Source organism: Epinephelus fuscoguttatus, linkage group LG12, assembly GCF_011397635.1.
Source record: "Epinephelus fuscoguttatus linkage group LG12, E.fuscoguttatus.final_Chr_v1".
Taxonomy (NCBI): Eukaryota; Metazoa; Chordata; class Actinopteri; order Perciformes; family Serranidae; genus Epinephelus; species Epinephelus fuscoguttatus.
Window position 1 is genome coordinate 21,171,220 of NC_064763.1, and position 72,089 is coordinate 21,243,308.

The following is a 72,089-nucleotide window of genomic DNA, read 5'->3' on the forward strand; positions in this document are numbered from 1 at the left end:
TTGGTTTGAACTTTTCCTTTTATTTCTCTTCTTTGCACGAAAAATTTACAAACAAGGCAGACTGAACAGAGTATTACAGTCATTATGTTTCTGAGCAGTAAAAATTGAAAATGCAGTACAATTAAGTATCTAAAATCAAGCTATAACAATAAGGAAATAAACTAAAGTGCATACATTATGACCAGGGCCTAATAATATCTATATCTATCTATCTATCTATCTATCTATCTATCTATCTATATATATATATATATAGATATATATTTATATATCTATATATATATATAGATATTTATATATCTATATATATATATAGATATAGATATATATATATATATACAGTACAGGCCAAAAGTTTGGACACACCTTCTCATTCAATGCGTTTTCTTTATTTTCATGACTATTTACATTGTAGATTCTCACTGAAGGCATCAAAACTATGAATGAACACATGTGGAGTTATGTACTTAACAAAAAAGGTGAAATAACTGAAAACATGTTTTATATTCTAGTTTCTTCAAAATAGCCACCCTTTGCTCTGATTACTGCTTTGCACACTCTTGGCATTCTCTCCATGAGCTTCAAGAGGTAGTCACCTGAAATGGTTTTCCAACAGTCTTGAAGGAGTTCCCAGAGGTGTTTAGCATTTGTTGGCCCCTTTGCCTTCACTCATGGTCCAGCTCACCCCAAACCATCTCGATTGGGTCAGGTCCGTGACTGTGGGAGGCCAGGTCATCTGCCGCAGCACTCCATCACTCTCCTTCTTGGTCAAATAGCCCTACACAGCCTGGAGGTGTGTTTGGGGGTCATTGTCCTGTTGAAAATAAATGGCCCAACTAAACGCAAACCGGATGGGATGGCATGTCGCTGCAGGATGCTGTGGTAGCCATGCTGGTTCAGTGTGCCTTCAATTTTGAATAAATCCCCAACAGTGTCACCAGCAAAACACCCCCACACCATCACACCTCCTCCTCCATGCTTCACAGTGGGAACCAGGCATGTGGAATCCATCCGCTCACCTTTTCTGCGCTCACAAAGACACGGCGTGTTGGAACCAAAGATCTCAAATTTGGACTCATCAGACCAAAGCACAGATTTCCACTGGTCTAATGTCCATTCCTTGTGTTTCTTGGCCCAAACAAATCTCTTCTGCTTGTTGCCTCTCCTTAGCAGTGGTTTCCTAGTTCCTAGTTCCTTGTTCTAGAGATGGGTCTGCTGCTACAACTCTGTGTGGCATTCATCTGGTCTCTGATCTGAGCTGCTGTTAACTTGCGAATTCTGAGGCTGGTGACTCGGATGAACTTAACCTCAGAAGCAGAGGTGACTCTTGGTCTTCCTTTCCTGGGTCGGTCCTCATGTGTGCCAGTTTCGTTGTAGCGCTTGATGGTTTTGTGACTCCACTTGGGGACACATTTAAAGTTTTTGCAATTTTCGGACTGACTGACCTTCATTTCTTAAAGTAATGATGGCCACTCGTTTTTCTTTAGTTAGCTGATTGGTTCTTGCCATAATATGAATTTTAACAGTTGTCCAATAGGGCTGTCGGCTGTGTATTAACCTGACTTCTGCACAACACAACTGATGGTCCCAACCCCATTGATAAAGCAAGAAATTCCACTAATTAACCCTGATAAGGCACACCTGTGAAGTGGAAACCATTTCAGGTGACTACCTCTTGAAGCTCATGGAGAGAATGCCAAGAGTGTGCAAAGCAGTAATCAGAGCAAAGGGTGGCTATTTTGAAGAAACTAGAATATAAAACATGTTTTCAGTTATTTCACCTTTTTTGGTTAAGTACATAACTCCACATGTGTTCATTCATAGTTTTGATGCCTTCAGTGAGAATCTACAATGTAAATAGTCATGAAAATAAAGAAAACGCATTGAATGAGAAGGTGTGTCCAAACTTTTGGCCTGTACTGTATATATAAAATTAGTAAATAAATATAAGTGGTCTTCAATTTGAATTAAAGGTCAGTAAATTCAAACCTTATTAATTTGCAAAAGCTTACAGGTTTTAGCAGATCATTATTATTATTATTATTATCATTATTATTATATTGAAGAGCATATTTTCCTTTTCCTTTATTTATTCTTTTATTGTCTGTTTTATTTGTTTATTATTTTCCCAGATTTTAAACTCCAAATATTTCAGGGCTTTACAATATACATTTAATATACATAAATAAATAAAAAAAATTAGGGCTTTTTTTTTTTTTTTTTTTTTTTTATAAATTTTGACTTGTGTATATAATATTTTCCCATTTTTAAAACTGTGTTATTCTGCAAATTTTCTAATTGCTCTTCCTTAAATAAGCAGTCCATACATTACATCTACATGTGATCTGAGTTCAACAACTAAATTATTTTCATTCTCCCAATTGTTTCCAATGTAGCTCAATGTAGTTGGAAGTGACTACAAGAGAAGATAGTATGCTCTTTAGTGTAATAACGATAATAATAATAATAATAATAATAATAATAATAATAATAATAATAAGGATACATTTATTTATAGAGCACTTTTCATAACATATTGTCTCTGATTAGACCTCTGACCCTTTTATTTTTTCTATATATTTATGTATTTTTAGTTGTTGTTTATTTATACATAAGAGTTCTATGCTCTGTCGGTAATTTTTTTTATTAGTTTCACATACCTAAATACAAAACAAAAGGGAATAAAAAATATTTTAAAAAGTGCATGTGAGGATGTGGTAGAAACCTGTACAGGCTTTGTGAAAACCATACCCAGAGGAAATAGAAGTGATAAAATACAACAGTCAAAAATGTCATGTGTTTGTACTTTATTATCAACTTGATGCCAGAGTGCCGATATCTCTGATGACAATATTATGATTAGAAATGAAGGTCTTCATCAGAGGAAACTGTGACACCTGGTGGTGAGGCGGCAGACCAGCACTTCCCGTGACGCACAGAAACGCGGTAAAACGATATTCCGGTTTGTAGACGGAGGGGCAGCAGCATGGCATCCGACAGCACCATGGCTAACGTTAACGGACGAGAGACCGTCTCCTCCCTGAACGGGGAGCCGGTGGTGAAGCGGCCACGGGAGAGCGCCTCCCAGGAGTCTCCTCTCCGGGTCCCCAAGGAGCCTCCGAACAAAGTGACCGTCGTGCTCGGGGCGCAGTGGGGCGACGAGGGCAAAGGAAAAGTTGTGGACTTGCTCGCCATGGATGCGGATATCGTCTGCAGGTGCCAGGTACACGGACACACCGTTTATTTAATCTCACACTTCACACTCACACACCTTCACACAGTGGCGTCCTTATTAAAAGTAACGGTAACACGGGAGTTTGGTGAAAGTCGCCCGCGTCATATTCATGACCTGGTTCCGACGTCAACAACCTTGTGTGACCTCCCGGATGTAGAGGAGCTAGGTGATGCTAAAAACATGCTAATGAGCAACGTTGTTTATTTGCCCTTCTTATCTGTCGCCTGGGGGCAAAATATGTCCTGAATCCAGCACATGACCTCCACATACTGATAACAGTATCCAGTGACTGTAACGTTATGTAACGCTCTGACCGCCCGGTGTTACCCAGCTGCTCCTCTCCCTCTTCAACTCACTGACATGTAGCACACATTTATTTTATTATCTTCTAACCACAGCCGAATTGAAGCTCTGTCGCTGCAGACACTGGGGAGTGTGACCTTGCTTGTAATAAAACACTGGCTGAGGTGATATTCAGGTTGCAGCCTTTAATGGGGTACAAATAAAGGAGACCTTGGCAGCGGCCACATGCCCAGAGGGTACGCACCAAATGGGGGTTTGGTTGGTCGCCCTTCCTGGCTATAACATTCACTTCATTTCCTGCTTTCTGTTGTTTTTATGCAGCTTTATGGAAGTTGTGCTTCCAAAGATTATAACTATCAACTAAAGCTAAACAAAAAACTAAATTTAGGTCTCTGGTCTGTCCTGGGACAGGGGTCACTCCTCAGGTGGTCTTTCTGGGGATGGTTCTTTACTTATCAGACACTGAGGTGTAACTTGTTTTTTGTTTGTGTGGTGTGTCCTTTAACCTCCCTGAGGCCACAAATATTTTCTCTCAAGCCTCCCTGAGTGACTTGGAAAAAATTCATGACCCTAAATTTATGTTAAGATGTTTGAAATGAAAAAGTTACAAGCCTTAAGCCTTGTTGTGCACGCTGGTTAGTTTGTGCAAACAGTTAATGTGGGGAAAATCTAAACGAGATATGTTGCATTAGGGCTGCAACTAACAGTAATTTTCATAGTTGATTAATCTGTCCATTATTTCTTCGATTAGTCAACTAATCAGTTCATAGAAAAATGTGTTGAAAAATGTCAGTCTGTCGCTCCCAAACCCCAAAGTGATGTCATCTAATGTCTTGTTTCATACTCACGCCAAAGGGCTTTAGTTCACCGTCATGGGAGAGTGTGTAAAGCTGCCAATATTTGAACGTAACAAGCTGCAATAAGATTATTTTGGGGTACTTTTATAGTACTTTTCTATAGCTATGTTTCCATCTAAAAGTGATTTGAATCATTGGGGATGCGCATTTAAAGAAATACAAATCCTGTGTGTTTCCATTAAACATACGGACTCGCGCGAGTTTTCCGCAGAACCGGAAACAAAACAAGTCTCGCATTCTTCTTCTTCTTCGTTTTCTGGCAGTTGGCAACCAGCTTGTAAATGCGTTACCGCCTTCCCAACCCGGAGTGTGGATATCACCATGGAGAGAGGTGCGCTACGTCAGACATAATTCGAACATAATTGTTTCCATCCCCCGTTTTGCGAATCAACATTTTTTCAAATCAACCAAAACCCTGCTAAAGCGAGTGTATTTTAGTTTGTGCGAATCAGGGGCTTTTAATTCGAATTTTGGCGTTTCCATCATAATTTTCCAAAGCGATACTTCTAGATGCGCATCTAAACAGGCTGATGGACACATGGCTTATGAAAATTGACTCAAACCGGTTAGTCAACTACTAAAATAGTCACTGGTTATTTTAATAGTCGATCAGTCATCGATAAGTCGACTAATCGTTGCAGCCCTATGTTGCATAAAGTGATTCAGTGTCACTATTTTAAGCCTAGATATGGAAGAGTTTGTCACACGTGACGTGTTCAAAGACTAGGGTTGCAGGGATGTTCGGGTTTTACCGTGATGTGAAAGTCAACAGTTATCACATCGCTTATTGACGATACTGGGGGAAAGAAAATACAACTGGATGGAGAAACTCTCCTTTAATTTAGTTATTTTTTAAAGAGGAGACTTTTTTTTACACATATCTCCATTAACACGATGGTTTCAAATTTTAGTTATAGCAGTAAAATGTTTGTTCAACCAGAAATTACCCTTCTGTTTTCATTTCTTCAATGGTTATTCTGACTGATGATGATATAAATTCTGCACGACTGTTATCGCACCATCACACTGTCATCTCATACTGTTGCAACCCTTCCAAGGACCGTCAGAATACATGTTGTAATTTTGGCAATTTTTAAAGAAAATGTTTGTAAGGCATGTCTTCTGTAGAAATTGGTGGTTAAATCAGTTTTTTTGCGCCTCCCTAAGCCGACTTGCCTTCCCCTTTTTGCCTCACCCCTACCTTCTCATTAACAACAAACAGGAAATGTCTTCATTCATATTGTTAAAATTTGTCAACCCAACAAGCATGAGGAGGCTTTGGTGCAATATGTGTACTGAGACTTGGACTCTACATGACTGTGAATGAATTACCATGAAAAAGGGTTGTTTTGCACAGGTGTAGATTTCGAGGGGGACACAGGGGACACGTCCCGCTCAATATTTAGACCCATGTGCATTTTCCTTCCCCCAATAAAAACATTCAAGTTGCAGAACACTTTAAGTCTGGCAAAATTAAAGATTTTTTACATGAATTACTGACAAATTGGTGCATATAAATTCACCAGAATGCTGAAAAGTAAGTGCTTGATGCTCAAATGTATGCTTTATGCACTAATCGGGGATCCATCCGTATTTTCTTACCTGAATTTTTCCATGTTCTTCAAACAAATCTAGAACTGCCTCAGACCATGTGTATGTAGATTGTAGATTAACCTATCTCACTCTAATAACCATACTCCTACGTAAAACCTATCTCTGCATGTGACCTCGTATTTACTACTTACCTTTGAATAAGATTTTTTTCTATGAAAATATGTTCTGAATTTGGTTAAAAATGATCTCTTGAAAACCAGCTGAGAGCTTGTTTTCAAAGCCTTGAAAACCACAAATTCAAAGTGTCTGATACCTGAACACACCCTGTTTATTTTTGCCACTGCAGGCTTGTGAAAACCTGTTTGCATTAGAGAAAGGTGTGCACGAATAGACAAGCTGCGTCCTGTGTTGATGAGGTGGCAACTTTAGATGTTAAACAACACCGTGACACTGTTACGTGTCCTCAGTGTTGATGGTTTCTCTCGTGTGCTTTCCTTCAGTGTTGTCTCTCATCAGAAAACTGCTTTCTAGAAAGATGACTGTTTTGTTCTGTTTGCAGGGAGGCAACAATGCAGGTCACACGGTGGTTGTGGACTCAGTGGAGTACGACTTCCACCTGCTGCCCAGTGGAGTGCTCAACAAGAAGGCTGTGTCCTTCATTGGTACACAATCATTCTTATGTTTTATTATGAAAGACTTGAAGTTGGCGGGAAGATAAAGATCCTCATAAAGCAATGATAATCAGTATATGACCAAGACATCAAAAGCACAGCAGACAGCCTTATCAGTTGTAACGTGTCACATAGTTGGGAAGTGGTGCTCTCTTCGTAGAAATAACTCTCTGGATTTTCCACTTCCTCTTTTTGGTAGAATTTTTTTTCCACTATGAAATAACAGAAAGAGGAAGCACTAAAGGAACTCATATTATGGCGATTGGTAACAAGATAGGTTGTGTTAGGAAAATAAACCTCAGGGAAAACATTAGCAGTTTGTTACTCATGCAGTGGTTAGTGCATGAAGTTATTTTCTGGTGGGGTTTGTTTAAATTTTATTTTTCCTTACAGGCAACGGAGTGGTGATACACCTGCCAGGTCTGTTCGAGGAGGCGGAAAAGAACCTGCAGAAAGGCAAAGGTAAGGTTGTCTAAGAGGGAGCGATGCCAGAGTTACGCCGGTCGAATCAGATTTGGCTTTTAACACCAATATTTGACTGTTCATTTCTTTATTTTCCACATCAAATTTGAGAGTTTGAACAGGGCTCAGTGTGACAGATATATTCACATAATATAGTTGACAAGCTCACTAAGGCAATGATGGATTGGAAATGTGCAACAGCAATTTTTACTGACACTAGACATAAAACAAAAGCAAGAGACTCCTCCTCTGGTCAGCTGCCTTCATTTCCACAGCTGCCTGTACCAAAGAGCAGTGTGAAAGTGAGAACTGCTCACTCTGCAGCAAAGTCCAGGGACCAGAACGTCCCCAGAAGTCCCCTTGAAGCAATCAGTAAATAGGTAGTTTCACAGAAGACATTTTCACATGCACTAATGTGAATTAAAAACAGGAAAATGATGGCTGAATTCCATTTACGAGTGTCAGCGTCCTGGTATTGTGTATATTGGCTTGCTGTCATGGTTTACTGGGACTCTGGAAAGGAACAGAGCCATTGTTCATGTTATTAGCAATACCTGTATTCTGCCTACTGTGACAGGTTAAATGCTGTGTGAAAAGTTTTGTTTTTTTTTTTGCTTATTTCTTTTAGAAATACAGTGTACCAATTAGTGCAGTGGTCAAACTAGAAATATAATCATACTCGTGCTGTTTTTAAACATTTAATTACCTTAAAGGATTAGTTGAGAGGGAAAGTGGCATGGTTAATGGATGAAGATGGCAGTTGGCATGCACCCAGTTTGGAGAAGCAGACAGAAGTACTGCCACAGAAGCTAAGCAATGTACTGCTGTGGATGGGGGCAGCAGAAAAACCTATTCTATCCTCCTTAAAAGAATCAGTCAGGTTTTATATTTAGAATATTTTCACCGCTTTACCTTGCCGTCAGACAGCCCTCTCTGACTGGAAACTCAAGCCATTACCTGTGCTCCCTTTATGTCTTTTTACAGCCGTACTTTCAGCTTGCAGAACACAGAAGCTGCTGGTCTACCGCTGCCTCGATCGGTTAGTTTGTGTCACTGAATGACTTTTGTGTAGCTGAACTTACCTTTAAAACACGAAAGTCACGCAATAACACAACCAAACTAACCAGTTGAGGCAACGGTAGACCAGCAGCTCCCATTTTCTGCAAGGTAATATTACTGTTGTTGTTGCTTAGCTTCTCTGGAGGCACTCCTTCCTGCTCCTCCGAAACCGCCACCAACTGTAGGTAATACACCGACTGTGGATAAGTACCTCATACAACCCCACTTCAAAAATTCTGAATTATCCCTTTACTTTACTGTACGTCAATGTACGTCACTGTCAGGTAAAATGAAAGAGGAAAACCTTATTGGTTCTGGATTATACACAAATATATAACATGGGATTTGTTGTATATACGTACAGGATTACAAGGATGGGAGGACAGATTGAAGATCTCTGATCGTGCCCACATTGGTGAGTAAATGAATTCCTCATTCAGATTTTTAAATGAGAAATGTCCTCTTGTTGACGGTCCCGTTTATCCGCCTCTAGTGTTCAACTTCCATCAGGCTGTTGATGGAATCCAGGAGCAGCAACGTCAGCAGCAAGAAGGGAAAAAGTAAATCTATTACAATTGGTTCAAACACTGAATATCTTTACTTTGGTGAAGTGTAAATCATAATGTGTACTGTTCGCAAGTTGGAGTGATCATTTTTTAGTAAACAAATAGTATATTGCTGTTTTAAATGTTGTGTTTTTATTTGTTCTGCAGTTTGGGAACCACTAAAAAGGGGATCGGTCCTGCCTACTCCTCCAAAGCTGCCCGGAACGGCCTGCGAGTCTGCGACCTCGTCTCAGATTTCAAGGTTTTTGAGGACAAGTGAGTTTTTCTTCTAATTTCTGTAATTTTAATATTGTCATTGTCTGTTACTGTATTGTCACCAGTGTAGATATTAAAAAATGACATTTAAGGTTGAAATAACAATAATAACAATGTCCCTTAATCATGTATAGATCAAGTATTATGTTTTTGAATGAGATTGTTTATCCGGTTAGATTATAGTTGTTTATCTTTTAAAGACCAAAGCGTCATTCTTTAGCATTTGGAGTTGCGGCAAGACGTACTTCCAAGGACTGTATAGTGTCCGACAACAAAACTAAGCCAGCCAAAAATATTTAAGTTCTCTGAAAGAGACAAACACCATCAACCCGGCGGCCAAGACGATGCAGACACTAGCCCCTTTTACACTGCCAGATTTTCCGCAAATGTTGGGCCGATTTGCCGGCAAGCTGCAAGCGTTTAGACACACAGAGCCGGATTGGCGAGTTGATCCGAGGTGCCCAGTTATCTGCCTCGTAGGGTACACGTATTGGCGGAACCCTTTAAGTTTAAACAGATCGAGACGGCCTTCCACAATGGGAGGGGCTGTTGATGACGCCGCACGTGCGACCCACTGGCAGTGGATAAACAGGAAACAGCTGATAGCAGGAATTAGTGAGCAGCCAGTAGCAAGAGGGGAACGCAAACCTGACAGACACTGTAAAGATGAGCAACTGGGGAGACAAGGGATAGCGCGCCCTCCTTGTCCTCACAAACGAAGAGGCCATGAACCGTCAGATGACAGGGACAGTGAAGAACGGGCTGACTTATGAGAGAATTGCTGCCTGACCAGCCGCGGCTTCCCTCCCACGTCACTGTTTACGTCACACGCTGAGCTCCAAAATGGCGCATTCTGTATGAACAAAATTGGGCAGGTGACAATTTTCCGCCCTCCCCGATTTTGTATGTTTTTAAAGAGGCACGGAGCTGCCAGAGACACAAAACAGCTCCTGCTAAGGTAGCAGTGCACCTATATGTTGACCTTAATGTTAAATGCATTGAAACAGCCCAGGCTACACATGTAATTATGTTCACTTTTCAAAATAAGGACTCAAAATCAAGCCTTTTTACTATATTAATTTAGAATATTGCCAAAATTAAAGACCCATAACATTTCTCGTACTCACCCCCGCCTCCAGGACAGTTTATCTTGGGAAAACACTGATCAGTGACCTCACGAGATAGTGTCAAAGACTGCCAATGGGAACTTCAGATAGTGTCACTATGCAGAGTTTAATTTTCAGACTTCATTAGTGTGCAGAGCATTTCATGTCTTAGCCTGTTTGGTTTTAGTTTTGCAATATTAAGATACAAATTTGAGTTCAGGGAAACATTTTGATAGCATTTGAATCCAATTTTGACCTGATAGACATCAGAGAGTCCATAGTGTCTTACTCATTTAGTTTTCAAAGTCCAGTTCAGACCAGAGATTTGCGACACCACTCAGCTTGTCAAGTCACCAGTGGCTGATTTTAGAATTTAAGGCACGTCACCTGTTTCAAATAGCCAACGAGCTTGTAGCAAAGTCAGCTGGTCAAGTCAGCTACAAACTGACAGCTGTTCAATTTGGCAGACTTTTGGATGCAGGAAAAAGGGGTCACCTCATCAAGTCATTTGAGGAAGAGCCCTATCTGTATGACACAAGCTGTAAAATTAACTCAAAGAAGGAAAAAATTCTATAAACTAGCATCAACTGATTAATTGGTGCTGGTCATTTAGATTATTGTGCTGTATTTATTATTAATATCGGAAATGCTAATTTTTGTTTGTTTTGCTATCACGTTTTCATCACTTCAAAAAATGCAACCTTAGCATGAATCCCACACAAATTACATCCCGCAACTCATCTCGTCACAAATCTTTGGTCTGACCTGGGCAGAAGTGTCACAATGCTCTACTTCAATAATTGTAGCATCTGTATCCTCTCCTGCCACCGGGTGGCACCAGTTCTCCATGGTACACATGTGAAAACTGCTGGCACCATGCTTTCCTGGAGCATTATGATAAGCTGTCTGTCCTGTATGTCATAATGTGAGGTCATATTGTGACAGTGTATTTGGACACAGAGGGTACACCGAGTTCATGAGTTCAGATCCTTATTTTATTTGAATGATTTGTCTTTAATTTCCCAGAGCAGGTTACACAGGAAAGTCAGGAGATGAAGAGCAAAATGTTTTTCATGTGTAGAGATAAATGGTCGGTATAAACCAAAATTACAGCTCATAAAGAAAAGCTACAGTGTAGAACATCATGTGAAGTATAATTTAAACAAAAGCCAAAGATCCCTGTGTATCTAATTTCATTTATCCATTTTCTATCCAATTTGAAAGAGTGAAAATGAGTGAAGCCTTTCTATGTAAAAATACACATTTCTAATGTTACAAATCTTTATAATTTTACTTCATACTTGCAGATTTATCTGTCTGATACCTGTAGACACCCCATGAATGACCATGCAGAGTTTGAGTTATGTTTTAGAAGGGTAACTTTGTTTGCAGTCTGTGTTTGCTGGGCCTGGAATAGAAGGCAGAGTGTTAATGTTTGGGGACTGAGCAGGAAGATGACATGTATTTTGGATCGATCACTGCAGCGATATTGTCATGGTGACTTGTAAACCCATGAGGGTTGGGCACGTGTTTTTGTGCATGACACAAAAAAATCAGTCAATCACTCAAGCATTAACTTTAATTTTTAAGCATATTCTTAAACTCTGTCTTTCTCCCAGGTTTCGCATGTTGGCAGAACATTTCCTGACGATGTATCCAAACCTCAACGTCAACACTGACAGTGAACTGGAGCAGCTGAAGGTGAGGATCAGTTACCATGAAGAGCCAGGAAATACTGACTAAACCAATCAGTACATTTACATGATTTGAGAGAGAATTGCTGTATTGCATTAGTCTGACTAAAACCGGGCTTTTATAATACATGTAAACATGTTAGTCTGACTGAAATCGTACTATACCGAATTTCTCAAAGTTGGACTAACACACCCAGATAATGCGATTGGCAGTCGAATTACTCCTGCATGTATACAGTCAATCGGACCCAAACTGGACGAGGCGCTCTGTGCGTGCTCCACAGTTTCCTCCCCAGGGCTTTGACCCTGAATTCAAATAGCATTAAATCCGTGACAGAAGAAGAAGCCAGTAACAATATGATGAAATCTACACCCAGAGCCATGCAATAATGGACAGACGATATGTACAGAGCTGTAAAGTTGTCCACCATGGTACCAGTTTGCTGTTAGCTAACCGCTAACTTGTTTGTCGATTGTTCTGTCTTTGACGTAATAGGTCAACTGGAAAAAGGTCCAAGTCTAACAAGCTGAAAGGCGGCATATCGCCACCTATCGTAGCGGAGTCGGACATACTTTGGTTAATAATTCAATTCCTCTCCTGTGCTTGACAGGACATGGACAGTCCAATTAAATGCCTAGTCGAGCTGTAACTGTAGCTCAACTTAACTGTGTGCGTAAGTGTGCTGATTGTGTATGGAAGCTATTTTTTAATCTGTATTTAATCTGAAAATAATATCATTTGTAATACTGAGATCTGTTTAAAAGATATTATTATATTAATACAGCATTAAAGACTGGAACAAAATTGAAATGACTACGTTGCAGTGATAAATATTATTGCTTTATTAGCTGTTGTATTAGTTGTTCGTGTGCCTGAACAGTATTCTTTTTCAAACAGCACATTTAGAGAACATCTCTACTTTGTTGGTCTCTGTGTTTCAGGGATACGCAGAGAGACTGCGTCCTCTGGTGACTGACGGAGTGTACTTCATGCACAAAGCTCTTACTGGTCCCAGTAAGAAAATCCTGGTGGAGGGAGCCAACGCCGCTCTGCTGGATATTGACTTTGGTGAGGAGCGCAGGGTTTGTGGGATTCATTATGAAGATGGATGGATGTTTTGCCTCCTCAGGTTAACACACGTGTTTCTCTGCTCAGGGACATATCCGTTTGTGACGTCTTCTAACTGCACTGTGGGAGGAGTGTGCACAGGCCTTGGCGTGCCTCCATCGCACGTCGGCCGAGTGTACGGCGTCGTCAAAGCGTACACCACCCGGGTGGGCGTTGGTGCTTTCCCAACAGAGCAGGATAATGTGAGTAAAGACATGTTTGAAAAATAGATGGTTTCTCAGAGTGTTGACGAGAAAGATCCTGCTAATTGGGGCTAAACGTTTTCAAGCTGAGAAGTTGTCAATGTTGAGATTAAAGGGTCAAATTCATCACGCCGGCTTCTCGGGTGCTAAGCAGCAGCTTTTTGTAAAATAGCCAACAAACTCCATCAGGCTGAGGAGATATGTGATGTTATCATCAGGTTGGCACACTCACAGCAGCCAAACACGCTGAACTTCAAGATATGAATGACCGTTTGTGGTGTTATATGACATCATTTAACTTATAATGAGATAATTTTCTATTAGGGTGAGTTGGATTTCTTCATGTGGTGTTCAGTTTCTCTTAATTCTGAAATTATTTTCACAATTGTGGACTGGAAAATGTGGCAAACACACCAGGAGAGCTCCTTTCAATTTAAAAGCACGCAAACGTGGATTAAAATGTAGATTAACGCACAAAACAAGCAGTGAAACCCAAAAGATTCACGTCAACATTAACAGCATCCTCAGGACCCACAAACATGTAACGGTTACTAAGGTGAGTCAGCAGTCCACCGAAACGTTTCAGGCTCAGAATATATCCGTGGCTGAAACTCAACAACAGCGAATGAGCTGCTTGATTTTTAAAATGCACGATGTCAGATGGTGTTTTTCTAACAGCAGAGAATGGAAACGTGAGAAGAGGGAGCCAACAAAAGACTTAGGCCCTGTGTCCACCAAATTTTTGTCCCAGCTGAAATAGGCAGGCGCTCCTCAGTACACGCCCAACTAGGAGCGCTTGCTGTGTTTCTTCAGCTGAGATGTTTTGTTGTGGTGTCTGGTTGCCATGATACGGAATATCTGCAGAAGTAAAAATGTTGCCGCAGGGTAGAGTACTTGCTCTGGATGAAGCCCACAGGGACAAAAGACAGACCCACCAGTCTGTGTGGTTTTATTAGAGAAAATTTACAATATATATTAATATCTTTCTCCTCCATTTTTGTTGTTGTTGTTGTTTCACACACTTGTACATGTAAGATAGGGTGTTTGGTCTTCGTGTTATTTGTCCCTCCTCTGCTGTGATTAAACAGCTGTAAAATGTGAAAGTGACCAGCGCAGCTTTTATTGCAAAGAATTAAAAAAAATATACTGGCCTCAGGAAAAAACACTGGTGGATATGACCCGTAAAGACACTGATAGAGCTCGTAGAGATGAGCACTAGAGACAGGGAACAAATAACATCAACATGTATAGAGGACAACAACGACATGCAGTCTGAGGTAAGAACAGGACAAGATAGTAGTAAGTGTAGTTAAGCTCACACCGAAGTGTATAAACCCTCCCTCATTTTGAGGAATGAATTTCAGGCACTGTAATAAATTGAAGCCTATTGTATTAGCATTAAAAAGTTCCATTCAGTACCCAGCTGTAGCCATTGGAGTGACTGATGAGACGAGAAGAGTAGTCAGACCTCAGGGACATCATCAGTTTTCCAGGTATTGAGGTCAACCTCAGGCAGTTGAGGTTACATAGGCAGACGTGTGGTCAGACGGAGGTCAGGTCAAATCTGACATTGCTGCGAAAACCTTTGTGGGAAGGTGGAGAAAAACCTTGCTCTTTAAGAAGACTCTTCAACCCCAGCTGCTCAGTGGTCGACTGTAAAGGAGTGTGGTTGTACTGGGCAGCTTCCACATGTGGGTGTGAAACTGAGGCAGTATGTGACTGTTAAAGGGCGTGTGCAGCTGACTGTCTCTTCACAAATTAAGGTGTCAAAATGGCAGAATCAAAACGACATCCCTGAAAAAAGAATGGATTTTATAGTGAAAATAGTTTTTCCAAAGAGGTTGTCTTTCACAGCTGACAGCGTGTGCCTCTTGTTTGTTGTATTTTAGGACACTGGAGCGCTGTTACAGTCCAGAGGGAGAGAGTTCGGCGTGACGACGGGCAGGAGAAGGCGTTGTGGTTGGCTGGACCTGATTTTGGTCAGATACGCCCACATGGTCAATGGCTTCTCTGCGTAAGTAACTGTCTCACCATTTCAGAAGATTAAACTTCAGTTAAACTTCACGACACACTCTGACTGTCTGTTGCCATCAGAGCTGAACAGAGTGACTTCTCTCCTTTGCAGAATCGCCCTGACAAAGCTGGACATTTTGGACACACTGCCAGAGATTAAAGTGGGCGTGGCCTATAAGGTCGATGGACAACCTCTACCAAGTTTCCCCGGTAAGTCATTCCCATTTAGATGTTTTATAGAGCTGCTCTTTGTCTGCCCACGACAGAAAAATAGTACTGGATGCAACATTGCAACAACAAGCATTAGTTTAATCACTAATCACTTCAGATTAGGTTTTAGTGTTGCCTTCAAGTAGGGGGTGGAGTCTGAGGCAGAGTAGGGCTGCAGCTAATGATTATTTTCATTATCGGACAGTTATTTTTGCAATTAACTCATTAGGAAGACCTGAAAATAGTGAAAGATGCACCCCATGAGTTACAGAAACATGACAGAACCTACAGCTGTATCTGACCCACAGCTGGAAACCCAAAGATACACACATTTTGATAACATAAATCCTACAAAAGAACTGGAACAAGTGCACATGTCTTTTTTTTTTCTTAAATATAAAAGACTTAGATGATCATGTAATGAATCAGTCGTCAAAATTTTCCATTCATTTCCTGTCTGCATTGCATGGCTACAACACAAGGTATAAATGTTTGCACACGTTTATCTCAATTTCCGGATATTCACGTTTAAGACCATCCAAAATGTTTTAATGCCAGAAACATTATTACTGTAAACACTGGAGAGGAGCTGTTTACTCCAAGGGATAATCATTTTCAGAAGTATACTCTGGTTACAGGTCTTTCTAATGTCTTATTTTTACATAGGTCAGCGTTTACTAGCAGGAAGTGCAACATCTTGGGTTTTTAAAAATCTATTTTACAGCAGATTTGAGGGTGCATTTATCTTCCGTATCTCTCTGCGTGCGCCGCCAAATGGAGCAAATTGAATTGTTAAGATAATGAAGCAGAGGATGATATAACAACTTCTCTCTTTCTGCCTCATGCGACACTGCAGCTGCTCTCGGCCAGCACGTTATCGCCAAACTCCCCTCATACATTTATCATCTTTATGGTGCTTGATGTTTGATGAAGTCACTCTCATCCTGATCTGGATTGTTTCTCCAGGTTGTCCTGCAGGCTTTCAACAATTAGACACTTCAGAGCATCACATTATATCAGATAATAAAACATAGAATATAACAGTTGTCTTTGACAGTCTGTCATCATTTGTCTGGTGGTCATGGTGTGGTACACGCAGCAGCAGGCAGACATATGTAGATAAATGCACATAATGTGGAACCAAATTTCACAAGCAATAGATCCACCTGGAAACTACGCTGTACGCCATTAGGAACATATGCTGAGGTTAGCACAACATAAGGTCGTGGCTAGATGGTAACTGTAGATTCACGAAAACTGACGCTATCTGCTTCAAATTGTTCTTTTCTTGCTGTTTTATGGTGTGACATCACTGTGGTTAAGGTCTGGTTTGGTTTAGGCACAAAAAGCACCTGGTTAGGGTTAGGGAAGCGTAATGGTTTGGGTTGAGTTCTCATGAATCTGGGGTAACCATCTCAACCCAAGTGGACTGGCGTGTATTCAGTCTCACTATGAAACACTGGAGCTGAAAGACCCGTCTGTGGGTTCATGATCAGCTACAGCAGCAATGGAAAGAGAGTTGTATATAAGACGTGGACGGTGTGTTGGCATTGCTCCACCATTTAAAGGCCCAGACACACCAGTCCGACATCAAAGAATGAAATCAAACTAATGTCAACAAAGGGCAGCTGTTGTGTCGCTTTACGTCACCTTTGTCTCAGCCAAAAAGTTGCACTTGAACACTCAGAGACTACAGCCAATGGCCAACTAGTGCAATGGTTCTGTGTCTGCAAGCGGCAGTAGTCTGTATTTGTCATTAAGAAAGGAAAACCGGAAGACCGAGAGGACGGATTTAGACGCTGGTTAGCCAGTTAGCACGTTAACAACACAACCCAGTGACTAGAGAAAACATAATTGTACGTAGTATAACAAATTTGTGTTAATCTCACTCCCTTGACTTTAGCCATTTGTTTGCTTTCCTCAAGTCTGTCTCTCGTCTCGCGCACTGAGCTGAACTGCCCTTCAGAGTGATCTCATTCACCAACAAGCTTCATCAGTTCAGACGCCAATTCAACATGCATCAGCCGAAATAAAGCAGACATGGTCTGACTAGTGCCAACACTGAGGGACACGCCGCTAAAACTAGGGCGGCTGACGCTCACTGACTGCCCGACATTGAGGGCTAGGGTTGCAGCGGTATACCCGTTTCTGGGTACACTGTGATGTCTGTTATAAAATGGTGTCATTTATATGCGTAAAACATATGTTCAACCAAAAATAAGTCTTCCATTTTCATTACTTTAAGGGTCATTCTGACTGCTGATAATAACTACAGTCAATCCTGATCTGTTGTTCGTACAGTGTAATACAGAAGCATTCTGTATTTTTGTAAATAAGATAGTTTACCAAAGTTTCTAGTGGGCAAAATGCTTCCTCAGCACCAGCAGGAGTTTGTCTGTCTTTGACACTTGCACTACTGTCTGTTCAGAATACATGAAAAGAATCGTATCCTTATACATTTGTTTTGACGTCCATTCATTACAAGACCCCTACAGTCTTGTTAGGAATCAGTAACTGTAAACCAGAACAAAAACATTTCACCTGTCACTGACTCTTATCGACATGCTTCTGTTGTAGCAAACATGGACGTTTTGACGCGGGTGTCAGTGGACTACAAGACGTTTCCCGGCTGGTGCTGCAGCACTGAAGCAGCCCGGAGCTTTGAGGAGCTGCCGTCGCAGGCACAGAACTACATTCGGTTCATCGAGGACTTCCTGCAAGTGCCAGGTTTGTAAAGAGGCACTTTGCATTAATGGATAGACTGCAGCCAAATTGTTATTCGCTTTGCCAAACCTGCCAGTCACATCTTGTCTTTTTTTTTTTCCTCATTTCAGTGAAGTGGGTCGGAGTCGGCAAGTCCAGAGAGAGCATGATCAAACTGTTTTGATCTGACCTGCCGGGCTCCTCAACAACAGCTCAGATGATAACTTCAGGTTTTGATAGGATTGCCAGAGGAGTTTAAAATGCAAACTCTCCTAAAGGAAATACTTCACCAGCAAGGCTATTTGTGAAATGTTTAGTTGCTGCCTGTGCATTACATTTACAGTAATTCTTCTAAGAGATAATTTATGCATTCCACATAATTTTTCCTATATTTATTAGGTTGTTAATTTTTAAAACATGATGCAAACGGATCAGTTATTCTTTATTCCATTCCAGAGTAAAGTGGTTTATTGTTTTTAGCTTTTGAAGCTGCTTAACCTTAACTGATTTGTTCTCCATGTTATTTTTTAAAACATTTGAAGAGCCGTTGATGAACAGATGCAGAAGCCTTCATATTAAAGGGCACAACTCAATAAAGCAAGAGATTATTTTCAGGCCTTGTAATAAGATGGAAGAACGATTGAAAGCCATCACGCAATCACTCCGATTGTGAACTTTTCTATTGAACAATTTTAAAACACTTTAAAAACATGAATGCATCTCAGTTACGTTTGTAACAATATTTTCACAATGATTGTTGGAATAAACATTTTTAAATCATCATCAGAACGGATAATTCAACACTAAGCAGTCTGAGTTTGAATAGATGTTTTCTTCATAATAACTGGGGGAACGTAATTCCTCGTCCACACAGACACATTGGCTGGTCTTTGAGAAGTTTGTGTAAATGTAAAGAAAATGGCCAGTGAGCAGTAATGTACCAGGGTATATCTCAATATGTTTCCTACGCCATTCATTCATTGTCAATGATGTAAAAGACTTTTACTCAGCTTGCTGTTACCAATAAAAGGAAACTAACATTTAGCGTTTCTTTAATTTTGTTGTTTTCATTAAGCTGGTAAATGGTTTGGCCTAAATAAGTCTGGGAAACATGTTTGTGCGAAGGTAATTAAAGCTGGAAAAGGCAGGAAAAAAAGTCAGAATTTGAATTACACTTCCCTCCTGCAGCTCTTCCCTTTCTACCCTAAGACCCTCCAACCAGACGAATATGCAGGAGCTTTATACAGTAACCCAGTGTTTCCCAAACAATGATTCATTTAATCCGGTTTCATTCTAGAGTTTGGCACAGCCCCTCCATGCCCGGCTTGTTGATCAGACCACAAATAAGAAAAGAAGTAGCTAGTTAGCCACCCCACAGTCCCTCCGCCTAACTCCCCTCAGCTGAGGACTTAGGACTCGCTGCTTACGAGTGGGATTGTGACCAGCAAAAGTGCCAGGGATAACCTGTTTGCTGATCTAGTAGGGAGTCGGGACTGTCTGGTCCCCAGGAGGTGGAGTTTGCACTGGCTGGATTCTGCAACCACTGACTGGAGGTCCGTCTAAAGAACTGCTACCACTCTAATACAATCGTTTCAGATTTCCCTCATTTTCAGGCTGGTTTTGTGGATTTGGAGCTAAATGTTGTGCCTGGGGCACGTCGTGTATTAATGATACTCGTTACCTGGAGAGGTTGGAGAAAGATATACGTTTCTTCCCTGTTCCAAAACCAGAATCAGACCTTAAAGTGTAGGGTTAGCTAGCTAGCTACTGAAGATATAGCCTACTGAATGTATACACATGCTGCTTTTGCTTTTTAGTGATTATAACAGTGAATAAAGGCCGACCCTGGTGTACAGGAACCAGTGAAGGGAAGCAGGGAAACCTTGCTGATGTTCAACCAGCTGTGTGGCATCACATTGTGCACAGATGAACGCTGTTTGACTTCCCTCTGAGATCCCTGCACAGAGGTCCGGCTGCTGGCAGCAGCATGGGGGTGAAGCCAAACACAGTTCATCTGCACACACTGTGATGCCACACAGCTGGTTCAATATCAGCAAAGTTTCCCTTTATATTCATTGTCTTGTGTGGTGATCAGCAGTGATGTGGTGGTTCACTTCTACACTGTGATCTGTAGCCTATAGTTGGGCTTTAGCTTCTAACTATCTTTGTCTTTTTAACCTGTTGTTGCTGCTGAGTCAGTTTGACATCCTGGATATATCCTTCAAACACAGACTGTAGACCCCTCTGTCTGCTTCTCTCTGGAATCACTCTTTCATTTTTCCAAAAATATGATAATATTTCTTCAGGGAGTGCAGTTAGTTACAGTGTGGGCTCCATGTTTACTGCAAAAGGTCAATTCATAATAAATGTTAGTTACATAAACCTGAATTTGACGTTGCAGCCGTGAGCCTTTAGCACCAGTTAGCAGCAGCATAAATGATTGCCAGCACTTTCTCTCCATCTCAAATGCTTCACTGATACAGACACGTCTTTTGTCTGGGTCTGCCCCGGGGCCTCCTACCAGTGGTACGTGTCCTGAACACCTGTAACGCGAGGCGCCCAGGAGGCATCCTGATCAGATGCCCGAACCACCTCAACTGATCCCTTTTGACGCGAAGGAGCAGCGGCTCTACTCTGAGCTCCCTCCAGATGTCCAAGCAATCGGTTTATTTTTTACCTCCGCCAAGGAGGTAATGTTTGTCTTTTTGTTTGTTTGTTTGTTTGTTTTTCTGCAAAATAACTCAAAGGTCTGAACGGATTTTGATGAAATTTTCAGGAAAGGTTGATAATGGGACAAGGAACAGATACAATTTTGATGGTGATCGGTTGAAGCCAAGTGGATAAAATAATAAAATGGCGGGAAATCTGAGCTGCTTGGCAGAGGTCTGCACTCTCCGAGTGTTTTTCTAGTTTTCATAATAATATTCCTTGTATAGGTTTAGAAGTAAAATAGGGTAACCAAAACATTTCTGGTTGTCCTATTAATTATGCACCCATGCTGTGCAGGGTGGTCCATATGAAGTCTGCACTCGGGAAGATGTGTGATCCTGTGTTGCGGCGTTGCTGAATGTCTCCACAACAAAATGTAAATAAGTTTGCTCTAATCCAAATTTTCATATTGTCGATGGATCAAATGAATTTCAGTGATAAACTCAAAGAGAATTATTACCGGACTGCACTTTCCCTCAGGTCTGCAGAGCTTTGGTTCATTCTTGTTCTCATCAGCGCTCCCAGATGCTGCAGGTATGGAATCCTGTTTCTGTTGATATAATAAAACAAAACTTATTAAATATTAAACAAGAATAAGAATTTGAGAGAATAAAACTGACTGAAGTGAAAGACTGTCACCTCCAAAGTAAAACATAACTTGCAAACATATTATTTGTGTAGTCATGTAAACTATTGGTCTTACTTTTTTGATAACACGAGTTCCCACTGGCATCTATCGTTTTTTTCCAACCCACTTTAGATGAAGCCGCGCCCACTTCCATGTGAAAATCTTGAGGGCTACATTTCCATGGAAACCACACTCATGGGTCAAGGGAAATATGACAGCTATAGTAGCTTGAAAACAGCAATATAGGGCACTGAATTTAATGCATGTACTGTTTATGGGGCTACAAATGAGATAAGAATTAGATAAGATTAGATAAGATAAGAATTAGATTAGCGCACCCAGTGGTCCCTCAACCTCGGTCTTTGCAGTAAGGAAACTACTGTGAGAAAGGGAAGAGAGTGGGCAGCAGCTACGGAGACAGACCTTCAGTTATCACCCAGCTGATAAAAATTAAGCCAGCTCAAACCCCAGCAGCAGCACTGGGTCTAACCCATGTAACGGCAGCAACAGAAAGTTTGCTTATTTGTAGGGGAGGCAAGGCAGTTTGGGATCAGACCCTCTGCGCTGCGTTTGCATTGGCTGAATCAGAGTTGTTAGGTTGCACTTACTCTCTGGACCTGCCCCTTACTCTGGCGATATAGTCTCCTTGCAGCGGGGAGGGAGGGACTGTGGTGCATGCTAGCTGGCTATCATTTGTCTAATTTGTGATCAGACAAACAGCTTATTCAATGCCCCATATCACTATTTTTTAAGTAACTGTAGCTGTGATAGTTCTCAGGATCTGCATGCGTGCAGTTTTCAGTGGAATTCTGGCAAGGCGACCAAGAGAGATGACAGCATAACCACAAAGCTGACAGTCAGGGCAAGAGTCTGATGAGAGAGAAAGAAGCAGAGGGAAACATAGACAAAAGGAAATGTTATGTACATGTTAAAAAGTCAAAATCCAATACTTGCACCATTGCACAAATAATTTGCAGTTTATAAGTTTAACTTCTGAGAGGACATTTCTGCTTCAGTGAGTTTAATTCAATAAAAAGGGAGCTGAGCCGGAAGGCAAAGCTTTCAATTTACTGGTCCATCTACGTCCCAACCCTCACCTACGGTCCTGGCCTCTGAGTAGTGACCGAAAGAATGAGGTCACAGTTACAAGCGGCCAGAATGAGTTTTCACTGTGGGGTGTCTGGGCTCAGCCTTAGAGATGGGGTAAGGAGCTCAGAGTAAAGCTGCTGCTCCTTCGCGTTGAAAGGGGTCAGTTGAGGGCCCAGGGGTTCTTGGCGCCTTTCATTAGAGGTGTTTGGGCACGCCCCACTGGTGGGAGGCCCCGGGGCAGACCCAGAACACGCTGGAGGGATTCTTGTCTGGCCTGGGAACGCCTTGGGGTCCCCCAGGAAGAGCTGGGAAGCATTGCTGGGGAGAGGAATGTTTGGGGTGCTTTGCTCGGTCTGCTGCCCCTTTGGCTAAGTGGATGAAGATGGATGGATGGATGAGCTCAATTCTCCCTCAGATTCTTATTTTTTGTTTTGATTTAATATAGTGACACTAATTCTATATAGCAAACAGCTGATTTCAATGGAGAAAACGCAGATAAACTCAATGTACCCAATCTGCTCAGCCCCAAACAGCAGACAACTGGTGAACATAAAAACAGGTGTGAGGAGAGTCAGAGTTGGAGTTACATTCTTTAGGTGGCCATAAATGATAATGCTGCTTTACATCTGCAGAATGTGTAAATGCTTCATCTACTTTACAAGTCTTAGGTGGACAGATATCTGCACTCCTCTTTACGCACCTTTCAGCCCGTCAGCCTGCCATATATTTCACTGGCTCTTTCATGCTCTACACGCTCCTCGGTTAGTTGACTTCCTCTCACGATTTAAAAGCTTTTCAGAACTGGGAGGTATTAGATTAAAGTGTAAAGTGGATTCCTTGGCAGATCGATTAGAGGTGTAACAGTGTCCTGGAGCTTCTCAGATATTGCAGTCTTAATGCGTTAAAGGCCCTGCACACCCACACAGGTGTTTTCTCAGCTTTTCAAGCTCATTAGGCCTCCGATCAGGTTGATGCATGCTGGGAAATTATGTAATGTCATTAAAGTCTGCATACAGATGAGAATAGAAGAGGCTGTGGGGAAACAGGACAGTCAGAGAAGCGTCAATCAACCATGGGCAGGTAAATCAGCCAACTATCAACCACTATCAGGTGACATAACAAGAACAATGGATGGATGGATAGGTAGGTGATGGATAGATGGGTAGGTAGGTAGGTAGGTAAGAAGGAAGGTAGGGAGAGAGAGAGAGAGAGAGAGAGAGATGGATGGATGGATGGATGGATGGATAGGGAGAGAGGGAGGTAGATGGATAGATGGCAGACACTAAGCAAACACTAAAAATCGATGCACACCACTGGGACTCGGGGCACTTGTTGCTGTTTGGCACATGGGAGAAGTTTTCCCACTGGCTGAAATCTATTCGTTTTAACTGAAACCAAAATTTTTCTTCCCAACCTTAACCAAGAGATCCCTGTCTGACAGAAAGCCCTTTAGTTAAACTTCTCCCAGCTGCTGCTGTTTGTAGATTATGAGACTTGTAGATTTAGTTATTAAAGTTAGCCATTCACAACACTGGATGGCATAATTCAGATATTATGGCAGACATCTCCTCCTAACCTCGCGTTAGCCTTTTGCTCATTATAATATCTGAATCATGAAATTGCAATGACAGAGAGCCAACTCCATAACTTCATAATCCACGGACAGCAGTGTGTCCCTGCTGTGTGTCACTATTAAGTGTTTAGTGTTCCTTTGTGTTGTGAGTTTCTTGAATTTTTTTTCTATATGCTGCTAGCGCTCCAGATCGAGCCAAAAAATCAGGCCCAACTCTACATCAACCATCAACCCACCACAGCAGTTTTGGGCCCAAGCTGGATTAAAAAACCCAAATGTCTCCTGTAAAAGAAATATATATATGTATGTAAATTTAAACATTTATCACAAGCTAAAGGCATTTTGCCCCCCCACACACAGAATTTCAAATATAAATATCCACTGCTAAACCAAACTACTGTACTCTCCTTTAATCACAGGAACCCGCTTATCATTTAGCTGCTTTTAAAAATCTTCCAGAAAAAGACGAGTGCTGCTGACCTATAGGATAAAAAAATGAATTTTTTCTCATGTTTTTTTTCCTCCTGTACGTTGAAAGTGCATCTTCCGTTATATGAGCAAAGTTGCAGACGTTTGCTAACCAATCAATTTCCAGTCCGAGAAGTCCCTGCATCATCAAAAATGGCAGAAAGTGAGCTTACAGTAGATGCACGAAGGCTTAATTGAAAATAAAGTGCTCATAATAGCGGTGTAGTCCCCCCCCCCCCCCTCACGTTTCTGCCTGTCCCCCCCTCCCTCCCCTCGCTACCTCTCTTGTGTTTACTACCACCTTCCTTTACTAGCACATTTATCATCAGGTCAATCAATTTGAGCATTTCATTCAAGTGTAGCTACTCCTCAGATGTTCATCCTTCATCAGATCCGTCTCGTTTTTTCCCACTGGCTGGACGTAAAGTAACTTATCTTCATACTGCCAAGATAAAGCAAAGCTAAAATTGAAAGGACACCTGGAAGTGAAGCCGCCCACCTTCAAAAAGTAAGGCTTTTTAATTTCGTTGCACTGTGTGACCAGGAGATTAATGGATACGGATGATTTTATGTAGTAAAGTATGATCAGAAGGTACTGCAGAGGTGTTATCCATTTCTCTCCATTTAGCTGAAGTTTGTATTTCTGTTTTCATATATTTGACCCATTTATGGTAATGAAGAATCAGAAGAGTTTCCCTGACTGTAATTTATGCAGTAGGAGGGAAACCTTTTGTGTGAACGATGCAAAAACGACCAAGCTTCTGCTTCCCCTGCAGTATTTCCTCCCCGTGTTCCCCACAGAGCTTTCTGATTAACATCGATTGATCGTTCATACATAATCATTCCTCTCATCTTCACACTGCACCGTGTTGTGACTTATGTGGCCACAGCAATCAGACACCTGTTTCATTGCGGTTGGACTGTGTTCGGTTTTTGTAAGAACCCACAGACGGCGGCTCTCGCTCAGATTGAACTGAAGGAGCTAAATGTGTTTAACAGTTTATTTGGTGAGTGCATAGAATAAATCCAATTCCGCCACTCAGCAAGTGGAGACCAAGTACTAAGTATTGGCAGGAAAAGATGGAGAAAGACGTGTCAAGTTCTCATCTCATTACATAGACTTATTTGACAGATGCATCTATATACATTCTGACACAATGGACTTTATGGGCTATATGATGATATAAGTCAAATCCATAATGTGTTTGCTCATTTGTTTTTCTTTGATTTCACTTTATTAGCAGAAAATCCCAACAATAATTTAACTAAACAAACAACACCATACAACAAATGCTACATATCACATCAGACATTACGCAAAGTGGATGCCGAGCAACGAATACGTTATTTCTTATCGCATCTGGTGTGTAACCAAGGTTCACTGAGGCTACTTAGACGCTATACTCGGATTTAAAAGGTTGATAGACTGAGGAACAAATGAATTCCTCAATCTGTGGAAAATAAAACCAATAAATGACAATCATGTCTGTGAATGAACCAAAGCAGGAACACTGTAACGACCATATCATAGCATACACTTAAAATAATCTACCAACACATACTGGTCTAATTTCAATACCTCTTGCAACTTGATCCATTTATTTGTTGTGAAAAAACTAAAATTTACCAAGCTCAGCACTGATCAGAGGAGTTTCAAGGGATAAAAATGTCAAAATCAAAATCAAATTTACCCATATAGCCCATTCAAAGACAACCGCAGTTGACCAAAGTGCTTGAATATACAGCAATATAACATACACACAAGTATAAAACAGAGTAACACCAGTAAGAACAATTACATACGTGAAAAGATTATAAAATACTAAAATATTAAAACCACTACAAACGACCAAAGGCCATTGAAAACATGTACATTTTAAGATTTGTCTTAGAAGTGTCAATGGAGGGGGAGCATTTGATTGAGAAACCACACGATCTGCCTTACCCACCAGCCTCGATCGTGGGACAGTTAAGACATTGTTCTGAGGATTTAAGAGATCGGGAGTTCTAGTAGGGGCAGAGAAGATCAGAGAAGTTCCTGTGCAGGAGTGTGATGAGACAGGGGTTTGATTTTTAGGTTTAGTGAGGCAGAAGGGTAACATGCCTGGCGATGCCTCAAAAACATAAAGGAGGCAGCATGTTTGCCTTCTATCACTGAGAGAAGACAACACCGCGTTCCCATATAGTTCACAGCGGTGAGCTCTAAAACCACCTCCAGTAATAAAATGTAGAAACTGTGGTAACTGTTTCCAGTGATTTCAGTGTGGATTTGGCTGCGTCCATGTATAAAATATCACCAGTACCAAAGATTGCCATTATAGTTGATTGAACAGTTGTCATTTTACGATTTTCTCATTTCTTATTCAATAGAATTTCTTTCTAATTCCATTTCTGGGTACAAATTTGAGGCACTTGTACCTTACTTGAGTATTTTCTTTTCATGCTACCTCTACCTCACTTCATTGCAAAGGGTAATATTGTAGTTTTTACTCCACTACGTTTATTTCAAAGCTTTAGTTACTTTGCATGTTTACATTATTAATACAAAATGTAAACCAAGTAATAAATTATATTATTATGGATTCAGAAAGCCATCATAATAATAAGTAGCTTGAATTAGCGCCACCTTGATCAGCTGTAGCGTTAAAATGATAAACATATTAACACATTAGTAATTATAATCCAATAAGATATATCAACCTAATCGACATCATCATCAAAACATCATCAAACCATTGTTTATTCAGTGAAAATTGATGCAGCATGAAGTTCACGTTCAATGGGCTAGAAGGATCCAGGTATATAAGAGTAATCTCAATAAAGTGATGAAAAAAAAATCTGTAAAAACAAATAAGTAGCAGCATGTCAATCAAGAATTTAAATAGCCTTGTGGGTTTTGTGCCTTACTACTGTAAGTAGCTCATACATTAACTTTACGTTTCAGCATCGCCTAGGTTAACATGTGGCTAAGTTTAGGTGCAAAATAACACCTGGTTGGGAGAATGTAATATTTTGGCTGAAAATACCGGGTTAATTTTGTGGCACAATCCTCGCTGGAGAGGCCGCAATGTCACAGTGAAAAATATCTGATTTTGTGGCACTATACCCAGTGGAAAAACACAGTGAAGGCTCACCTAGGTGTCACACCATCCGCCTGATTACAAAGTCTGCTCATATACTGTCACTTTAGAAATGTTGATACGATACATATGAAACATACAAATATAATGTATTCGTGGTTTGCAGAAATGTACAATGCCGACGTCTTCTTCTGGCGACAGGGCTGTATATATTATTCTTAAATAAGCCATTCTGCATGATGAGTACTTTTACTTTTGGTACATAAAGGATATTTCGATGCTGATACTTTTGTGCTTTTAGGTGAGTATGATTTTTAATGCGGGACTTCTACTTGTAACAGTATTTCTACACTGTAGTATCACTACTTTTACACTTCATCCATCACTGATAGACACTGTACATATCTTACTAAACTAGTAAACAGCATATCATTGTGCGTTAAATATTGTTTTTTATGTAAGCTGCATGCTATACAGCAGAAGAACAAACTGTACATTTCACAGTATATTAGTTATTAAATTCAATTCAATTCAATTTTATTTATAAAGCCCAATATCACAAATCACAATTTGGCTCAGAGGGCTTTAGAGCATCTGACATCCTTCTGTCCTTGAACCCTCACAGTGGATGAGGAAAAACTCCCCCCAAAAAACCCTTTAACAGGAAAAAAAACCCAACTGATTCCATGGCTTAAAAGTTCCTGATAATTAGGGCGTCGTGGCTTAGTGGATAGAGCAGGCGCCCCATGTACAAGGCCGCAGCGGCCCGGGTTCGACTCCAGCCTGTGGCCCTTTGCTGCATGTCACTCCCTCTCTCTCCCCCTTTCACACTTGTCTATCCTATCCATTAAAGGCTAAAAATGCCCCCAAAAAAATATCTTTAAAAAAAAAAAAAAAAAAGAAGAAGGTTCCTGATAATATACACAAAACTGCATTGATCAATATTTATACATCATATGACTTCCCACCCCTTTTGGTTCCTGTAAATAGTAAAAAAATACAGATTTAATGTTGCCAACTCATCTTGCTCAGGGAGGGGCGTGTCAAACATTTCATCCAATCAGATGTGATGGATTGATCTGCAGATGTGCTGATCAGCTGATCGATACAGCAACATAGTGCCATGGTGTGCAACTAGCTGTCAGGATTTCTTTCCCAATTCCCCAAAGAGCTGTGGTTGTGTGTTACTGTAATATGGGGAAACTTGTATGTCCTGTCAACAGAAGGAATCTTTTTAATTGAAACAAATGGTCAGAGACTCATTTTAAATGAACTTGCTCACTGAATCATGCTTGAAATCAGTGATCATTGGGTTTTGATATGTTTTAACTAAGCAGTATATCAGGTACAGCTGATATCCTCTGTTCATAAATACTTCAAGTCCAACCGAAGTTTAGTTTCATGTTCATTTTTTTTACTAAATAATACACTCTGGCCCTTGAAAAGACTCAATAGAGAGTTGCAGCTACACAGCAGAACAGCCACACACCCTCATCACTCAGTAACGTTCCTCATTAACCACCAACGACCACAGCAGTGAGCTAATGGGACCACTCAGTCTGCTCCCTCCCAGGAACTTAACTCTCCTGTCATGGCCTGTCGCGATCTCTCCCACTAACACCACCTCCCACTTCATGGGTACTAAATGTACCAACAGCACAGAGCTCACTCAGACCACTTCCTCTGAAGTTTTCCTCACCACACGTTAATGGAAATCAAGTATCATGTATGTTTGGTGGGACTCAAAAAGAAGTGTATAAGACTATATTTCTGCTCAGTTACTCTCAGTGGTGGCTGCCAGGTTGGAGCAGAGCTTCCTGGATGTAAATGGCAAAGTGTGCCAGCGTGATAAATCAGGTTAAGCAGGATGAAGAGTTATTGTTCAGAGAGAGACTTGGAATTGGAGGTAGTACAAGTAACGGTACAAGGTCAGTGCAAAAGGATTGAATGTGGCATCACAGCCCATTGGTCAGAAGAAAATGTTGGCATTGTACCTTCCTGCGGTACGTATCACATCAATATTTCTAAAGTCTTGTATTCTAAGATATGAGCTGCCTTTGTCATCAGGAGGTGGAGGGGGTGGTGGAGGGTGTGTCACCTTGAGACGATGTCTGCCAAGCTGCAGACCGCTGTTTGAAACCAACAATCAACAACACCCTTTATGATTGATGATTTAGGGAGTCATTGCTGTGTTTCCAGTGGCTGTTTCAGCACCAGACATGGTTGTTTTGTGGAGACATGTCGCTGTTTTTACCAGCTGATGTTTTGGCACAGAAAGCAGTTATTTTTACTGAGACGTTGTTTTTCCTGCCGGGATAGTGCCATGAAAAACAATGATGCTTTTCCAGCATGGATTGTGCCCCCAAATGGTGTATTTTAGGCCAAAACATAATTTTTTTTTTACCATAACCAAATGTTTTTGTGTCTATAGATCCTTTGACTGTTAGTACATAGTATGACATTTTTTGGTGGTTGGGGTTTAGCTGGAGGCAAAACAATTCTCCACAGACGTTAGCCAGCGCTAGTTAGTGAGTTCCGCTTGTTTTAGACAATGGAGGAAGATGATGCGAGTGGTGCATTCAGAAATACTCATTCAGAGTGCTGGAGCGCACTCTGACACAAACTGGACCGGTCATAAATCCGGAGCTCTGTCTAAATGTACCGTACGGTTACCTAGAACACCACACTCTAGACACTCTCTCTGGGGCAACCTGTGATTAGCTTAACCGTTTGTTAATTCATATACAAATATAAAGGTCTGTTTCTTCAAACATCCGAGCTCTCATTTTAGTGTCAAACGTCAGACTGAATTTACGAACGCACCATGTCAGGTCACTCACTCTCCAGGACCGCAAGTGTTACTTGAATAAGTAAACACTAACCAACGGGACCAGACTGGCCGACCTGTATGCTCTCACTCAGTGGATGGATGATGTCACAGGAAGTTTTGTGATTGGTTACTGTGCCAATCTCAAAAAGGAGGACGACACTTGAACGGCTTCCTCCGGTTTGTTTTGCTATCAAAGCTAACGTTAGCTAATGCGCTAAAATGTTAGCGTTACAGAGAAATCCAATATTCCTCTTAATACCTCCCCAATTTCTGATGAGGTGATAACCCTGATTACACATAACGTTATTCATCCCTACAACAAGAAATACTTGTTCTCTAACCTGATATGAAGTGCGGCTGCACATGTGAGCATTTTTGATGATGGCCTCCGTCCAGTCCTTTCGTCTTATCACATTTAACCATAGCTGTCTTTGTCTTTATTGACGGTGGCGGCTGATATGTGATCAAATTTTTGTTTTGAGCCATAACTCCTGTTCTAGCACCAAATAACACAAGACAACATCTTAAGATGTGGTGGAGAGTCATGATTAGCCTCCAGCTAACAAACTGACATCATTGTGACATCCACCCAAAAAGGGTCTATAACCACATGTTATCCACAGTGTTTTCAAAACATAAAGTTTTAACGTATCTGCTACAAACTAATGTACAAATGTAACATATCTATGGTTTGTAGAAAAGTTCATTGCAGATTTTTTCTGGCGACTGGATTGTGCATCAAGACACTAGTTATTCATTTGCCTTAGCAACCACCCAGTCCCCTGAGACTTAGAGTAATAATTAGTTACTTCTTGCTCCTGATTAGGATGGATATTATTGAATGGAGATGTCAAGGATTGTTTGACTGCTTATTGATTGATCACCATCTTCCCCACCCAGCATCTACAGAAAAAGACTTCTCACATCCTTTGTGGTCAGAAGCAACAACATTGATTCTTTCAGGAGGCAACGTTGGTTTTCTGCAAAGAGCAAACCCAAAACCAGCCATTAAAAATCAAACGAGTTATCTTTTATGATTAATTCATATTCAGGTGATGACATGTATTCACAAGATGTGGTGAGCTGCTCACCATCAAGTTCCTGTTTGTGTTTTCCTGTAAAATGTGAAATGCTTGTTTAGCTGAGTAATATATTTGATCTCCACAGACAGTAGCAGTTGGCCCTGACTGAGCAACAGTGAAGCATCTTGGATTCTTGCCCACTTGGCTTTGTAATCTTAGTTTTCTGTCTGTGCGGCCCATTTGTCTCTGTCAAAAAACAAGAAAACATAACCACATTTCCTGTTTTACTATTTGTAAATGTTATACAGCCTCGGCCTCACTTCAGTAGTTTCTTTTGACCCTCTAGCAAAAGAAACGTAAGCATTTCTGAAATATGTGGTCAACTGGAGACCAGGGGTCTCATTTAAAACAATGCGTAGGATCCATACTAAAAACATACATATGGACAAAAGCCAGCAATGGTGGGCACCAAAAATATTCAATCATTTCTACAGGCTTCCACCTGATCATCTGCGTCGCCAATTTCACGCCTCCAAAATGTTTGCACGGGTATACGCCTCTTTCAGGCCTCGTTTTGTGCGTCCGCAGTGTTTTTAAATGAGACCCCGGCCCCCCAGGAACACTGCTCAGCCATACCTTCATTTCTCCCAGTGGCCATTCACGGCATTGCATTGACAAAATCCCCTGCGGCCCAAAAGATTCTCCCCATAGACCACCATTATCAGAGAGATATCACCTCGAACTGCATAGAAGGTCAATTATGACTCTTTTTATAATGAATATTTGATCCATGGAGGTTTATATCTGTAAAACTTTCCTTAAGTTGAGAAAAGCAATTTAAAAATTCATGACATCACCTCAATTTGAAGTCTATGAAGCCCTTTTCCCACTGCACAAAAAAACCACTAACACTCACCAGCTTCTGGCTTTTTATTATAATGGGAAAGGATACAGTCGGGACTCACATCCAGGTCTAACGACTCTGCAGTAGTCACAGGTTTTCAACAGCTCGGGCTCTGATAGGCATTGTCCAAGCACAACACCCTCGTAAACACACCAATTTTAGACCCCTTACCACCCCACTATATGAACAGTGGTTACATGAGCCTCAAAACCAGCCACAGCTCAGCCCTGAGCAGAGTGACCGTCCTCTATTGACCAATCAACAGACTGCAGTGTTCACAGCTCCACCTTTTAGTACCAGATCTGTGTGCTAGGTACCCCAACAGAGGGGGGACCAAAAATGGGGACGGTACAAAACGGTTCCATTGGTACCATCCACAACATTTTCACAGTGGAAACGGACAACAAAAACCTACTGAACTGAACTGTGCCGTACTGCTCGGTGGAAATGAAGCTTATGTAGTTGTCATTATTCATCTATGCTGGAGACACATTGCACAAGTGTGAACATCGACGTATCTCGGCTGTCCACTTGTGTTCAGATCACCATATCACGCGTTAACACCAGGTGTAAACAGGCTCCTATTTTGGTGATCCCATCTCATTTTACATGGCTAACAAATCACAGTGAAACTCTGCAGCTTTTAAAACTGTCCCACTGTATGATCAGGCTGACTATTACATTAAATAGAAATCTGAGGATGATCATCTTACTGATTTGGAGTGATGTAACGAATCTAATAATAACACTATTAAACTTTGAAACCAGGAAAGTCCAGACCTGGCTGGTTCTTAATGATACTTGAGAGGAACATCTGAGAGTTTACTACAGTGTCCTGGATCGGCCTGAGAAACCTTATCCCCATCCCTGTAAACACACACATGCACACACACACACACACACACACACACACACACACACAGAGAAAGAGAGCAGCAGCAATTCTGTCAAGACTGTGTGGAAGATGGGATATTGAGAGCAGGGTGAGCTGGCTTCCCCCTGCAGAGTCGGCAATGTAACACCCATCAGACGTTGATGAATCTCAAGCACTGATCCCGTGGACTCATCTATAGGACTGCAACCACTAATGCATGATCAGAAATTCAGTTTAACACTAGTTAAGAGAGGAAAACTATGGATTATGTCAAATTCTAGCAGCCTGAAAAAAGAAGCTGCATTATGTGTTTGCAACAAACAAAGCAGGTCCATCTGAAATCTTAACCCACAGTATGAAAAACAAACTGATGAAGCTGAAATCTGAAGAAATAAATCCATAACCCATCGTCATCTCCACCTTCATCTGTGCTGCTCGCGCTCTCTCTCTGTCTCTTTAATTCACTCTCTCACTCTCTATATAAAGTCACTTTGATTGAGTATCTTTTTCTCTCTTGTGTGCTCAGCAACAGCCTCCCTCCTCATCCTCACTCACACACACACACACACACACACACACATCTCCCTGTACAGTATGCGGCTGACCGAACTCATGAAACACTATGCATGAGGCGACCGGTACTCTGGATTCTTATGATCCTTCATTTTGAGGTAAGCACACACGGGCTGGACTGTCTGGCGCGTTTGGTCAGTTCCATACGTTTTACGGACCCGGAGGGACACTAAGTGGTAATAAAACGGGATTACTATGGCTATGGCTCGGTTGCATCAGCAGCAGCAGAACTGTTGGCACTTAATGTAAGCTGTATAACAATTTCCTTTTGTCTAGTGGTGTAGTATCTGTCTGGCTTTCTGTGTTGCAGTCTGAGGTAGGTGTGCAGCAGATGTTGGATGAGCAGTTTACACACTCAGTTGTTGTTTTTTGGTGTAATTGGTCCCAGAAAATGCTTCAATACTGCTTTTCATGCAAGTATATTGTTGCTCACATGGACAATTACACATGGATTGCCAGTGCATTGAATGTCTATAAGAACCAGGCACTTAAATGAGTCTTACCAGTGTAGATATGAGTTTGTCTGCTATTTTCTGGCTTTGATGTGTTCAATTTCGTAAGTGGACAGTGTCTTTGTGAATTCCCAGCAGCTGTAAAACTGTTTGGGGAGAAGTGTATATTTCGCTGTCACCGTATGACAGTTTATTGCTCTAATTTTGGATCAAGATCAACGGATCTGCTGACTAAAGAGCTGCAGTCACCAAACTTGGGAAGACAGGAGCTTGTTTTTTTGCTGTAATTCTGGCTTGCAGTCCAGTGATGCAGAGTGAATTGGAAGTGGCAGGCCTAACTGGTCCAAATGATAAAATCTCTCCTCTTAAATCATTTCCAAAATTTCCGGGACGAAGGGGAGTGTCAGACACAACTATCAGTTTTCTCAACTCCATCGCTTTAACAAGGTAAAGATGCATCAGAGTGCAGAACCTTGGCTCCCGTTTCAGTTTTAAATGAGATTGCCATCTTGGTTTGAGTCAACAGTGACCCACATTATCACAGCGGACCAGGTTTCACAGCTGGACATCTGAAGCTTCTGCTTCTTTAGCATTTATAAAGTCTGAATCTGCTGTGTTTGGAGGTACCTGAACTTGACTATATTTCTTCTCCAAAAAGGAAATACACCTTGATCTACAATGAGGCATCGTTTTCATCCAGAGCAGAAACTCTCCTTTTTCTCTACCCAAAGTTCACACAAGTGTGGCTGGACTGAAAAAAGGCTGAGCTGTCTCTGGTCACAAACAAAAGGCTTATGTGGTGCATGTTATTAGAAGATGGCCACAGAGAATGTTTTATGCTGAAGGGAAAACAACAACAGGCGGTTTTGGTCCCACAACATGAGCAGCTCTTGGTGTGACACCAGGGGCGTTGCTCAAAATTTTGTACCTTATACACAGGCATTCTCTAAGGGCCCCTGCCTGCATCTAAAGCCCAGTTCAGACCAAAGATTTGCTACAAGACGAAACCATTTTAGAACGTTGCAGAGAAAAGTTGCAGCAGTGTGAAGTGGCCGGTCTGAGCTTGACTCAAGCCGGCTGATGGTGTCACCTGCAACTCAGCCGGTCAAATCTCTGGTGGCTGGTTTTAGAACGCAGAGCCCGTCACCTGTTTCTACAGCCAATCGGTTTTAGTAAGGTCCGCTGGTCAAGTCAAAATGGCCGCAGATGGCGTGTTTGCTTGCAGTGGCAGGTGCTCTGTCCCAGCGGAGCCCTCTGTTTCTGTCCTCACGGTTGGTCACTGCTGTGGCTCCCTGTAGGTGCTTATGCCCCGCCCGTACACACATTTTCATTGACTGATTAATTGGCGCTGGTTATTCATATTATTGTGGCGTATTTATTATGAATATAGTCCATTTACTGCTTGTTTTATGTTTTTTGCCATTTCATGTATCTACATAATTTAATGTTAACTACATTCATATAGTGTTTACATATTTTATTTTGCGCTTTTACGTTAAATTTTGAACTATTTAATATTGCGCACCTTACGTGCAGGTAATGAGAGTTCTGATCGAGTTATGCGGAGTGATATGGATAAGATGTTCAGTTGTCCTACGTTCTTTTTCGGACATTAAATCAGGTCACACAGAGAAGCTGTCCCCGTTCTCCTACCTCACCCACAGCCCTTCTATAGTTCATAGTAACTAGTAAGTTTATAGGTAAGACATGAGAGAGAACCCTGCCTTACACTATCCTCAGTCATATTTTAAGAAGCTACAAATTATATTCAGCCACAAAATAAGCTGGAAAAGCTGCAAATCAGAACAGATGTACAGAGAGTTGTTGCATAGAGATGATACACCGTCTCGTGTAGTTGCATTGGTGTGAACCCGCAGTTTTTTAGAACGTTGCAGAACACTGCATTGCAAGTAGTTGCCTGTTTCAACTCATCTCGTTGCGAATCTTTGGTCTGAACTGTGCATAAGGGCCCTGACACACCAAGCTGACTGTTGGCCATTGGTTCATTTCAGGCTGTGTGTTCCACACCGTTGGCCCTTGCTGACCCCCGTCTGCCCTTGATAACTTTTTTTCCACAGATTCAGCATGTTGAATTGTCGTCAGACCCGGCGGAGCCCATTGGTGACTGAAATGACTCAGACTGCTTGTTCAGCTCAGTGTACGAGGAGAAAAATGGAAGTGAGGAAAGTAAACAAACGACTAAAGTCAGGAGGGTGTAAAATCAAATCAAACTTGTTCTTTGACAGAAACAGTTCATGATTGTTTACATTATTGTTTGCTAGCACACTGTAAATATTATTTGTTCTTTCATCATCAGGGTGTGTTTTTAATGTGCTAACTGACTAACTAGCGTCTTGAATCCGTCCTGTCAGTCTCCTGGTCTCCCTTTTTGAATGACAAATACAGACTACCGCCACCTGCTGGAATGAAGAGTTATTTCCTCTCATGCAGGCGCAGATGTGTGCTAATTGACCATTGGCTGTGGTCTTTGTGGTGTGTTCAGATGAAACTTTTTGGCTAAACACAAGCGACGTAAGGTGACGCAACAGTTGGACTTTGTCGCCACTAGTTCTTTGATGTCCGTTTAGTGTGCCTGGGCCTAAACAGTTATTCATTCTAGCATCTTTATGGGCTCTTCTCACATGAGGGTCCTGTATACTCAGTCCTCTTTCCTCACCCAGTTCTACGCCCCTGTGTGACACTGCAAAGCCTGAGAGCCTCCCCTTGCTGCTGCCTGTCAGTGAGGATTATCTTCACTCCTGACTGCTTTCATGTAACTCAGAAAATTGTTCTTGTTTTATTTAAGATGCAATGCTAAAAATGTCTCTTCTTTTTAAGTGTCCCCTCCTTCAGAGTGTGAGGTGGACGGGCTCCCCAGTGGTTACGGATCCAGGGACTCCATCCTCAGGCCCGGTGCAAAGAGGGACTGGAAGAGACGAAAGCGTGGGCATCTTAGGCGTATTGACAGGTAAACTCAACTGTTATGTGTGCATCTCTCTGTGTATTCATCACATGGATCGTTTGTTTTACAGCCACTTTGCAGTCACATCTGTTCGAAGTGTCAGACAGGTCAGATGCCTGGTGTTTTATCGGGATGTTGCATTTACTGTGTGTCAGCAGTGTGGTGAGGCCTGAGTCCATTTAATGCCTCATGTGCAGCTAATAGGCTGGCTGCTGGAGGCCTGTAGACAGCCGAGGTTGCTGGCAGGAGCTGTGGTCAGTTTGAAACCCTTGTGTTCGTGTGGTTGCTGATGTTTCAGCTGCAGCAGCTGGGATCCAGGCACCGCCACCACCAGCCCCGAGGCTGGAATAGAGAAACAGCAGCCTTCGTTTGGACTGGGAGGAGGTGTAGCCATGCGCTGCTCCACCCTGCTCGGCATCCTCACGGGGGTGCTTCTCTACTTGGTACTGGGAGCTGTGGTGTTCCGTGCCTTGGAGACTCCGCGAGAGGAGGGCAAGCACATACAGCTGCAGGACACGCGTCGGTTCTTCCTGATGAACTTCACCTGCATGGGCCCAGAGGACCTACAGACCCTTATAGAGGTACAGTAGATCTTTTGGAATATTTCTAAATGTTTAACAGATAGACAAGCATATATTAACAGTGCAGTGTCGGCAGGGAGAGCTAACTCCCCTCTATTCTTACGATTCCCAATGGGCGGGGCATCGTGGTGGGTACAGGAGCTTAAGTGCCTCTTATTCTTGTGCTCTCAGTCTATAAATGGATATTAGTGACACACCATAGTCACTTTTGTGTCAATTTTGTGCCCAGATTTTGGGCTTGTGTTCCTTTTAAATTAAGCAATATCAAACAGCAGATGTAGGACCAAGTCACTGTGTATTTTGCAAGACACAAGTAATGCCAACTATACACTAGGAGACTTTGAAAAGACTTAAAAGACCAAAGTCTGACACCGTCTTACATCTAAAGACAATGTGAGTTTTCTGTCAAACACTTGAGATTATTTCCCATCCTGCTCCCAGTGGAAAATATTACACCAAACTTCCTTTAAGAAATATGACATTTTAACATTTTCTTATGTGTCCACAAAAACACATAACTCTAGAAACACAAGATAAAAGACGTCATGTGTTCTTGTAAATTTGGCATCAGTACAATCCATTAAGATAAACTGTATTTGCATATAAATGTTACATTTTGGATTTTGTTGCCTCACTGAAATTTTACTGGGAAGAGGCCGTGGGAATGACCGGCTTCCTCCCGCAGTCCAAACACATGCAGGTTATTGGTGACTCTACATTGTCCGTAGGTGTGAATGTGAGTGTGAATGGTTGTCTATCTGTATGTGTCAGCCCTGTGATAGTCTGGCGACCTGTCCAGGGTGTACCCTGCCTCTCGCCCAATGTCAGCTGGGATAGGCTCCAGCCCCCCCGAGCCTTTGGGTTTTAATCTAGTCAGAATGCGCTCTTCACTAAATATAATGCCATTTCAGCAACAGAGTAATAATATTTGTTGGAAGTTGTTGTGTCACCATCTGTATGCAAACTGTCTGCAATTAGTTTTTTGTTGACCACAAAATAATCTTATTGCTATCATTTTCTCCATCTGGTGCTCAGTTATGTAACTTGAGCTCTTCAAGGTTCTCTCCTGCAACTTGACTGGATGCTGTCAGATTGGTTCAAACAAAGTGGATCTGGGGAATTAAGTGTCGACTTGCTGGGAATGACTAATGTTGAGGTTAGTTGAATCAGGAAATGTAGGGAAGTGAACTGACTCGTGGCCTTTTAAATAAAATACTTTTTAATCTGTGGGCTTAGGGAATAGTACCAAGTATTATTAAGTCAAAAGGCTCAAATCCAAGTGAAGTCAGGAGTCAGTGCTGTTAAAGTCTAAGTGGAGTTTCAAGTACTTTTAATTTTCTCAAGTCGCGTCTTAAAGCTCCAGTAGGCAACATTGTTTTGGTATAACTGAGTAAAAATGTTATAATATCCTCTAAGCATAATGTAAATCAAGTGGTCTGAGACAAACAATAGGTTTCTGCACCTCACCATGGCTCTGTGTTCAGCCTCTAAAGAATCAGTATCGTGCCGATGTGCATCAACCAATCAAAGGTCAGCTCAGACCACTGCGTTCCTATTGGCTGTTCTACTGCATATGCGCGTTCCCATGCCACTGGCAGAAGGGGAGAGCAAGCGGCAATGGCGAACAGTGCACCAGGTAAAATAGCTATTCCAGCATTGGCTACAACTGCCTACACGGCTAAACCCAAAAAAAGGAAGACAGAACCCCAGATCCCTGGAGGGAGGGGAAGGGTGAGGTGGGGCTAGGCCCGGCCAGAGGGCGCGAGGGTTGGCCGTGGGAGCGAAGCCAAGGGCCCTCCATGGAGAGCGAGAGCTGAGCCTCGGGTGTATGTGCGGGTCCGCAAGGGAGGGATGCTGTGCGGAGAGGGAGAGCCAAGCCTCGGGGTACATGTGTGGGGCCGCGAGGGAGTGATGGGGAGGGCTGCTGTGCGGTGAGGGAGAGCCAAGGCTCTCAGAGAGGGAGAAATAGAACCAAGAAGGATAAAATACTCGCATGCTTGTCTGGTAGGAGGGGCTCAGGGCGGAGACGAACGAAACCTAACTCACTACCTACTGCAGCTTTAAGTCATCAAATTTGTGACTGGAGGTCACACTTTCGCCTAACAGTGATTTTCCTCCTCAGGTTGTGTCATTTGAAGGATTTATTACAGGCCTGAAGAGGCAAGTGTATTCAGTATATCACAAACATTTTGTCTGAGGGTCCTGACCCCCAGGGTTGCTAGCCCCAACAAGGTATTATAAACATAATGCAGCGAGGAACACTTTAGTCAAAGAAAACTTTATTTCCATTTGCAGTATTATATTTGGCGGTATGGCACTGTTCTGGGGCCTCTCTGCCTTTCCTCAGGCCTACGCAGAAAGCCTCCTCCACACGCCTACGTGAAAAGCCATAAGGCGGAGAGAGCACACCTTTCTGCCCTTCCACGTGCATATGAGGCAAGCCTGAGGCAGAGATTGCAAACCTCCCTGCCCTTCCATGTGCCTACATGGAAAGCCTAAGGTGGGGAGAGCAGCAGCAAAGACCCCCCAGGAACAGAACAGAGCTAGCATCAGTGACAAACAGAAATGACATTAATACGTCAGACACAGCATGAAAAGGAGGAGCTGGGGTGGAGGCGGGATACAAAGCAGCTTGCAAAGGAAGCAGCAACAGTAGGCAGGCCAGAAGAATTTAAATACGGTGCTCTGAATGAGATTTGCCAGTTGGTTGCATAGAAAGGAATCATGTGATCTATCAGCTGGCTCCCTTCCATCAATCAGCTGCTCCATTAGTTGATTGGCTGTTTGAGATCAGCTGATGTAGCTGGGATGTGAGCTGAGCTTGACATCTTGTCCTGCCTTAAGTAACACTATGCTCAATTTTGCAAACGACTATGATGCTGCATTATTTCCCTACTTTCTTTGTCATGCAAATTTCAGCTGCTTGAATTATAAACTCTACTCTTTAGTTAATTTTGTCCTCAAAAAAGTGAAATGCCATGAAATTAAGTTATAAAAATAAAATTGGTAATTTTATAGATGATTTCTTTTATATAATTTTGAGGGGAAATTTTGTGTGCACATTTTTCCCCTCACTTCTGTTTGATATACTGCAGAGTCTGAAGCTCAGAGACTGACCACCACTTGTAGATAAAAATACATTCTGGCCGGACTGCCCCACAGTTTATATTGACTGGGAACTTGAGTCCGATTATAACTTATCATATTGGAACCGTTTTGTGGATCCTCAGGGTGACCTATTGGATTTGTTTAGAGTTTGTTGAGAATCAGCGAAACTGTCTGTGGGACAGAACAGTGAGACTGCAGACCAGATGACAGGTGTGGTCAGAGCAGCTATGTGAGGACGAGTCATCTGTGTGTGTATGCATGAAAGCCGAGCGTTATGAGACAGGTTGGCAACAGTGCTGTGATCCTGAAATGTTTGTCCTCGCTCCAGAATGAAAGTTGTAAATGACAGTTTTAGCCTGCAAAGTGATCTATAGATGTGACGGCTGACATTTGCAGAAAGGTTAAAGGAACTGAAGGACAGACAGAGCTCCTTTATTCCAACAGGTGTTGTTTGTCTTTGATTATTTAAAGGAGACTGAGAGAAGATCTGGTGCGCTGCCTCAGTGCATCCTGTAATGTGATTAAATGAAAAGATTGAAAGGATAATGAAGATGTATGTATCATGATTCATGTCATTAGTATTGAATGGATGATTAATATGGAACTCCAAGGTACGGAAGCCCTGAGAGGCAAGTGAGAAAAAATACTCGTGATCCATTTTCTAAGTCTGATCTAACTTGTTTTTTCTCCTGTGTTTATTAAAAGTGTTTACTATGAAATCAATTATATGTAAACAATTTGTAAAACGATTGAATAAACGACACCATAGGTCATTTGTATAAGAAACTCATGACTACACATATTTATGTTTATGGGTCATACACATGTAGATGCGCGGCGGGTGTGCTCAAACGATGGAGCAATGCGCAAGTATTTCCCAAGCACCTATTTTTATAGATAGACAGAAATAAACAGAGTTTACCTTTTGGAATGCAGCAGCACACATCATATGTCATGTGACATGGAGCAACCAATTGTAGCCAACAGATATCTTTCCAATCCATCCATTACAACCGCTTATCAAAAGCCAGGTCATGGGGGCAATAGGCTGAGCAAAGCATTCCAGACGTCTCTCTCCCCAGCAGCACTTTCCAGCTCCTCCTGATGGACCCCGAGGCGTTTCCAGGCCAGATGAGATATGTAATCCCTCCAGCGTGTTCTGGGTCTGCCCCGGGGCCTCCTGCCAGTGGGATTTGCCTTGAACACCTCTAACAGGAGGCGCCCAGGAGGCATCCTGATCAGAAGCCCGAACCACCTCAACTGACCCCTTTGACGCGAAGGAGCAGCGGTTCTACTCCGAGCTCCCTCCGGATGTCCGAGCTCCTCACCCTATCTCTAAGGCTGAGCCCAGCCACCGTTCTGAGGAAAGGTATTTCGGCCACTAATATCGGTGACCTCATTCTTTCGGTCACTACCCAGAGCTCATGACCACAGGTGAGGGTTGGGATGTAGATGGACCAGTGAAGTGGCTCAGCTTCCACCAGCTTATCTTTCCCTTATTCTGTAAATGTCAGTGTGTGGTATATATGAAGAAGAAGTTCATCATTTTAGTGCAGGGCTACCCAGTGCAGGGCTACCCAGAGCTTTACATTGTCCCATGGACAATAGGCCTACACACCTAAAAAACAACACCTGGAAGAAGATCAGCTCTGCACTCAGGATTTCTGTGAATTAGGCTATGATACAGTGCTTGTTATGGTCACTTAGCAACTTTAGATGCAGCCTGCCTCCTCGCTCTTGAAAGTTGGCACAGAGAACGCACAGCAGTAGCACCCAGTGCCCGACCTTGCAGTTTCCAGACGGTCAAAGATGCAACATGTTTACGTCCCTTAGTGTAGGCAGTAACCTCTTGTGGTTGTAGTTATTATGACGGGAGCAAAGGAGGAAGTTTGATCCATCCTTTCATCCATCCATTTTCAACTGCTTATCCACAGCCGGGTTACGGGGGCAGCAGGCTGAGCAAAGCATTCCGGACATCCCTCTCCCCGGCAACGCTCTCCAACTCCTCCTAGGGCAACCCGAGGTGTTCCCAGGCTGGATGAGATATATAATCCCTCCAGCGTGTTCTGGGTCTGCCCTGGGGCTTCCTACCAGTTGGACATTGGAAGTCAGGTGTTGTAGTTGAGCATCAAAGTCTACATAGAAGGGTGGTTAGGATGGATTGGTCAAACAAACACAGGACTTTGATCCAGGAGATTGCTGTTTCTGTCCCGTATGACACAACAACTCAGTGTTATTTTCAGTTATGTACTTATGTAATGTCACATTCTCATGTTATGTTAAATATGTAGCATGACAACATAACAAATAACTTATATTAACCAAGCTATAATTCTTAACCAAACTTGAGTTAACCAGTAGGGCACTAATTTAGGAAACACTCCTGTGGGTCGTATTTGAGCAGGGGTCAGCAACTGTAACTATCATAAGAGCCATTTTTGACCAATAATGATTAAAAAAACATCTGCCCGGAGCCGCAAAACATATTTGAGCCTTATGGTAACACTGCAAGTTTAGTCTAAATTAGCCCATTGATGTGAAAAATACGTCTAATTGAGCTTTCAAAAATTTGTTTTACCACAAGACAGCTCCTCTTTAGTGGGCTATTTATGATTGTTTGGTACTTTAGCATAGCAGCATTGGTGGTGAAAGCAAGCAAATTCAAATGTTCCACTTTATTACAGTAAAGAAAATACACTGATATAATAAGCACCCAGTGGTTTGATTGTATCTATTGTTTGATGCTGTCAGGAGAAAAAAGTCTTGTTATTCATGAGTGAAGCAGGCAGCTGTGACAGAGTAATTCTTCAGATGTTGTTCCGCTCAACAAGCAGCATTGTGGATCAGGTTTCACTGAATGGGTGTCAGCAGATCTTTCAACAAGTCCTCAACAGAAAAGTTCCTCCCTGCCACAATCTGTCTTCACCTTGTGTAATGTGAGATGTCTCACACCACAAGATGCCACTCTTGTACAGTCTGTTGTACATTTTCCACCTCTGGCTATAAATGAGGTTGATTATGTGTATTGAAATAAATCTATGATAACATGTGATGACAGTATCTGCAGATATGTCAGTATATGGTCATGCAGAACTGAGGTGCACTGCTCTCACTTGTCTTGTGGCGAGTATTTCCCTCTGCTGTCTCACTCTCTGTGCTGTCTGATAATATTATAGCACTGCAATGTGGCTAAAGATGCTGACAGAATAGGATGTAAGACAGTACTGATACATTCCCGGCTGTGGTGAGGGGACTACACCGAGGTTGAGGTGCACATGGTTAACCTAATAAATGTAGCCTTTGACCCTGAATTATTTTAATGTAACATGAGCCAGGTGATGAGTAAAAATAGCTTTCAATTCACATTTCAAATCGCTTAAGCCACAAAATCAAGACCCAGGATTTAACTACCTAGAAGGAAGTATTGTGGCGGAGAAGGGCAAACGTGCTACAGTGGCCCCAAATATTTCCATCACAAGAAATGTGCTACAGCTTGTAATGATGGCAATTAGAAAACACAAGCAAAAACGCTGCATGTCCAGTCAACACAATAAACGTTCTCCAGGCCTTTAGGACAGTGGTTTCCAACTGGTGGGTCACTGTCCATAAGTAGGTCGCGAGTCCATTCTGAATGAACTGAAAGTGACTCGCCAACATGTCAAGTTAGTAAAAACACACTTTTTGAAGAACAGAGAATTTCCAGCACAGAGCTTTTTATTTTGAAGTGCTGTTTCCTGCTGTAGAGTGAGTGAATAACGGACAGCTTCTTGACAGAGACGCAAACCAGCTGGACGACATAGCCAAACTGTGTGGACCTTGAACTAATGACAAAGGAGAAATCTAGACCCCATGGCTTGACCACATGGGAACCACAGCTTGATTTTCAAAGGAGAGACACCAGATGACAGACTGTGGGCCTTTCCAAAACTGGACCCTACCCGCTCACACTCCGTCTCGGAGTGTCACTCCATTTGTCGTCACCTTCACAGCTGAATCAAGCTCCCTACATCGAGGTGTAGGACGTAACCACAGCGGCAAGCTCTGGGACACACTTCGCTCTCTGTAGCGGAGTAACGAGCTGTTGTTACATTTGGTAACCATGGAAAAGAGTAATATATGTACTGTTTTAAATTAACAATTTGATTGTATTTCCAGTCTGTTTTATAGAGACTAGAGGGGTGTACATTTGATCCTAAATACAGTGTATGATGTCTGTATGACAATATTAAATGTCTGTTTTAGTTTGAACAGTATTTCCATTCCTAAGGGTAGTCACAAGGAATTTTATTTCATTTTTTATATGGAGGGCTGTGGCTCAGAGGTAGAGCAGGTCGTCCACCAATCAGATGATCGACGGTTCAATCCACAGCTCGTCCAGTCCACATATCGAAGTATCCTTGGGCAAGATACTGAACCCCAAATTGCGCCCAATTGCTGTTCCATCGGTGCGTGAGTGCTTGTGAATGGTCACTGAGTAGCAGGTGGCACCATGTATGGTAGTGTCAGCCACCAGTGTGTGGTAGTGTCAGCCACCAGCAGGTGGCACCATGTATGGTAGTGTCAGCCACCAGTGTGTGGTAGTGTCAGCCACCAGCAGGTGGCACCATGTATGGTAGTGTCAGCCACCAGTGTGTCAACGTGTTTGTGAATGTTACTCAGAAGTGTAAAGGCGCTTTGAGTAGTCAGAAGACTAGAAAAGCACTGTGCAAGTGCAGTCCAGTTATGGAGCTTCTTCCATGACAAACACAGTTCCGCGTTGCCTGTGGTCAGTAAGTCTGCATCAGTGTAGGCTCATTGTCATAGGGTTTAATAACTCACTTTCACTCCCCAGTAGATGGCTTGGGGCGGCACTCAGTGTGGCGAACCGTCTGCCTGAACGCGGAAACAGAGTAAAAGTGTGTAGGGAGAGGTTAGTTTTTGTTTTTGTCCTTGATTTTTCATATGATTTTGGAAGTGGTACAGAGCCCGTAAAGCCCTGAGGAGTGATTTTTTATTTTATTTTATGTGCACAACTTAATTGTGTTTAGTGTACAAGTTGTTATCTTGTTCCTTCAAGATCAATAACTTATGGGCACATCGGGACTCTTGGGGCTTCGTAGAATTGGCATTGTTCCCAAAGCTGCCACACGTTTCTCCTAATGGAAGTGTTTTGGGCCATTAGTGCATTTGCCCTTACTGGGCCCCATAATGGGGAAATGACTCATATTTAGTGAAGTACAGCTAGTTTCAAAACTCAAAATGTGCTGTATTAATTTGGCAAACTACTGGCCTTGTTTATACACATTAGGAGCTTCAGCGAGTCAAATGGATGCACGACTGGGATCATAAAACAGTAGGAATAAAGAAAAACATAGGGTCAACCACACACATTGTTGTCTCTGTGACAGTGTATTAGCACTAATAGACCATGTGAAATCATTGGTTCATCATTCTCAGCTTTAAATTCAGAGTTAACAAATGACCTCAAGTACCAACGGACACAAAGCAGATAATTTGATGAAGGAATTGGATTATCTGTGCCGGCAGTGGTTCGATACACCCGGACAGAATGGAGCCGTTACTGCTGTACATCACCAGTCACTTCTTTGTCACTGATTTCCTCCCTGCTGATGCAGTGACAATGCATTTTCCAAAGCATTTCCAGGATTACTGGAATCGTTTAACCCTTTGAAACCCGAGCAAATTGGCTCGGTTGCTTTCACAAACATGGGAGGAGGGGGATGAGCACCGAAAGAAGAAATGACCCAAAATATTAGCAAGAAATTAGTAAAAAAAAACAAACAAGAAAACTAGTTTAAAAAAGGGAAAAAAGAACCTTTTTTCTTTATTTCCTATTTTTTTTAAAATAAATTTATAAATCTTTTTTTTTTTTTTTTTTGCAATTTGTGGAATATTTCTTATCAAATTGCTCACTGCCTTTTTCCCCCCCCCCCCCGTTTTTTTTTTTGTTTTTTTTTGAAAAAAAAAAAAAAGCCTCAATGTGACCATGGTTCAAAAGTTTAAATACTTGCAAAAGGTGTCTGAAAGCAGCACAAGAAAAGGGATGTTGCTCCAGGTTTCAAAGGGTTAAAAAACTTGTGCTCATGTGTACCTTTAAAACATTAATCATGATGGGCTATAGTTGTAAGGTTTGTAAGCTTTTGCTAGCCTTTCTTTTTATTTGTCTAGGTTCAGAAACTAATGATTAAACTGTTCTCCACACAGGAAGTGGTGGATGCCGTCGGTGCAGGTGTGGATCCCAGCAGCAACGACACCTTTGTCAGCCAGTGGGATCTGGCCAGTGCTTTTTTCTTCTCAGGGACAGTCATCACAACCATCGGTGGGTGTCCAGCAAGACCGCCAACATAACTTATGTTTAAATACTTGTGAGTGGAATCTGTTTAATGTCTTCAAATTGATTGCTTGGTTGTTCAGGTTTTGGAAACATCTCCCCCAAGACAGAAGGAGGGCAGCTCTTCTGCATTTTCTACGCCCTGGTGGGAATCCCGATGTTTGGTATCCTGCTCGCTGGAGTTGGAGACCATCTTGGTACTGGGCTGAGGAAAACTGTTGCCAAAATAGAGACTCTCTTCCTGGTCAGACCCCCAACAGAGCTTTCAGTGTTTTCTCTGCTTTCACTGTACACACATATACTTCACCTTTTAATTTGTCTCATCCCACTGTGTTGACAGAAATGGCGAATTAGTCCAACCATTGTGCGAGTGATCTCAGCCGTCCTGTCCATCCTGCTGGGTTGCGTGCTCTTTGTTGCAGTGCCTATCTTCGTTTTCCAAGAGGTGGAGAAGTGGACTCTTCTGGAGTCGGCCTACTTTGTAGTGATCACCCTGACAACAGTGGGGTTTGGAGACTATGTTGCAGGTACATGCAGTCAATCAACCACCCACGTGTTTCTTAACATAGCTCGCAGTGGTGTGCACAGACTCCCTGAGGGAAGGGGTGAAAATAAAAAAAGAGGCACCCTTTCTCAGGGTTAGACTTTACCATTAGGCTTTATAGGCATGTTTATATTCACACATCAATTATATTTCCATTCTAACATAATGTATATATATAACAAGTCCTCTGACCTATATGACCACATACAAAGTAATAAAAGTAGTCCTTTGAAGAACACCTTTTTAAAAATAAAAAACAATTTATTGAACTATATTGACTTGTGTATATAGTTAAATTTACATTTCTTAATATATTTAAATCACTGATGTGTTATTTATTGCCTTATTTATTTATTTATTTATTTATTTTATAGCTATATTTATTTATTTATTTATTTATTTGATATTAACTTAAATGGCATTCCATACATAGGCTTCCTACAGATTTTTTTTTACTGCCACTCAGAATGAATTTTACAATAACCAAAACTGAAGAAAGAAATCAGTAAATTGTTTCAATAAAGAATTTAATTTTAATTATTTGAAAATAAAAAAATTGAATAACACAAAATAAAATAAATAAGTAAAATAAAAATAAAAATAAATATGTAAATATCATGTTAATTATTTAAATTAAATAAATAAAATGAAGTATATTTAATATACATTTATTTTATGTATTTATTGTAAACCGTTAAAATTAAATACATTTATATACCAATTATTTTCAGAAAATGAAAAATAAAAAAAGCAATTAATAAAATCCTTTTTCCCGTGTCCTAACATTTTTAAGACTTAATTTAAGACATTTAAATGCCAATCAAAGGCTAATTTTTAGATTAATAAATGTATGGCTCAGACATTTAAAGAATCTGTGGGAACCCTGCATACAATACATCCAAATTTTTGCTTTTTCATTGAATCTATCAATCTGTAGATGAGTTGCTGGTATGACTTAATTAGCCATCCATAAATATAGTTGTCAGCTGTGATGCATTAAGTTCACTCAGCACAGGCAATTTTCATTTACATCATAAATTATTCAGGATTCTTTCCTTGTCAGAGATGAAGTATTGATTACCTAATCTGCTACATAGTGTCTTAAATGTTTATTTACTAGACATACTGTGTCTTTGTATCGTCTCAAAGGGGATTCTGGAAACGGGGGGAGTGACCACTGGTATAAGCCTTTGGTGTGGTTCTGGATCTTGCTGGGTCTTGCCTACTTTGCATCTATCCTGACGATGATTGGTAACTGGCTCCGGGTTCTATCTAAGAAGACCAGAGCTGAGGTACTTCTCCGCCTCTCATGTCTGTGTTATCATGTCTTCTCTCTGCCACGTCCTGTCCATCACCTCCGATGTTATCCTCTTCTCCTAGATGGAGGAACTTCGAGCCCACGCCACTGACTGGACTCAAAACATCCAGAACATGTCGGTAGATTTTCGCATTCCAGGAAAAATTGATGACCCCTTTAAACGGCGCCGGAGAAAGCACCGCCACAACTCTCGCAGCCATGGTCACAGTGTGTCAGCTAACGGGGCCCCTGAGGGGAAAGAAGAGCAGGGTGAGGGTCAGACAGAGTCTGGATCTTCCTCCTCCTCCTCCTCCTCCACCTCTAATGAATCAGGGTCTGGATCAGAAACAGACTCTCAGGTCACTCAGACAGAGCGAGTGCCTGAAGAGAAAACCATAGAACCTGAAAAGGAGGAGACTCTTCCAGACCCCCACCTGTCTCAGCCTCTGGACTACTTTGGGGAGAACCTTGCCTTTATTGATGAGTCCTCAGATGCCCAAAGTGGTAAACTACATTTGGATCCTCTGCTGGATCCATCGCAACCCAACAGTGAACGCCCTCGTCTGCCCAAGAGGAGACGCCAAAGAAGACCTGTTCCGCAGAGAAGCCCCAAAGTCAATGGCTCCAACCGCGTCAGGACAGCGCCCAACGGAAGCCCCAAACCAGTTCCAAGTCTGCCAGTGAAGCCTTAAGATTGAAGCTGATTACAGGAACTCCGCTGCTCGCACAAGTATCGACTTGACAGATCTGAGAAGTGTTCATAATCTGACAGAGGAGTTCTCAGCGTAGCAATTTATTTGTGTATATGTCCTGCTTACTTGCAGACACTTAAGATAAAAACATGTTGCAGAAGCCTTCGCCACTTGTGGTTTGCAGTTAATGCTCTTAGCATGCAAGTGTGTATGCCTCAATCAGAAATGATGAAGTGATTTTTATGCCAATGCTCCCATTACTTTCTGAGGAGTTGCTGCTCTCTGCTGGGCCAAGACAGAAATGCACTACCACTCTCTCAACATGAGGGTTCCCGCCTTTTACTAATCCCAAAAAAAACAAACAAGAAAGAGTCAGGAGGTTGCTGCTGCAGCGTGGGGCTCGTGTTGAAGAAGGGTTGCTTTGGTCTGAGACAGTTGCTCTTGAATCCTGCCAACAATTAAACGGGTACTAAACAGGCTCTTGTACATTTTTGGTATGTAACAAAACTTTTTTTAAACACTGTGTACAACCATTATATTTGCATTTTGATGGCCAGATGCATTAATCCTACTGTACTGCGTATGTGTAATAAAGATTTTTTAAATGAAAGCAGCTCTTTGTCGTGCAAGCATGTTTATCATATTATTACATTAAGTACACTTTTAACTATCCTTCAATGAAGTTTACTTGACTGTTTAGAGACACCATAAAGATGCACTTGTCGTTGTTGCTGTAATTATAGTTATCTGTTTATTTATCTGACCATTGCTGTATGGCACACAAAGAATTTCTGAAAGGACTAATAAATAAATATCTACCTAAATATATGTAATGAGATGCACCCATCCAGCTTTTTCAGTTACCGATCCCGATGCTGTGGCTTTGAGTATCAGCCGATACCCGATACCGATCTGATACCATGGTTGACCTAAACAGCTATATACCTTTACATGTCGAACAGAAAAGACCAGAGGCATCAGGCTTGATGACTACACAGTTCTTTCCTAAGATCAAATGAAACAAGATGAAACAGATTAATGCAATGATGAACTATTTATTTTTAACAAAAATAAACAATTGTGCAACAGCAGTTGAAATAGTGTGAAATACCTCCACACAGCAGATTCTCTCCTTCGCTCCATGACGTATGACGTAGCTCTCGTCGCAATAGATTTACATGGAAAGGATTGCCTCAGGTATAGGTTGCATTTTCTGATACCTGATCCATCTGTTTTGATGATATCGGGGCCGATATTCGATCCAGATATCAGATTGGTGCATCCCTAATACGTAAGTAAATTATTTATTACTAATGCTGTACTTTGAAATAATGTTCTTTTTCTACTTTAAGTATATTTCAATCCAGTTTTCAGAAGAATATTAATACGCTTGTAATATAAAATAAACTTATTTATTTTTGAAAATAAAATGTGCTGAAAATACATTACACAAGCAGCCTGTAATTTATCTCAATCTGTACTGACTCATGATTAACAAAGACTTCCTGTTTAAACAAAGTTGAATTAGTTATGTATTATTTAAGCGCAAAATTCATAAAAGTCTTACTTAGTATATTTTAGTACATCTTAATGGTGTCTCAAAATAGTACAACCAAGTATACTTAATTATATTCTACTGTACTACTAAGTTAAGTGAACGTAGATTAGTATATCTTTAATAGCATTGATGTTACACCATTAGCATATGAAGTACATTGTTAGCACATCCAAAATAGCGCAGTTTTAGTACATTCCTAATAAGTATATTAAGTACGCTGCTTAGATTAAGTGTAGTTCAGTGTACTTTTTCCCTGGGACTATAAGTACATTGTTAGTACATTGAAAATAGCATACTTTTAGGTTAAATATTAAGTATACTTAAAATAAGTCTACTTCAGTGTACTTTTTTTTTTCTCTGGTTAGTCTTAAGCAGGGACGGCACGGTGGTGTGGTGGTTGGCACTTTCGCCTCACAGCAAGAGGGTTCCAATCCCAGGAGCCCTTCTGTGCAGAGTTTGCATGTTCTCCTCATGTCATTGTGGGTTTTCTCCAGGTACTCCAGCTTCCTCCCACAGTCCAAAGACATGCAGGTTAACTGGTAACTCTAAATTGTCTGTAGGTGTGAATGTGAGTGTGAATGGTTGTTTGTCTCTATGTGTCAGCCCTGTGATAGTCTGGTGACCTGTTAAGGGTGAACCCTGCCTCTTGCCCAATGTAAGCTGGGCAAGAGGCAGCTTACAGGCCCCGCCCCCGCCCCCACAACCCTCAAGAGGATAAGCAGTTACGAAAATGGATGCATGGATGGATAGTCTTAAACGAAAGGACTGGAGAAATATACATTATGACCTGATGATGGCGTAGTAGAAAAGTCAGGGATCACCAAATCCTAAAGGCACCATGAAAATCTGTAAGACATAACACAGCAGTTTTATGAACAGCCGTCGAACAGTTGTTGAAATATTTTAGTCTGGAACAAAGCAAGGGGCTGACATTAAATGACATTACTTCAGAGTTTTGTCTGTGAACTGACCTTGTTTTATTCTCAGAGAGGGAGGAAAGTGTCTTGAAATGAAAAGTGAAATGAAAAGGAAAGTGTTTTATGGCGAGGATAAAAAGAATATCCACGATCTGTTTAGATTGGTGGAGACAGGCCAGACATGTATTGCAGGATCTGAATAGCATACTTTACATGCAGTACTGTATTGCTGATGTACAGTGCGAGTGCCCTTCAAGTTGTCAATATGGCCCTTTTAGCATGTGCTGTCGCTCCTCAGTTGATCCATGTAAGTGATACTCAGCTGGAAACTCTACCTTGGTGTTTCAATCTGAAAATGGCACCAAGGACAAACATGGTGCAGCAGCATGTGGGGCTGCACTATTGTTGTCTGTATTTTATTGCATCTTATTTTGAAAGAAAAGCTGATGTGACTTGGTGTCACAAAATATCTGATACATAAAAGATGAAGCTGCTGCTCATTTATAATTACCCCCCGGCCTCTCTGAGTAAATGAATGCAGATTTTCCCTCTCTGTGAATACAACCAGCAGATGGCAGACACTGACACATTTCCCTCCCCATGTCAGTCCAACACTAACTTACACACTCTACTTCCATACATCCAAGGTCTTTGACTGACGTGCATTTGTTTGATGGTGAATCATTTGAAATGTTGTGGTCGTTGATGAGTAAGCAAAATGTTACAGTGAGTAAGCAAAATGTTTTTCAAGGAGCAGAAGTGACCGTTCGTCTGCCCTTTGGAAATCTGACACTTTACTGCAGGATATGTAAAGAGAAAAAAGGCAGTGTTCTGGCACTGTGATCAGGAAGTCAGCAGGCGGTGATGATGTGCTGTGGCAGTAGGTGACCTTTTACTGGAGGACACACACTCAGCTGCTATAACGTCATCATCAACACTGCTGCTGCAGTTCCCCTCTGCTGCCACTAGAGGGACAACAATGGCTTTGGAGTGCTGATGTGGGCCACACTCCTGACCTGCATTTAAAGGGAAATTTCACCCTTAATCTGAAATCCAAATATGTGGTGCACATTCCAGGTTTGCTCAAGTGTGTCCTTGAGCTGAAGGACGGCGACGCAGACTACAGTGATTGTGTCGTTTAGAGACACATCCTGGAGCTGCTCTGTAATGGAGACATGCTCTAATTAAAAAATCGGATCTGTGCACTCAGTTGGATGAGACATCTTACACAAAACATCTATGCACTCGTGGAATTAGTCATTTCAGTGGCATGGTGGCATCCATTAAGTGTAACTTAGTGAAATTATCATGCTGTGATGCTCTGATCTACAATTTAGTAAAACAGCTGTCCATATTTGTAGATGCTAACCTCAATATTGATGATTCTTATACTATAGCTCAGTGTAATGCCCTGTTTTAGGGTGATTTTCCCAAGAGCAGAGTGTATGATTTAGGGGGATTTAGTGGCGTGTAATGATGAAAATTGCAGATTGCAATCAGCTGAAACTTCTCCCAATTAGAAATCCTTCAGTGTTCAATGTTCAGGAGGTTTTAACTGTGAGCTGAATTATCCATCATGAACAAATCGACCAGGTCAGGGGTAGGCAACCTGTGGCTCTGGAGCCACTGGAGAAAAATGTTTAAACATCTCGGCAACTAAAATATGCTTCCAACGTCTATGGCCTGACGCCTTTTTCTCTACATTTTGCCAAACCTCATGAGCTATAAAAATATGTACAATATGTAAGATTCAAAAAGGCTGTGCAGCTATTCAGTTGTGGTTGTAGTTGTGCTGTAATGTGCAAAATATTGTCCAAGGCATGGATGGATAATTGAACAAGCCCACGAGGCACAGGCCCAGGGGCCCATTTTGTGTCTCTCAGTTGTTGTTTAGTGTCTTTTTGCAGTTCCTTTTAATCTCTGTGTCTTTTTGAGGTCTCTTTCTGGTCGGTATCCATGGAGGGATTACTGAACAGGCCTCCCTGGCACAGGCCCATGGGCCCAAAGTGTGAGTGGCAAGGATAGGCAACTTGCAGCTCCAGAGCCACATGTGGCTCTTTTGCCCCTCTCTGGTGTCCCTATGGCTTTGACAAAAGAAAATATGCAAATGAATAGCGGTAATTATTTTTTTAACATTTTTATTTGTGAATTTAATAGTGTATGGACAGCTTAATTTGCTTTAACCACCAGCTCTGCAAAGTTAAAGTTCAAATTAATCATAAATTCCCCATTGCAAAATAGCCACCTTGTGGTAAAACATATTAATGAATGCTCATTAAGACCGTCTAGTAATGTTGATTGGCTAATTAGGACTCCTTAGGCTGTGTTACCTTCATTTTAAAGCTGAAATATGTTTAGTGGCCCCAGAAAGACTTTGTTTTTATTATTTTTTTGGTCAAAAATGGCTCCTCTGGCAGTAAAGGTTTCTAACCCCTGGACCAGGTGATTAAAATAAAGGCAAAAACACTGAATGAAGCAGTTCCACGCTACAAATCAGTGTTTCTCCTACGCTGTTCGGCATGTTGGAGACAGCCTGCTAGCATTGCAACTGCTAAAGTGTGCTCACCTTTGTTCTCTGAGACCTTAGTTTGTGCTCATGTTATTTCTGATTAAGACAGAAGACAATGAATATAAAGGGAAACTTTGCTGATATTGAACCAGCTGTGTGGCATCGCCATGTGTGCAGATGAACAGTGTTTGGCTTCAACCCCATGCTGCTGCCAGCACCCAGACAATGTTCATCAGCGATGACACAGAGCTGGTTGAATATCAGCAAAGTTTCCCTGCTTCCCTTCACTGGTTCCTGTACAGCAGGGTTGGTCTTTGTTTCACTGTTATAATCATTAAAAAGCAAAAGCAGCATGTGTATACATTCAGTAGGCTATATCTTCAGTAGCTAGCTAGCTAACCCTACACTTTGCAGGGTTTGATTTTGGTTTTGGAACAGGGAAGAAACGTATATCTTTCTCCAACCTCTCCAGGTAACGAGTATCATTAATACACGATGTGCCCCAGGCACAACATTTAGCTCCAAATTCACAAAACCAGCCTGAAAATGAAGGAAATCTGAAACGATTGCATTAGAGTCAATGGAGCACAGCTGTGTTGTTGTTGGACCCTGGTCTGAGCCAGCCCTATGCTAAGTTATGAATGGGCAGTCTGTGTTCCGGGGCGGGACTTAGCGAAGGGTCAGTTCATATTTTCAGGTGATTATACATTAAAGAAAGTATACTTATTATGTACTATTCCATTTACGGCAATATATTGAGCGCGGTCTCACTCCGAAGTCATCGAAATCCAACGCTTGGGCAGTGACTTTCACCCCAGGGAGTGGTGTACGCATCTCGTAAGATTCTAAAGCCAAACCCTGTTCTTTTTTCCTAAACCTAACCATGTGTTTTTGTTGTTGAAGGAAAAAAATGTCAATTTTCAGCACTGTACCTATGTATGTACAGTAAACGTTAAATTCCCTGTGAAAACGGAAGTGTATCTTGAAAGAAGACAATGCATGTAACAGGCAGAACTTGACACAGTGTCCCAGGTCATCATCCAACGCACCCAGGGTACCTTGCTCATCTTAAGTGGACGTGGAAACCAAACGACAATATGTGATGAGGTCCGAGTGAGAATGTGTTGATATATCCCCCTAAATCCCACACGCTGGACCTTTAAGTGTAATGGTGACATTATCATGGACCTTAGTATTGATAATCATTATATGATATAGCACCCCATGCTGCTTCTACTATAATCCTCTGTATTCAGTCTACTACTGGTGATTGATTAAGGTGTTTATAGTATAGGTGGAGCATGTTCTATCAGTGTTGTTATCCATGACTCACTGATGCAGTGCCCAATGCTATTTGTGTATCAGTGGCTTCTTGGTATTTATGTAGCCTATCAGCTGACACCTGTCTGAGGTCAGGACCTGCTGTAAGGAGCCACCCTAGGGACCCCAGCTGGCACTCACAGTGTGTTTCTACTCCTGCACTCCTCATAGCTTGAACATTTGTCCCCTCTTACACGAGCAGGACAGTTACACTTATAATATTACAATGCCGTAAATCTCAAAAACCAGAAACTGTATCAGACAAATCAAACGCCCCTGGTGTTTGGGTGAATCTAATGAATATAGCATGACCGCTTTCGCCTCTAACAGGATGATAATGCAGACTCTGCACCAGTGTGATGCAGCCCCGCAGAATTGCAGTGTCTGCAGCAGAGACTCAATGACCTTGCTTCAAGGTCGCAATGACACTGCCGTCAGTTTTTCCTCTCGTGCGCGCACCGCGTAAAGCCTGTCCCGAGCCCCGAGCCCGCTGCATACATGTGACCACATCAGAACGCACGCACGCACGCACACACACACACACACACACACACACACACACACACACACACACACACACACACACACTGTCTGTCGTCCTGCAACTCTGACACAGAAGCGAGGGAAATGCAAGTAGCGCTTATTGGCTTAAACAGCCTAGACTAACGTTTATTGGTCTATAATTAGAGAGATAATGCCTGGCTCTTTGGGGAAATATTATCCAAAGTGCGCTGCCGGCTGCCACATTTCTCTCTATCTTTTTCTATCTTATTTATTCCATTTCTTTTTAAATTAGTGGACAAGTTTGCCAGCTCCTCCGTGACAACTTCCCTCCTCTGTGTGCCAGCTGTTACCAGGCATGTTGCAGAGCGCAGGGGGGCAGCCTATTTCGAGAAGCAGCAGGCTACTGAGTTGGACTGAGAAATCTTTTAATTGTCGCTCCCAACATTAAACATTAACAGCAAAGATATCTCTGAGACGTGTTTGATGGTGCCATTTTTTTTAAACGCATCTGTCACGCTGTATTATCGCAGGCTTCTGTTTTTCCCCTCCTTAACTACTATCCCTTGATTATTTCCCCTTCTCATCCCGTTGCAGTGATCTCCTGATCTCCTCTTCCTTGGCTCGTGTCCAAATAGTGTAGTGGTGGAGAGAGCCGGGTCAGTGTCACAAGACCGACAGCATGACTACATTTTCCATAGAGGTACGCTGCGAGGGACATTTTGATTCTCTTTGCAGCAGTCCACTGAAGTCTGTGACATAATTAAAATGCTCTCATAACAACCATGATCATATTGACTTGCACTGTATTTTACATTTAAAACACCAAAGCTACTAAGTGTACAATAAGGCCCATATAAAGATATGTTTAAATGTATAAAATTGTATTAAGCCCCTGTGGGAATTTAGGGATTTCAGTGGGGGAGGTGCTGCTGCAACATCAGATTTGATCAAATGGCGCGACACATCTGATCTGAGATCGACTCTCTTGTAGCAGCACATCTTATTAAATGTACCTGGGCTACATTAGTGTTAACATAGACTGGGTCATGTTTTTTTTTCACGAGTTGCAGGCCCGTATTATAATACTGATGACGCTGGTGGAAGGTGCGTACGGACGTAACGGAGACACAGCGGACGCAAATTGGGCAGAGGGAGGAGAGACGGCACGGGATACAGGCTGCGTCACTGAGCTGCGAAAAGCTGGCGAGGAGGAGCAACGGAGGAACCGGAAGTCGCTTGGTTTGAGCTTGGTCAAATAAAACTGTGATTTGTGTTTAATTTAGGGAGCGTGCTGCACAGTCAGGTGGGAAAGGATGGTTGTTGTAGAGTGTTGTGTGGCTTTGTCTGACAGTTAAAATGTAATGTGAGTACGTAGCACAAGTTGGTTTTATGGCCTGCTTCATATGCATACTGGGAATTTTTGCACGTTCCTTAGACCATGGGCAGATTCTGGGACAGTTGGCCCCTGGGCACAGGTATCCTAACGGCCCCACCACCTCTCCCACACACAGACTTTGTGTTGGTTTTACCTTTTTGTGGTTGTTTTGTCTCTTTGTAGTTATTTTATGCCTCTTTGCATCTTTTTGTGGTGTCTTTGATTTCTCTTCCTGGTTGGTACCCATGAAAGGAATAGAATAGAAAGCTTTATTGTCATTATATACTAGATATAATAAGATTACGGGCGTGGATACAAGATAACCAGCTAAAACATGACATATACACAGCTATATAATAGCTTTAATAGCATATGATAAAATAAATAAGAACAATATAATAGAAATATTGCACGGTGTAGATACTGCACATGACTATTGTTTGTTTAGTGTTCTTACAGCCCAGGGAAATAAACTGTTCATTAGTCTGGAGGTGCAGGCTTTCAATGACCTGTAGCGCCTGCCTGAGGGCATCAGGTCAAACAGATGATGTGCACAGTGGGAGGAGTCATTGAGGATAGAGCTGGACCCTTTGAGGCAGCGGGAGCTGGAGATCTCTTCCTAGGAGGGCAGAGGGCAGTCGATAATCCCCTGGGCTGTGTTCATGACCCTCTGCAGAGTCTTCCTGTCTGCAGCCGAGCTCCCAGGGTACAACATCAGGATGCAGTTCGCTCTCGATCATGGAACGATAGAAGATCACCAGCAGCTTATTTTTTACTGAAAATTCACAGAAAGTGGAGTCACTGCCGGACCTTCATCGTCACTGCCTTGGTGTTCATGGACCACAAGAGCTCCTCTGAGATGTGGATTCCATATACTGACTGAACAGGCCTACCAGGCACAGGGGCCCAAAGTGTAAGGCAGGCCTCATGGCCTTCACCTGCAAAATATCACTCAAATAAACATACTGACCAGGAAGAGACACTCAACTACAAAGAGATACAAAAACCACAAGAAGATGCATTACGAGTACAAAGAGCACGACGAGTACGACCTTGTCACGCCTTGGCGTTTGGTCATGGACTTTCCACATCCAGATACGACGTGCAAGGTACACTGGGTGCGATGGTTGTTGATGCTCTGGGCGCCGTGTCATGTTCTGCCTGTTACATGCATTGTGTGTTTTCTAGTCGATGGTCGTTGGACCCATCCACAACCCCTTCCTCCCGCCTTACTCGGACTTCTGACACCTCAACTTTTGTTCTTGTCCAGCCACATATCCCTCTTACGCTGTCGGGAAGCATTAAATCATAATGGCGACCAGTGGCCATGCCGATGTGAAAGGACAGCTTTTTTCGACTCACTGCCCGAGCGCCAGATTCCGACAACTTTGGAGTGAGACTGGGTTGAAAACAACAATACAAAACAAAGCTAAACAACCATAAAGTGTGTGTCTTGCTCAGATGTAAGAGAGGAAAGTGGCCTTTTTCCATATCTGAGCCCATGCGCTGTCTGATAAGCCGCCTCTGTCTGTACCTGTTAATTTAAGTGACATTTTGCAGATGAAGGTCACATTTTGGGCCCCTGGACCTGTGCCTAGTAGGCCTGTTCAGTAATCCCTCCATGGGTACCGACCAGGAAGAGACCTCAAAAGGACCACAAAGAGATGCAAAGGGGCACAAAATGGGCTCCTGGGCCTGTGCCTAGTAGGCCTGTTTAATGAGCCATCCATGCCTTGGACAATATTTTGCAAATTTCTGCACAACTACTACTGCTGAATAACTGCACATCTTAAAATATTTTACTTTTTTAATTGTATTTTTCTTCTATTGCATAGACTATCTGTGTCTCTTGATTTTTTTTATTCTTTTTCTCTTCTTTTTTTTTTTGCAATACTCGCTTTTATTGTAAATTTCTCTTCTTTATTTTAGTCTATGTTATACACCAATACTCCAAAGCAACGCCACTGTATGTGAAAAACCTGCTTGGCAATAAAAAATAAGATTCTGCATTTTATTGTGAAACGCTTTTTAAACCGGAAACAAGGTGTCCCTTCGTGAAGTCTCGCTGTCCAACTACAACCTCAGCTGAATTTATAACACCAGTGTACGGAACCGAACAGGCGGATAAGACAGTGTGTCGCCGGTTAGTTGTTATCACCTTATTGTCCGGTAACGTAGTGATGCGATGTGAGGAACCCCGCGAGGCTCGGACAGCGCCGTTACACCGGTTAAACCGACTGTGGTGGACTCTCCAGCCGCAAAGCCTGGACTGACTTCAGATTAAAAAAAAAAAAGAAAAACACCCTGCGATGTTTTTACATTTCCCAGTAAGTAGCTTTACTCACCGTCCTCTGCAGAGACACAGAGCATACCGGGGCTATTATTAATCTGTGTGCGGTGATGTCAGTAACGGGAGCCTGATGTGCATGCACGATTCGCCTGGCAACTTCGCGTGGCCACGTTATTGGGGGTAGGGGGCACGAGCCGCTGAATAAACATTTAGTAGGCTACATTGTGTAATAATGTTGCAGTACAAGCTTCCTCTTAATAACCCGCTGACTAATTCACAGTGTGTAATTACAAATGCATGTAACCCTCTCTGTGCAATGTCTTTGTAAATGTGATGCATGCTCACTTATTGAGTAGCCTAAATGCAGAATGCAGAATGCATGCTTGGATCAGACGTAATTATTGTATGTCTACAGCCCGCACTTCTTCAACTGTAAATTATTTTTTTTATTTATGCATCTCAACCCCATCCTGAGTGATTCTGTCTTAACACACTGAACTATGCAAGACACCAACCGAGCCTGCTGGACCGGGATTGAGGTCACTGATCTTAAAGCATAATCCACTATGGCAATTAACCTTTCACCGGTCCGAGATCAGTAGACAAGGTCACCCCTGGGTGCTGTTCTCGCCGTCTCCACAGCGCGCCGCGTTTAAAACCTTCAAGTTTTATGGACAGTCGGTGTGATGCGTTATCAGTGACAAAGACCCCCCCACCCCACAAAAGTGGGATAAGAAAGCTTTGATGCATTTATGTGCAGTGATATTTGACTTTGCATTTGTAGAGGAAAAGTGCATTTGTGTTTATGCCAATCAAAAAACACACATCTTTAAGTTAAATTAATAATCTTTTGGAAAATAAAGTTCCGAATAATGTGACAAGAGCATCACAGTTTGTTTCCTCTTATTACAAAACTGAGGTCTCTATTTGCAAATTCATGTCTTTAAAAAGTTCAAAGCCAGACTCTTATAGACACTTTAAAAAGTAATTAAAATTATGCTTCATGAAGTATTTTGTTGGGCAAAAAAAGTGTTCTCTTTAATTATTTACAGAGAGTTATCACCTAACTTTAGCGTATGACTTTGTGTGAGTGAGGGACAAGGTGTTGGCTCTACTCTGTCTGTCCTTCAAGCATTCCTGTGACTGTGACCTTTGGAGTGTGTCACGCAGCGCAAGGGGGAGGGTACTCGTGTAGTGTGTAGAAATCAGTTTAGATACAGTAGAATATGTATTTCAGGAAGGAAAAGTCAGTGTTATAACTGCACACATGCGACTTTCGACAGAGGAAACTAAACTGTCGCCAATATAGAGGTCAGTACATGTGAAGATTGTCACTGTTTAGATGCTTTTAATCATGCGTACAGCCAGTTCTTTGACATCATGAGGCTGTACAGTACGTCCTGACACTGTACTGATGAAAAGTGACTCGGCTGTAAGTTCTGTGACGACACTGAAACGCCTTTGCTTACTTTGCAGGTGTCCTGATAACTGCAGACTTCAACCCAAAGTGACAGCACTTCATTGAGCTACCACTGGGAGTCACAAAATATATAGGCTTCAAACTCCCGCTCAGCAACCAGGTAATATGTTTTCACCTCACCTTTTACGAAATAATATGCTATATCCTTCAACTACAGTTCTGTCTGTTGTGTATAAAGTTTATTCTTGAGGGGCTGGGATGGCTTTTCAGTCCGCAATGGTAACGTCTTCTTTTAGAAAACACATTTATAGTGAAAAATGTGAAGGGAGAACTACGGCAACAAAAAGACAATAGAGAGTGACTTTGAAGACCTCTCATTTCACATTCAAAATAGAGGCTAGTGGTAGCACAGGGCGTTTTCTGTTGCAATCAAGCGACTCATAGGGCATGTTGAAAGGGTCAGCTGTGATTGCACTGCAAACTTAAAAAGGCAAATGAGGGCCAAGTAGTTCAGGAGGGGAAAGTGGAGACGGGATTGCTCCGCTTAGGTCATAGGGTTAGATTTCATTGGGGCACGTAGGGGACCCCAAAACCTATTCCCTGAACCCTGCTCCCTTGGCTTAAGTCAAAACAAGAACGTCCAAATTTCTGCATGAGGAGAGAGGAGCAATCAAGTGTCAGTCACAGGAGCTCAATGACGTCATAACTTTACATTTCTTTGTTTTTTGGATGTTGTAAGCAGCCTGGAATTAAATAAAAAGCTCTCTGCAGCCATTTATGTAGAGCAGAATCAAAATTTGTGTCACAATACAAAGCCAGATGTCTAGAATTTCCTAATTTGCACACCAATTAAATGAATACCACTTGCCAGTCATTCATCATTAGGAATCTTTTTTGTATTCTGTCAGCTGACGTGAGTCAAGGCTTTGCATTCATGGCTAATACACCGATAGTAAGTTAATTTCTGACCTTGTCAATCAGGTTATTATAGACCGATATTGAGTTTACAATTAGGACTGAAGGTAATTACCCAAAGTCACCTCTTATCCTCATGAATATGGTGTTCAAGCCCTTTTTTTACATCCCATTGGACAGTGTTAGATTCACTCAGATGGCTCTCTTAAGATATAAGATGTCAGTTTGTTTTTAAATGCATTAAGTTTAACTGTTCCTGATGTCTAAAACCATTGTTGTCCCTTATACATCAGATTATTCACTAAGGCTCTCCACAGTGGCGCCCCCAGAAATTTTTCATAGGGGTGGCCACATGGGGCCGAAAATCTTGGGGCGGCACACCAACACCACAAGGCATAACTGGATTTCAGGAACTCGATTATGCTGTTTTAGTATACAGGATAGTTATAATATACAAAAATGTATACAGCTTTAATTTGAAGGAGTTTAGGGGAGATTGGTGGGTACCCATAGAACCCATTTTCATTCACGTCTTGAGGTGAGAGTTTAAGGGACCCCTTTGAAAATGGCCATGTCAGGTCTTTTGTTTGCCAAAATTTTGCCTAAATTTGGAGCATCACTTCACTCCTTGCACGACAAGCTATGCCAACATGGTTGGTACCGATGCATGCCTTAAGTTGTCTAGTTTTACAATATATACCAACACCTAGCCTAAACAAGTAGCACACCACAGCCTCTTAAATACAGTAATGTCAGCTTCCAGTTCATGAATGTATTAAGAGACATGGAGGAAGGAAGTTGCTCAGTGGCGCATGAAGCCAAAAAATCAGTATGTCCGTGGTATGACGTTACCCAGATGACCAGTGCTGCTTCCGCATCCTGGGACCCATAGAGCAAGAACACTAGAGACTTCTACTGGCCAAGCTGGCTACTTCCGGTTTAGCGCTTTGCTACCTTGAATGGGGATAAAATGATTTAATCTTGCGGCTCCTCTGGACTTTCCAAGTTTTGTTGGACCGAAATCCTGATAGTGAAAATGAGTGATTTTGTGGGGGTTGTGACACTCAAAAACTCTATAGCCCTTTTCAAACAGGGATTGCGTGATACATCTGCTAAGAAGTCCCTTCTTTATGCCTCCTTTGTATTTTTAAACCGATCCATATGACGTCTGCATCATGCTGCTCCAGCGTGTGATTATAGACTGCATGGTAGCATCGCGGAATCAAAAGAGGCGTGACGGGCGTAACATAAAACATTTGGCACCACTTTACAAACAAAAACAATAATTTACCATCTCTGTTATATGGCGGCTGATCTCGTCCTCTGCTTGGAGGGTAAGGAGCTCTCAAACCTCATTGTTGTCCCAGTTTCCAGACGTTTATAGCTATTCTTCTTGTTTGAGTTAGCTGCTAACTGCAAACAGCTGCTTTTTAAATCTCTCACGTTGTCAAAACGTCACACCCGTCCTGTTTTGTTGGCTGTTGTGTATATAGACAACGTTTCAGCGCTGTTAGTACCTCCTGTGGCTGCTTAAAGGCGAGACCACTCTGTCACCCCTATTCCACTTTCGTACCTTAGGACACATTCCCGCTGGCGCTATTTGGTCTGCTTTAAACGAACCCTGGTCTGCTTCCACGGATAGTTCGGTTCGTTTAGAGTGGTGTGAACGCTCACTCAAACCCTGTTATATTATATTCAATGATCTTCACCATGAGGGGCAAGTGGAGGGGCCAGCAATTGTATCAGGGGGCCATGGCCCCTTGTTGGGGGCACCACTGCCTCTTTATTGTCTAAGGAAGACAATTCTCTTTATTAAGACAAGTCTTTTTATTGTCTTCATTGTCTTATCTAAGGAAGTTGGGAGTAGGTTTTTATGTTTCGGGCTCCATCTGACCTGTAACAGGGCTAATTGTAAATCGCCTGTTTATAATAATGCTATCACTGTACCTTTATTAATAGATTGATCATTTCTCTTTTTATTTATATTGGGTTTGTTCCTTTCTTGTCTTGTTTTTTAGATTGTTTTGTCATTGTGTCTTTTGTACTTTTCTGTTGAGTGGTCGTTTGGGACCCTCCCTTAAAAACATCTAAAGGGGTTTATTCTAACTTAATTTCTGACAATGTAAAAAATGAATAACCAACATTTAGTTTAATAAATGTAAAAGCTGTTTGTAGGACAGCAGTACAAACCTGTCTCCAGAGTGCCCCTTGCCCTGATGTGTTTGAGCTTTAACCATTACCATCCACCAGCTGTTAGAGAGCCGAGTGTAGCCCGGCCCATCTCCACACACACAGCCGACAACACACGCTAAGCTAGCAGCCGCTGGGCACTCTGGAAACCGATTTTCTGACAAACCTCTGCCATGATATCACACCGAGGGGGGACTTAAGTGCTGTTCTAGTCACCGCTATCAGGTAAGATGCAGCCTAGTGCGGGTTAGAGTGACAAAAATAAACCTCGGCCCCAGCAGGAGAGTCGGGATTAACGCTAGCTGCTGCTAGCTTAGGTAGCTAACCTGCAGTTAACCGTTAGCCGTTGTCGAAGCTAATGCTAACGCCACTCACAGCATGCGGGTACACTAGTTTACAGTACACACGACACGTTTCTATGGTGAGTGACAGAGATAACAAAGCATTTAAGCCCACCTCAGTTTACTGTAGGCACTGTTTTATCTGCTTTGATGAAACGAGGTGTAACAACACAGCTATTATCGCTTGCTTTTGGGCATTTTCTGCACTGGACCCGATGTTCCTCATTTCCCAAAGCAGATGTCGAGCTGGCCAGCGGTGCACATGGTACAGAAGGATACTTGTTGGTCTGCTTAGAGTCTGAGCAAAACTGAAACAGATTGTAGGTTATCTGGGATCATATACTAGTCCTGATGTTTTTGGTATTGAGCTTGTAAACTCAGCCCCAAGTGAGCTAAACTTTAAACAAGCAAAGGTTTGCAGTGACCCCCTCGCTGCTTGCCAAACAGAGCTACAATCAGGTCCAGAGGGGGCAAACTCCAAAGGAAAGTGTGGACTGCCAGCTACTACAGGATTGGATTATCAGCTGGGGCAATAAATATGATAAAGGCATACTGGGGGTTTGCATTGAGAATCAGAATCAGCTTTAATGGCCAAGTATGTGCACACATATAAAGAATCTAGACATACAAGTGAAACAAAGACAACAAAGCTTTACAAAGCAAAGATAAACATTTGACTATCATGTACAGATATAAATATGTGTAAAAAAAAAAAAAAAAAAAGGTCCCCAGATATACATACTAAGCGCTGACACAGTAAATTTGTGCAGAGGGTGCTGGAATAAATATGGGATGATTAATGTAAAAGTTTGCTTTATATACCTGAGGTAGGTGGATACAACAGTACAAAGCAGTGGCTCTCAAATGTTGTGTGTGCCATGATGCAAATCCAGGTGTGCCGCAGGATTTTGTGACAACCACACATTGTTATTGCAGTATTCACGTTGGCCTATACAAAAAGTTATGAATTAAATTTTAATTGACTGTAAAGAGGCAAACTCTACCTTTAAAAATGTAATTTATTTTAAAATCCTTCACGGGGAACCTATTTGTCACCGTTAGCGTGAGGGAATTTCATATTATCTTACATTATTTCCTGCCAAAATGGATGTGTTATTGGTGCCTGGGTGCAGTTTTAAAAAGTTTAAAATTAATTCTTAAATCATTTTATTACAGAATATTTCATGAGTAGTAGTTGGTTGTCAACTGTTATTTAATATTAGACAATAAAAACACACTTTTAGATCGTGATAAGTGACACTTTATAGAGGCTATTGTGCACAGATATAACTATAGGTGTGCCTTGAAATTTTTTACTTGCACTTTGGTGCGTCTTGGGCACAAAAAGTTTAAATCTCAAAGTACAAATATGGACATAGAGAGAAATGGAAGGAAAAGACAGTAAAACAGGTCACAAAACTAAACAGAAAAACAAAATGCATCAAACCGCTGTAGAAGTATGAGAAGTATAATTTTTTGGGAGGACTTTTAATGTAAATAAGGTGCCAGAATGCATTGAAATACATTAAAATAGAGTTTGTGTGTAAAACAATGCCAGGGAAGGATCCCCAGAATGCCCCGGCAAAGATCCAGGCTAATCATTTACATATTGATTATTAACTTTTGTTTATGAACTGGACTGTTGCCTCCTGTCATTCTGCAAAAGTGGCCCCTGAGCGAAGCAAGTCGAGTATCCCTGGCGTATATTGTTGTGTAGCGCCTACCAGAGGGGAGAAGTAGGAACAGGTTGTGCCCAGGGTTTGATGGTCTTCAGTGATGTCACCTACCCATTTCCTGACTCTGGAGGAGTCCTGAGCAGAGGGCAGACTGGCTTGACTGGTTTGTGATATTTGGATCAAGCAATAAGTTCTTGTGTCTTTATGTAAAAAGTCTTAATCTAGAGCTATACTTCCCTTTATTGCATATTGTATTGTGTATATGTAAATCACATACACTCTGTGAGATTTTGTTTGTGGACACACAGGAAATGGATGATAGCATCAATGCAATGAGAGGCTCCTTCCTGTTCCTATGTCTCAGTGGGTCTTGAACCAGTTTATGCGCCTGATATTGAACCATTTTGAATACCTTGAAGTCACATTTTCATGCTCTGCCTGACAGATAGAGGCAAAAGGGACAGATAAATTGTTCTTCTAAGAGACGAGTAGTGATGAGTAGTGTATCTGGATGTTAAGTTGTAGAGGCCTGTTCATCATATCTACAAATTAGTAATATATAACATAGAGTCCTGCAGATTGGCATGTACAGACATAAAAACACAGATTGCTGACAGATATTCTTGTAGTCATAAAGTACAGTATGTACCATAAAGTAAATACCAACAGCCTAACACCCGCAAATGTATTTAATCATGTCAGTAACCCATACCAGTGTGTACAGAACATACAACTGCATGTAATGTTGTCATTGTGGGCAGGGTGAGAGATTGGAGCACTGAACCAGCCATCAGCAATGCTTTTTAAATATTGCAAAACTTAGTAAATATACAGGCCTCAAATGGATTATCAGCCCAGCTGATAGAGGAGGAAAAATGGGTTTGTAATAGCAGTGTGTTAGCAGTCACTTTCACGTCTGAACTGGATTGAGGGCTATTTAGGCTGCAGAGATTGTCCTCACACAGTTATCTATTAGGAGCACAATCATTGGAGGAAGGCTCTGCATTAATTTATCCTCTGATGAGTTGACGCCTAGAGACTTATGGCTCACACCTACAATTCCTGCCCCTTTGTTGACCCCTTTTTTTACCCATTTTTTAAACCCTGGAGTGCTGCTGATTAAGTCAATTTAGCCAGTCTACATTTCTATCATCATTTACTAATTTCAGACTGTATAATGAAACATGGATAATTAGTCTTTGTTTGGCTTTACAGTGTACTGATGGGGTCGCCTTGCAGGGGGGTAATTACAGGAGTGGTACACCTTTGTTCTGAATTAATTACCATCATTTAGGTAGGGGAAAGTGGTGGTCACTTTGCTCACGCAAATATTCAGCCAGTTGTATGTTAGGTTTCTTAAAAAGAACTCCTGACACAGATGCCAATATAATGTTAATGCATTTAATTTCAAAGAGATCTTATTTGTCATAGATGCAATGTATGATCAATATTAAAAATTCTGACATTTGGCATTATAACAAATGACTGTATATAAAGGTGGACAAAGTGTCTCTACTTTCTCCCATTGTACAAAAATTAAGCTAAAATATCTAGCGCTGGTGACGTCATTTGGAGCCAGAGTCTGGATAGTCGCTATCTCCAGGGTATAAAGTACTAAAAACCTGAAATGAGTTAGCTTTGAGCACTCCCAGTTCCCTCGTCTAAAAGTTGATGTTTTTTTTTTTTTGGTTGTTTTTTTTTTGAATGGGTTTGGGTTAACGCAAACTGATGAGACTTTCACGTTTTGTTCTACGACATAAAATACATCAGTAAATACCCTCATGAATGTTGAAGGTTTTGTTTGGTTTAAAAGATTGAATGCTAACAAGTAGCTTAAGGAGACTACAGAAAGTCATCACGCTGACCATGGCTTTACGGCCTCTCTGTGGTGGCGGCGTTAAGTCATGCAACTCTGGTGTAGTGTGTTTATAACATTAGCTCTTTTGGCGATTGCATTGAGGCTTCAAAACTCATGAAAGTTGTGTTCATTTGTGAAGATTATCTTGCTGAACAAAATGTGTAAATGTCATAAATATTTGTTTGCCACAGAGCTTACTTTCTGCGAAAATCCAAAATCCAATGGAAAAGTCCCACAGGCTTTTTGTCAAGGGAAACCAAGGCAACGCTAACTTCTGCGTCAGCCTACAGAAAAACGTCATCCCTGGCGCACTCTATTGAATTCTCGTCGTCCGACCAGTTGCTAGCAGCACCATTTATAGCGAGCACAGCGCGAGGCACCCACAGCTGTAAATCATGGTTGTCAACGGTGGAACGTACATCAGTGTGGTAGGACCTAGAGATGCACCAATCCAGCTTTTTTCATTTCGACACCGATCCTGATACTGTGGCTTTGAGTATCAGCCAATATCTGATACCGATCCGACACCATGGTTGACCTAAAAAGCTATATACCTTTACATGTAGAGCAGTAAAGACTAGAGGCATCAGGCATTGATGACTACACAGTTCTTTCCTAAGATCAAATGAAACAAGATGAAACAGATTAATGCAATGATGAACTATTTATTCCTAACAAAAATAAACTGTTGTGCACAGCAGTTGAAATAGTGTGAAATACCTCCACACAGCAGATTCTTTCCTTCGCTCCATGGCGTATGATGTAGCTCGCGTCGCAATAGATTTACAGGGAAAGGATTGCCTCAGGTATAGTTTGCATTTTTCGATTACCTAGTCATCAATTTTGATGATTTTGGGGCCGATATTCGTTTCAGATATCGGATCGGTGCATCCCTAGTAGGGCTGTAAAAATTACTCAAAAATGACGTTTGAATATTCCTTCTAAAAATAACTAATAGGTTCGAACCATTCCAGTTTTTTTTTCTTCCCATTATGTCCACAAGAGGGCAAACTAATACAAGGAAACATACTTGTGTATATATATTAATACAAGGAAATATAACTACTTGTAGGTATTTTTATTTCAACATAAACGTCTATGAAAACATTTACATACCTACACATTAAAACACATAAAACAACTATAACATTACATTATAATCGGCCGCGGACCTCTCACTCGCCCCCCCTTTCTGACCCGTCACGCAGTGTGTTCAGTGCAGCGGCCCAGGCCAACGCCCACTTGCAAAGAGGACAGCTGCGCAGTGTTTTTTTTCCCTCCACAATCAAATATCAATTTTCACATTCGAATGTCCATTTTTTTTTTTCAAATTTGAATTTAAATTCGAATTTAGAATATTCGTTGACAGCCCTAATCCCTAGTAGGAACCACCTGAAATAAAATATATTTGAGGGGTACTCTGAGTTTTTGGTTTGGCTCGGCTAATGTCCCATCCACTAACATGGAGGGGCTGGGGAGTCGAACTAAGCCGCGGCCAGTCACCAGGGGATGCTTGAGACATTCTGGCTTCACGTTTGGGGAGCTGTCATGACGTCAATCTTTATTTATTGTCAATGGTTAAAACTAAGTACAGGAAGTTCAGTCGTGTCTTAAAAGCATGAAACAAAGTTACTCTTGGCAGTCTAACCATCCATAATGCATTTGGCCGTGGAGGGTCATGACGATAGACTAACTGAAGAAATTAAATCTCTCTTTCTAATTGTCATAATGTTCTTACCTCTCCCGAAGTAAACATCTGGGCCAGAAACTGTGAAGAAAGGATTTTTTTAGGAGTATGGAGGTGGTGGTGTTGTAACTCTTAAGGTAGACTGAAATTAGGAAATTGCAGTGATTTACTAATAGATTAAATAATGAACATCTTTGATGGGAAAGTGGCTGATCAGAAACTTCCTCTGTCTGAATTCTGAAATTGTGCCACGCATTTTCAATATATATATTAACTGTAATTTTGGACTTGTGCCTGCTTTGTGCCTGGGTTTGGATTTCTAAACGTATTTCATTTTATCGCAAGCTTGACATATTTACCATGTCTGTTTCTGTGATTAAATTGAGAACTATAGACGGCCTTTGGCAGGCGAGCAGGTTGCCGCAGTACTCTGACTGCCATACAGGAACATAAGTTATGTGTCTGCATAGGGAAGAGCAGCCACTGTTTATGAGCATGGCGACCTTCATCCAGTCACCTTGGCTATTTTCACGTCTAGTAATGTCACAGACAAAGGCTTCACACAGTGGGAATGATTTGAGGACTGTGTGGTTTTATTTTAGCAGTGAATCTGAGGTGTTTTTGATGGCTTAAAAGCTTAACTGAAAATGACACAGACAAGACGGGAACTAAGTGCTAAAGAACAAGAGAGAGAACAAGCAGGCCTTTTGTCATGTTAGCATGCTGATAGGCCTGCGACCTATAATTATTTTCACTATTGATAAATCTGCCCATTATGTTTTTGATGAATTGTTTTGTCAGTGAAATTTCAGATATAGTGAAACATGCTGTGTAATTTCCCAGAGCCCAAGGTGACGTCTTTAAATGGTTTGTTTTATCCGACCAACAGTCCGAAAATCAGAAGATATTCAGTGTATTGTCATGTCTGACAAAAAAAGCATCAAATTCTCACTTTTAAGAAGCATAAAACCAGCATAGTTTGGCTTTTTTGCTTAAAAAATTATTAAAACAATTATTCGATTATTAGAATAGTTGCCAGTTAATTTTCTGCCAATCAGCTAATAGATTAATCGACTATGCTTTGGAGCTCTACATGCTGACAATGAAAAATCCAGGTGCTTTTAACTGTCCATGCTTTCTGCAACAACAACAGATCATGATCTTCTAATTCAGGTTTTGGTCCTTTTTTCCAGGTGGCATGACAGTAGCTAAAAAGCCAAAGATGTGAGGTAAAAGGTTTTATACTCTTATTGACTATGTTTGTTTTTTACCCCTCTAGACATCATGTCTTCAAGTCAGCGTCGGTCAGATGTCTACATAAAGGCAGAACCGAGCAGTCCAGAGGGAGGTGGGGGAGGTCGGATCAGTCCTGGCGGTGCCTCCTCGGACTCCTCTCAAAGTGGAGGCGGAGGAACCAGAGGAGATATTGTTAAACGTTATTCCCCGCCACTCTATACGCCGGCTCTGCGTTGCCACTTCAAAGAGGAGTCCGGGGATGTGGCAGAGGAGGGCTCCACTGGAAATGGAGCAGGGCGGTGCAAGTACGCCCTGAGCACGCTACCCAAGAGGCTGTGTTTAGTGTGTGGGGATGTGGCCTCGGGTTACCACTATGGCGTGGCGTCATGTGAGGCCTGCAAAGCGTTCTTCAAGAGAACCATCCAAGGTGCGTGTTGTGGGGGGGTTAAGTGTTTGCATAGCCAACACGTAGAGAACAGTTGTTGTTTTCCCCTGACAGGTTTTACATTTGGAGCGTTTAATTCATGTTAAATGTGGAGCCTTTTGTACGATGCTGACCGCTGTTAACCTACACCTT

At 41.8% G+C, this 72,089-nt stretch overlaps 3 protein-coding genes across 5 annotated transcripts in view; all 3 read left to right on the forward strand.

Annotated features, from left to right (window-relative positions):
- Positions 1 to 2,906: 2,906 nt before the first annotated feature.
- On the forward strand, positions 2,907 to 19,043 carry adssl (adenylosuccinate synthase, like). Its single transcript, XM_049593163.1, has 13 exons — positions 2,907 to 3,223; positions 6,509 to 6,611; positions 7,014 to 7,082; positions 8,506 to 8,556; positions 8,635 to 8,701; positions 8,855 to 8,962; positions 11,688 to 11,769; positions 12,705 to 12,831; positions 12,919 to 13,073; positions 14,963 to 15,087; positions 15,199 to 15,296; positions 17,874 to 18,023; positions 18,131 to 19,043. The coding sequence occupies exons 1-13, from the start codon at positions 2,987 to 2,989 to the stop codon at positions 18,181 to 18,183; spliced, it is 1,425 nt and encodes a 474-aa protein (XP_049449120.1). The 5' UTR covers positions 2,907 to 2,986; the 3' UTR covers positions 18,184 to 19,043.
- A 14,726-nt stretch (positions 19,044 to 33,769) lies between these two features.
- LOC125899020 (potassium channel subfamily K member 4) lies at positions 33,770 to 50,259 on the forward strand. Its single transcript, XM_049593164.1, has 8 exons — positions 33,770 to 33,847; positions 37,040 to 37,169; positions 37,462 to 37,744; positions 47,057 to 47,171; positions 47,267 to 47,427; positions 47,524 to 47,710; positions 48,877 to 49,019; positions 49,108 to 50,259. The coding sequence occupies exons 3-8, from the start codon at positions 37,556 to 37,558 to the stop codon at positions 49,714 to 49,716; spliced, it is 1,404 nt and encodes a 467-aa protein (XP_049449121.1). The 5' UTR covers positions 33,770 to 33,847; positions 37,040 to 37,169; positions 37,462 to 37,555; the 3' UTR covers positions 49,717 to 50,259.
- A 9,677-nt stretch (positions 50,260 to 59,936) lies between these two features.
- Positions 59,937 to 72,089, forward strand: part of esrra (estrogen-related receptor alpha) — a 23,397-nt gene continuing 11,244 nt past the window's right edge. Inside the window, exons 1-3 of one of the 3 annotated variants that reach the window (XM_049593168.1) lie at positions 59,937 to 60,226; positions 61,666 to 61,769; positions 71,556 to 71,939. In XM_049593168.1, coding sequence (XP_049449125.1) covers positions 71,561 to 71,939 — 379 coding nt within the window. In that variant the 5' untranslated portion in view covers positions 59,937 to 60,226; positions 61,666 to 61,769; positions 71,556 to 71,560. Of the gene's footprint in view, positions 60,227 to 61,358; positions 61,501 to 61,665; positions 61,770 to 64,653; positions 64,940 to 71,555; positions 71,940 to 72,089 lie in introns of those variants that run through there. The other 2 variants (XM_049593170.1, XM_049593169.1) reach the window with 2 other exon arrangements.

Bases quoted from the DNA above. Each gene is read 5' to 3' on its own strand.
- adssl (XM_049593163.1), top strand. From the start codon at position 2,987: ATGGCATCCGACAGCACCATGGCTAACGTTAACGGACGAGAGACCGTC. The intron at 3,224-6,508 runs GTACACGGACAC...TTCTGTTTGCAG, and splicing joins ATATCGTCTGCAGGTGCCAG to GGAGGCAACAATGCAGGTCA. The intron at 8,557-8,634 runs GTGAGTAAATGA...ATCCGCCTCTAG, and splicing joins CTCTGATCGTGCCCACATTG to TGTTCAACTTCCATCAGGCT.
- LOC125899020 (XM_049593164.1), top strand. From the start codon at position 37,556: ATGCGCTGCTCCACCCTGCTCGGCATCCTCACGGGGGTGCTTCTCTAC. The intron at 37,745-47,056 runs GTACAGTAGATC...TTCTCCACACAG, and splicing joins ACCTACAGACCCTTATAGAG to GAAGTGGTGGATGCCGTCGG. The intron at 47,711-48,876 runs GTACATGCAGTC...ATCGTCTCAAAG, and splicing joins GTTTGGAGACTATGTTGCAG to GGGATTCTGGAAACGGGGGG.